The sequence below is a fragment of the Musa acuminata genome, chromosome BXJ3-5 (assembly GCF_036884655.1).
Source record: "Musa acuminata AAA Group cultivar baxijiao chromosome BXJ3-5, Cavendish_Baxijiao_AAA, whole genome shotgun sequence".
NCBI lineage: Eukaryota > Viridiplantae > Streptophyta > Magnoliopsida > Zingiberales > Musaceae > Musa > Musa acuminata.
The window spans coordinates 33,779,775-33,851,863 of NC_088353.1; the positions used below are offsets into that span (position 1 = coordinate 33,779,775).

The 72,089-nt window shown below is 41.4% G+C and overlaps 1 long non-coding RNA gene across 1 annotated transcript; it reads right to left on the bottom strand.

Annotated features, from left to right (window-relative positions):
* Positions 1–34,002: 34,002 nt before the first annotated feature.
* LOC135637775 (uncharacterized) lies at positions 34,003–37,413 on the bottom strand. The gene is made up of 2 exons (XR_010496378.1): positions 36,025–37,413; positions 34,003–34,302 (listed from the first exon to the last, which is right to left on the bottom strand). It is a non-coding gene; the product is annotated as an uncharacterized LOC135637775 (long non-coding RNA).
* Positions 37,414–72,089: the final 34,676 nt, after the last annotated feature.

Genomic DNA, 72,089 nt, shown 5'->3' on the forward strand with positions numbered 1-72,089 from the left:
CCGTACTCATTTTCAATTTAGTACCCTACATCTGGAATAACTCTGTCCAAAATCTGCTCGTGAAGACCCTATCACGTGTTAGGATCGGAGCGGCACTAAGAGGGGGGGGGGGGGTGAATTAGTGCAGCGGATTAAAACTTTCATTTTGACAAATCTTTAGATACGATAATAACCGAACTTGAAAAGCTTAACTTGAACGCGTGTTCATAAATATATGCAGCAAAGGTAAAGAGGAAATAAAGCACTTAAGAAGGTTTGTAGAAATGTAAATAGCAATAAGAAAATGTAAACCAGAGATCACGTCGATTTTAGAGTGGTTCGGTCAAATGACCTACATCCACTTGCGAGGCCCTCTTCGATGAGACTCCCACCTTCCACTATCAAATCTCTTGAAGGGGAATGGCAAATACCCCTCTTACAACCTTTTACAAGCGGTTCACACTCTTACAAATTTTCAGTAGGAAAGAAGGAGGTGAACACTCTAGCAAATTGAAAACAAGACTTGCTAAGACTTTTCTAAGACCTTTCTCTCAATCAATTGCTTCTCAAAAAGTTGTAATCTCAGCTGAGATTTGAGGGGTATTTATAGGCCTCAAGAGGATTCAAATTTGGGCTCCAAAATTTGAATTCTCTTTGGTTCCCGATGCTGACGGTGCCACCGCCTGTCAGTGTCTGACACTGACAGTGTACAGGCGGTGCCACCGCTTGGCTCTCGGGTGCTGGGCAGTGCCACCGCCCAATCTGGCGGTGCCATTGCTAGACCCTTCGGTTCACTGGTTGGGTTTTAAATTTAGCCCAAACCAAGTCTAATTTTGGGCCCAGTTGGCCCCTAACCAGGATATAGGATTATCTTTTAATCCTAATCCTAATTACATGTGAACTACATAACTAAAAACATCCCAAGCAAGTTTTCAACCGCGAGTCTTGTTCCGACGAGCTTTTTGACGAACTTCCGGTGGACTTCCGATATGCTCTCGGGTTTCTTCCGACGGACTCCCAGCAAGCTCCCGATCTTGTGACGACTTCAATGAGTAGCCGAGCCTTCTCGGTGATCTCCGCGAACCTCCGACGATCTCTTCGGCGAACTTATGAAAATTCCGATAGGTTCCCGATTTCTTCTCGGTTGGTTCCGACAGCATTTTCGATGATTCTTCGGACTCTTAAATGTCCATCGAACTTGACTCCGGTATTCTTGCTTTATGTTTTCTGGTTATCGTAGTTAATCCTGCACACTTAACTCAATAATATGGATTAGATCAATTAATCCATCAATTGATTTTATCATCAAAATCCGAGATTCAACATCACGATCACTTATAATAGATCTCGGCATCCTATGCAATTTTACAATATTCTCTATAAAGATTCGAGCAATACTAGAAGTAGTGTAGGGATTTCGAGTAGTGCAAAAGTGAGCATACTTTGTAAGGCGATCAACCACGATAAGAATTATACCTTTTCCTTGTGATGAGGGAAGCCCTTTGATGAAGACCATTGATATATCAGTTCATATTGAGTCTGGGATGGGTAGAGGTTACAGCTTTTCGGGACTTGCCACTATCTCACCTTTATGTCGTTGACATACATCACATTGTGCCACAAATTTAGCAATAATATTTTTCATCCTTACCCAATATATATTTTGCTTAATTCTCTTATAGGTTCTAAGGAACCCGGAGTGCCTGGCCGCAGGTGTGGAATGCATCTCTTGAAGGATGGTCTTTATGCAAGTATAATTTGGCACAAGCATGATGCGTCTCTTATAGCGCAATTCTTTTGAGTCCTAACTATAATGAGCCATAGAGCTTGGCGCTTCCTCCAATTTTTTTAAGATCTTACTGGTCTCCGGATCTTCCTACCATTCCCTTTTAATATCCTCAAGGAAGTTGCTGGTCGAAAGTGAAATGGCTGAAAATTCAGCTTGCTCGGGTAGCCACGAAAGCATATCTACAACAACATTCTCTTTTCCCTTTTCATAAATTATTTCATAATCATATCCAAGAGGCTTTGTTACCCATTTTTGCTACTCAGGGGAAGATATCTTCTACTCTAAGAAATATTTTAGGCTTTTATGGTCGGTCTTGATTTGAAAACGTCGCCTGATCAAGTACGATATCCATTTTGTCACTGCATGCACAATCGCGAGCATCTCCTTATCATAAATAGTCATCTTGAGATGTGAAGGAGATAATGCCTCATTAGCATAAGCGAGGGGGCGGTCATCTTGCATTAGTATAGCACTAATTCTGACTCCGGAGGTATCGACTTCAAAAATAAAAGTCTTGTCGAAGTCGGGTAGCGTTAGTATGGGCATTGTCATCATTGCGGCTTTAAGTTCATCGAAGGCAGTGGTGGCTTTGTCCGACCATTAGAAAGCATCTTTTTTCAGCAAGGAAGCAAGGGGTGCACTGATCTTTCTATAGTTTTTCATGAACTTACGGTAGTAGCCAGTTAAACTGAGAAAGCCGCGAAGCGATTTTATGTTCCTCGGGATCAGCCAGTTCTGCATTGCTTTAATTTTAGAGGGGTCCACCAGCACACCTTCCACTGATATGATATACCCAAGATATTCCACCTTCTATTGACAAAAGCTGCACTTCAATTTTTTGACAAAAAGAACATGTTCTCATAAAATCATCAAAACAAGTCGTAAGTGCTGAAAATGACTTTTAAGAGAAGGGTTGTAAATAAGGATATTGTCAAAGAAAACCAGCACAAACTTACGAAGATAATTTCAAAAAATATTATTCATAAGGCCTTGAAAGGTGGAGGGAGCATTGGTGAGACCAAAGGGCATGACCAAAAATTCGTAGTGGTCGTTGTGTGTTCGAAAGGCGGTTTTTGGTATGTTTTCTTCGTACACTTGTATTTGATGATACCCAGATCGAAGGTCCAGCTTTGTAAAAACTCATGCTCTATTTAATTCATCAAGCAATTCATCTACTACTAGAATAGGGTATTTTTCCTTGATGGTTATGCCATTGAGAGCTCGGTAATTAATGTATATTCACTATTTTCCGTCCTTCTTTCATACGGGGAGCACTGGTAAAGAGTAGGGGCTGCAACTTGGCCGAATAACTCCTATATCGAGCATCTCTTTTACAATCCTTTCTATTTCATCCTTTTGAGATGTGGACATCGATATGGCCGAGTATTTGTTGGAGGCTTGCCTGGAAGAATCAGTATACAATGATCATGTCAATGGGTAGGAGGTAGGTTGCGCGGTTCATCAAATATATCTGAAAATTTGGCAAGCAAAGGAAGTAGGTTTGGATCTTCAAATTATGTTGGCTCTCCCTTAGTTTGCTACTCAAGTTGTACGAAAAAGCTACTGCATACTTTGTGCAAAACCTTCTCCATTCGTTGTGTACAAATCGTCATTACGCCGCCCCCACGTTTCCCGTGCAGTATCACATGTTTCCCCTTACTTTAAAATTTTATAATTAGTTTCATAAAATTTCAAAAAATATCACCTAATGTCATCAGTCATTCAATGTCTTGCACAGGCTCATAATCATCAAGAGGGAGGAGGAAGAAATATGCAATTATCTCTTGGTCCTACAGCAATAGTTTCACCCGTGGGCACCTATGATCACACTTCAAAATTCGTCCGTCGGCGACCTTAATGTCAAATCTGCTTCAATTCTTGATAAATAAGGCCATCCGGACATCAACCTTAATGTTCGTAAAATTATTAGTGCTCCTGGTGTCAATAAGAATGGCGATAGGTTGTTGCTTCAGAAGTCCTCCCATTTTCATCATTTGCGAGTTCGCATAACCGGTAAGTGCATGCATCATAATATCAACCGGCTACTGTTCTTCATCCATGACCTCTTCCTCATGCTCATGGACCTCCTCCTCCATGTCTTGAAATGGTTTAATCAGTAGGAGGTGGCCCCTTTTGCAGCGATGATCATGGTTCCACAACTGGGAGCAGAAGGCAGTTTATATACAACAGGCCTAGGAGAGGTTCTCATCCTTTGAGCATCTTGGTTGAGCTATTATTCTTGTATTCAAGCGAAAGAAATCACAACTGTTACAGTACGGGGTTGCCATGCCTTAACCTCACCTTTTATCTCTGGCTTGAGTCCTTCAATGAATATTCCTAACAATTGATGATCAGTCCAATCACGAGCAAGGTAGGATAGCTTATCAAACCTGGTTTGGTACTCTTGAATTATAGAGGTTTTTCGAATCTTTGCGAGTTGGCCATCGATATTTTCATACTCCGTAAGTCCGAAATGATTCAGCAGTGTATTCTTAAATTGATTCCATGTCGGAGCCCCATGATTATATTCCAGCCAATTGTACTATTGAATAGCATCTCCTTTAAGGTGGATGATAGTAATTTCCACTGTAGCATCATCCGACGTTCGGTAGTAGCAAAAGTAACGTTCAACACACGAAATCCACCTCGCCGGGTCTCCTTCTTCCCATCGCAGGAAGTCTACCCTCATGCGTGGCTAAAGCATGTCCGAGGGCTATCCCTCCTTCTCTGGAGGCCTCTCTGAACTCTCTCCTCATTGAAATTTGATTGGACTCAACGGTTGTCCAATTCTGAATTCTGCAAACAAAGCGCGCAATTTGTCCTCCAAGCGCGATTCAAGCCGCAATTCAATCCGAGATTCCAATTCTTTAAATTTGGCATCAATTGAATCTTGAGAAGCCATAGCATATGCATGTAGATCATTGATGTCCCTATCTTTTTTTTATTGATGGGTTAATTGTTGAATCTCGTATTTTGATGATGAAACTACTTGATATATGTTTATGATTTAATCTGCGTTTTGAGTGACGCAGGATGCTTCGATCAGGATGAGACAATTAAAGCAGGAAAATCATGTTGTGCCGAAGGAACATGTCAGAAGATTGGACGTCGGGCCGGTGGATCGGTCGACGTATCGACAGAAGGCTTCGGGCCGTGGACTCGGGCATCGGGCCAAGAAGAGCGGGTATTGTGCCAAGGATATCGGAGTTGCGGAGTCAACTGGCCGATTGGGCAATAGGCTGCACGAGAGGACGATGCGCCGAAGAATCGGACGAAGCGTCGAGGGACCAATGACATGTCGGACAACTTGGTTAATTGCTTAGGATTAATTGTCTCGATTGAAGTTTTGTTGTGCAGGATTAACTATGATAACGATGAAGACATAAAGCGAAACAAAGTGTCGGAGTCAAGCGCGAAGGATTTGTTGCGAGTTCGAGAGTTCGACGGAAGTCCGAAGATTCGTTGGGAGTTCGCGGAGCTCGCCGAGAAAGATCGGAGCTTGCCGAAGAAGCTCGTTGGAACTCGCTAAGAACAAATCGTGAAGTCTAGGAGCTTGCCGGGAGTCCGCAGAATGGTTTCCGAGAGTTCATCGGAAGACCGCCGGAAGTTTGCCGGAAGCTCGCTAGAAGAAGTCTTGACTTGCGGACTTTGTAATAGCTTAGAAAATGTCTTTAAATTCATAGTTAGCACGTTAATTAGGGTTAGGATTAGGTGTTAATCCTATAACCCAAGTAGGGGCCAATTAGGCCCAAGTTCGGACTGGTTTGGACCAAGTTTGGAGCCAAACCAAGTGAGCTGGAATAGTGAAGAGGTGCCACCTCTCCAGCCTGGAGGTGCCACCGCCAGGGCTGCGAGGTTGGGAGGTGCAACCGCCCCAGCCAGGAGGTGCAACCGCCAGGGTTGCAAGGCTGGGAGGTGCAACCGCTCCAGCCAAGAGGTTGCACCGCCAGAGCTCAAGTTCCGAGCTCTGCCAGGCGATGCAACCACCGAGCTCAGTCTTCGAGCTCTGGCAGAGTGGTGCATCTGCCTGAGCTCAGTCTCGAGCTTTGCCAGGTGATGCATTCACCAAGCTCAGTCTTCGAGCTCTGGCAGAATGGTGCATCAGCTTGAGCTCAGTTTGGAGCTCTGCCAAGTGATGCAACCACCAAGCTCAGATTTTGAGCTCTGCCAGGTGATGCAACCACCAAGCTCAGTCTTCGAGCTCTGCCAGGTGATGCAACCATCGAGCTCAGTCTTCGAGCTCTGGCAGAGAGAAGCAATCGGCAGAGCTCAGTCTTCGAGCTCTGCCAGGCGGTGCCACCTCTCCAGTCGAGAGGTGCAACCGCCTGATCCCAGAATTCTGGGATTTGATCGATTTGATCGTTTTGAGCTCGAATTTTGAATTGGGTTGGGGCCTATAAATACCCCACCCATTCAGCACTGAATTGAGCAAGAACTGACCCGAAATCTTGATCTTTTCAGTGGTTCTTAGAGCTCAAAACTGCTAGTTTTCCTCCTCCTTCTGTTCTTCAAGTTTGAGTTGAAAAGAGAGGAGAGAAAACATCTGTAAAGGTTGTCTCCTAAGCCTGTCAAAAGGAGAGAAATTGTAAGAGGGAAGTTTGGCCTTCGCCCATTGAAGGAAGGCACCTAGTTGACGTCGGCAACCTCATCGGTGGAGGAAGCCAAAAGTGGAGTAGGTCAAGGCTGACCGAACCACTCTAAATCTCTGGTTTGCGTTTAATTTCGAGCACTTTATCATTACTGCAAACCTCCCTCATCACTACTGCTCTCTGCGCTTTCACGAACAAGTTCTAAGTGCTGTTCTTCCAAATCTGCATTCAGACGTAAACTCGTATTTTCATACATTACAGTTTACGTTTACGTTTGATTCTGCAGAACTGTTTTCCGTGCTTTTACGAACGAGCTTCTTTGCAGTTTACGCTTACATTTTAATCCTATTAATAACTGCAATCTGTCCTCTACGATTTTACGAACGAGTTTCAACATTTAGACGTAAAACTGCATTCAGACGTAAATCGGCTTTCTTCGCTCAATCATCAGATTTCAGTTTACGTTTACGTCTTGATTTCAACTGCATACTGCCTTCTGCGAATATACAAACGAGTTTCAAAGTTTAGACGTAAATCTGCGTCTAGACGTAAAACTGCGTTTAGACGTAAATCTGCGTTTAGACGTAAAACTGCGTTTAGACGTAAAACTGCGTTTAGACGTAAAACTGCGTTTAGACGTAAATCTGCGTTTAGACGTAAAACTGCGTTTAGACGTAAATCTGCGTTTAGACGTAAATCTGCATTTAGACGTAAAACTGCGCTTAGACGCAATCTGCGCTTAGACGCAAACTGCACTTAGATACAAACTGAGAATTTGCTTTTGCATCATAATAGTTTTTGAACAAACACAGCTTTTGGTTCTTAAATTATTGTAAGATTTCCGCTGCACTAATTCACCCCCCCCCCCTCTTAGTGCTCTCGATCCTAACAATTGGTATCAGAGCGGGGTTTTTCTCATTTCGGATTTACACCCGAGAGAAATGACTTTTCAAGAGGGCTGTTCGGTCTTTCGTCCACCGTTCTTTAACGGATTGGACTACACTTATTGGAAAACTCGAATGAGAGTTTTCTTAATTTCTCTAAATCTGGATTTATGGAATATCATTGAAAACGGTTTTCAACTTCCCTCCAAACCAATGAACGAATGGTCGGTTTTGGAGAAGAAGAATTTTTCTTTAAACGCAAAGGCTATGAATGCCTTATTTTGCGCATTGGACAAAAATGAGTTCAATCGGATTTCTACGTGTGAAACGGCTTTCGATATTTGGCGCACTCTTGAAATCACGCACGAGGGAACTAGTAGAGTCAAAGACTCGAAAGTTAATATTCTACTGCTTGATTTCGAGCTTTTTCATATGAAACCAAGCGAAACCGTTGTTGACATGTACACCCGTTTTACGGATGTCGTCAATGGTTTAAAATCACTTGGTAAAAGCTTTTCGGATTTTGAACTCGTTAACAAAGTTTTGCGCTCACTTTCTAAAACTTGGGATTCAAAAGTAACTGCTATTCAAGAATCAAAAAACTTGAACCATTTTCCACTTGAAGAACTAATTGGTTCATTAATCACATATGAAATGACGTGCAATGCACGTGAAGAACTTGAGAACCACCTTCCAAAGAACAGGAAGGATTTGGAACTCTGGACAAATGAATGCCACTTGAGCGATGACTCAAGTGATGAGGACAATGATGAACAAACCAACCTTCCAAAGAACAGGAAGGATTTGGGACATAGAACATTTGAAGACCACTCGAGCCTAAGCTCAAGTGATGGTGAACTTAAACTACAGATGAAACGAAAATTAAAAAGCAAAAAGAATCAAACTACTTGCTTTAAACGCAAGAAGAAGAACAAAAATTGGGATGAATCGAGCTCCTCCGAAGAAGAGAAAGTCAACATAAGCAAGGCGGCAAACTACGCCTTAACAGCCTACAATGATGAGGTAATCGAAATCCCCCTAATTTACTTCGAAATTACATGATGCTTTTCATGATGCATTTTTCTTTTTCTTTAAATTTTCTTGAAAATTATATTTTTAATAATTTAACAATGAAAATGCAAAAATATGATCATGCTTGTAATCTTGAAAATGATAATGAAAATTGCATGTCTTATGTTAATGCAAGATAGAAATCTAATGATTTTACACCTAGTGAGATTAATCTTATTTATGTGCTTGAGAAGCAAGAATGTATATTTTGATGATTTTCATATTGCTTTTCAATGACGATACATGGCTTTTGTCTGGAAGGCTTGATATTTTTCATTGTCTTTGTTTATGAAATATAATGTATGGTTTTGACATAAAAATAAAGATTTGAGCATGCTATTATAAAGTCAATCATAGATTAAAACTAAAGAGGTTTTAGGCATCTATAAGAATCATTCAAAATTATGTTCAATGAAACCTTGCTTAATGTTGCAATGAAAATATTAAAGTTATACTTGATGATTTCAGATTTGACAAATGCTACACTTTAAATATGAATCATTCTTCAATCAGATTAAATGCTTCAATCATTTTCTAACTCTAGAGTTCTCGATTTTGGTGAAATACAAGTGATAAATTCATTTATGATATCTTGTAAATCACTTGAATTATGAATGAGTTTTTCTTTTTTATGATGTGTTAAAAGAATCACTTAAAAAGAAAATGTTTTTCCCATTTTATCGAGATTAATGATTTCATGATATTATGTGAATCTCGAAACTGATTTTGATGAAATAGTAATAACGTTATTCATGTTATGAATCTTAAAAATGATAATATGCTTCATGTGATAATATGGATACATGAAACACTTATGATATTCTGTGTATTCATAAAATATTTATCTCATCATCCAATAACTCTTCTTGATATTCCTTATGAGATGAAATGAAATAATGCATGAAATACAAATGAGGAGTTAATGATCATGCATAATAGAATGTAATGAATTCTAGATACCATCGTTTGAATATCTATGATCATGCTGCCAATATGATATATCATGAATGCTTGAATATCATGTTTGAAATGCTCATGATGAAGATTGATTTTTCAGTATCATGCATAAATTTTTGAAATGTAATGTTAATGAATTTGTGCATTGAAACTATAATGATGCACAAATAAGAATGATTACTTACCTTTGTCATAATTTAGAAATTGATGTAAAGGGTTTTTCCCTTGTTAACAATGACAAAGGGGGAGATAGCTAGTTTGCACAAGTCAAGAAGATGCAAAAACTTGTTTGCTAACTTGCTTATTTCAAGAAGCAAAAGTTGTCTTCTTGAACATCACCATCTTGAATATCTCAAGAAGCAAGACTTGCAACTTGCACATTACAATAGGAAGCAATAATCATGAGCTTACACAAGAAATTTATCTTGCATTTGCTTTCGAAATTTTTGCTAGCTTATATATTGTGAAACTTGTATATCGTAAAAATTGCTAGCTTGTTGGTCTAAAGAGAAGCAAAAAGTTGCTATCTCAAAAGAAGCAAATGTGCTATCTTACCTATCTCAAGAGGCAAAAATGCTAACTTGCGCATCTAGCAAAGTGAGCAAAATTTTCAAGAAGCAAGAGTTGCTTTCTTGAACATCTCTAGTTTGCTAGCTTGCATGATATAGAACTGGCTATCTTGAACATTACCAAAAGTGCTATCTTATATGTTATAAAACTTGCATATCTAAAACTTGATAGCATGAATGTTCTAAGAATGATGTAACACTTGCTAAATCTTCTAGCTCCAAGATTGCATGATGATAAAACTTGATACTATGTTCTTCATGCAATGAGTTGAACCAATATCACACACACTTGATTGTAGTACTTCTCCTTTTTGTTGATGACAAAGGGGGAGAAGTATGTTGATGACATGACATGTGATGCATAAGTTTATGCATAAGTTCATGTTGACGTGTTGCAAGTATTCATGATGAATATTGCAATGACTTGAATTCAGTTTGAATTCAAGGTTCTATCAATATGGCATATTGATAGGGGGAGTTTGTTTAAACTCCGGGAGTTAAGTTTAACTCCGTCATCAAGTGGTTGTCATCATCAAAAAGGGGGAGATTGTTGAATCTCGTATTTTGATGATGAAACTACTTGATATATGTTTATGATTTAATCTGCGTTTTGAGTGACGCAGGATGCTTCGATCAGGATGAGACAATTAAAGCAGGAAAATCATGTTGTGCCGAAGGAACATGTCAGAAGATTGGACGTCGGGCCGGTGGATCGGTCGACGTATCGACAGAAGGCTTCGGGCCGTGGACTCGGGCATCGGGCCAAGAAGAGCGGGTATTGTGCCAAGGATATCGGAGTTGCGGAGTCAACTGGCCGATTGGGCAATAGGCTGCACGAGAGGACGATGCGCCGAAGAATCGGACGAAGCGTCGAGGGACCAATGACATGTCGGACAACTTGGTTAATTGCTTAGGATTAATTGTCTCGATTGAAGTTTTGTTGTGCAGGATTAACTATGATAACGATGAAGACATAAAGCGAAACAAAGTGTCGGAGTCAAGCGCGAAGGATTTGTTGCGAGTTCGAGAGTTCGACGGAAGTCCGAAGATTCGTTGGGAGTTCGCGGAGCTCGCCGAGAAAGATCGGAGCTTGCCGAAGAAGCTCGTTGGAACTCGCTAAGAACAAATCGTGAAGCCTAGGAGCTTGCCGGGAGTCCGCAGAATGGTTTCCGAGAGTTCATCGGAAGACCGCCGGAAGTTTGCCGGAAGCTCGCTAGAAGAAGTCTTGACTTGCGGACTTTGTAATAGCTTAGAAAATGTCTTTAAATTCATAGTTAGCACGTTAATTAGGGTTAGGATTAGGTGTTAATCCTATAACCCAAGTAGGGGCCAATTAGGCCCAAGTTCGGACGGGTTTGGACCAAGTTTGGAGCCAAACCAAGTGAGCTGGAATAGTGAAGAGGTGCCACCTCTCCAGCCTGGAGGTGCCACCGCCAGGGCTGCGAGGTTGGGAGGTGCAACCGCCCCAGCCAGGAGGTGCAACCGCCAGGGTTGCAAGGCTGGGAGGTGCAACCGCTCCAGCCAAGAGGTTGCACCGCCAGAGCTCAAGTTCCGAGCTCTGCCAGGCGATGCAACCACCGAGCTCAGTCTTCGAGCTCTGGCAGAGTGGTGCATCTGCCTGAGCTCAGTCTCGAGCTTTGCCAGGTGATGCATTCACCAAGCTCAGTCTTCGAGCTCTGGCAGAATGGTGCATCAGCTTGAGCTCAGTTTGGAGCTCTGCCAAGTGATGCAACCACCAAGCTCAGATTTCGAGCTCTGCCAGGTGATGCAACCACCAAGCTCAGTCTTCGAGCTCTGCCAGGTGATGCAACCATCGAGCTCAGTCTTCGAGCTCTGGCAGAGAGAAGCAATCGGCAGAGCTCAGTCTTCGAGCTCTGCCAGGCGGTGCCACCTCTCCAGTCGAGAGGTGCAACCGCCTGATCCCAGAATTCTGGGATTTGATCGATTTGATCGTTTTGAGCTCGAATTTTGAATTGGGTTGGGGCCTATAAATACCCCACCCATTCAGCACTGAATTGAGCAAGAACTGACCCGAAATCTTGATCTTTTCAGTGGTTCTTAGAGCTCAAAACTGCTAGTTTTCCTCCTCCTTTTGTTCTTCAAGTTTGAGTTGAAAAGAGAGGAGAGAAAACATCTGTAAAGGTTGTCTCCTAAGCCTGTCAAAAGGAGAGAAATTGTAAGAGGGAAGTTTGGCCTTCGCCCATTGAAGGAAGGCACCTAGTTGACGTCGGCAACCTCATCGGTGGAGGAAGCCAAAAGTGGAGTAGGTCAAGGCTGACCGAACCACTCTAAATCTCTGGTTTGCGTTTAATTTCGAGCACTTTATCATTACTGCAAACCTCCCTCATCACTACTGCTCTCTGCGCTTTCACGAACAAGTTCTAAGTGCTGTTCTTCCAAATCTGCATTCAGACGTAAACTCGTATTTTCATACATTACAGTTTACGTTTACGTTTGATTCTGCAGAACTGTTTTCCGTGCTTTTACGAACGAGCTTCTTTGCAGTTTACGCTTACATTTTAATCCTATTAATAACTGCAATCTGTCCTCTACGATTTTACGAACGAGTTTCAACATTTAGACGTAAAACTGCATTCAGACGTAAATCGGCTTTCTTCGCTCAATCATCAGATTTCAGTTTACGTTTACGTCTTGATTTCAACTGCATACTGCCTTCTGCGAATATACAAACGAGTTTCAAAGTTTAGACGTAAATCTGCGTCTAGACGTAAAACTGCGTTTAGACGTAAATCTGCGTTTAGACGTAAAACTGCGTTTAGACGTAAAACTGCGTTTAGACGTAAAACTGCGTTTAGACGTAAATCTGCGTTTAGACGTAAAACTGCGTTTAGACGTAAATCTGCGTTTAGACGTAAATCTGCATTTAGACGTAAAACTGCGCTTAGACGCAATCTGCGCTTAGACGCAAACTGCACTTAGATACAAACTGAGAATTTGCTTTTGCATCATAATAGTTTTTGAACAAACACAGCTTTTGGTTCTTAAATTATTGTAAGATTTCCGCTGCACTAATTCACCCCCCCCCCTTCTTAGTGCTCTCGATCCTAACATTAATGGCATGGGGTGGTGGAAGATTCAGAAAAATTGAGGATCACGGAAAGGTACTACAGTAGATTTTTACATCTAAAGTGTAGCTGTTTGGACGTAAAAGGTTAGTGGTTTATATTGAGAATTTTTTGACAAAACCAAAGGAAAATCTGCTATTAAAAAGTTTCAAAGCTGTCATAATAATTTTGTAGAGATTTGGATAGAAAAAATATAGTAGCAAGATCAAACATACTATGCTATGCGGTTGGAATTCTACAGTGCATCTTTCATCATAGAGAAAAACTTTGAAATAAAAAGTTTATGCAGCAATATAGGAACAATGTGTTTTTTTTTTTAGAATAAGGATAACTAAATTGCAGCAGTAGTAAGGTAGGAAACCAAAATCTATTGCAATTCACGGGAAGATCTAAGAATGATCCGCGGTGGTGGAGATGACGGTAGAATTCGACGATGATCTTTTAAGAAATTATGGGAATTGGTTTGGGTGGCTGTGGTGGGCTGATAGATAGCTATGGAAGGGCAACGAGACACTAAGAACGCTGCTCTAATACCAAGTGATAGAACCCTAACAGATTCTAAGCTTGGGGTTGATCTCTTTAGGGGATCAGCCTCCTTAGAACTCTATAGGGGTTCCTTCCTCCAGGTTGCTGCTCAAAGGCTACTAAAAAGATTCATCTATTCTTTGAGAAAAGAGGATGAATATATAATTATTTATGGGGCTTCTAAACCCTAACTCCTAATAGAACTCATACTCAAAACTCCTACTTCTAACAAACTCCTAATGCTTCTCTAAGAAGCAACCTCCAAACTAATCCTAACCCTATATCACGGATAAACTTCTAAACAGGATGTTTGATGTAATGCTTTTGTATGTCCGTGTCTTTTGGTATGTTCATGCTTTGCACAGCATGTAGAGAGACGACCGAAGGTTTAAGTCCCATTTTAGTTGGGTTTGGTGGCCGCTTTAGGCTTTTAAATAAAGGTTGTGTCATGTGGACACTTGTGAGAGATTTTCGGTCTATAGTGAACCATTTTGACCCTTTGTTGTTTATTCAGAGCTTGTAAAGTCTATTTGTAATTTGCATTGTCTATGAAGTGTTTCTTGGAATGTTTGCTTGTGGATCCCAAGTGAGGCTCTTTCTCTAACCCATTTTCTCTTTTGTAGGTCCTAAGGGACCATGGGAGGTTCTAGGGAGGCCGACCTTTACGGACGGACATACAAGGGTGCTGCATGACTTTGGCAAAACCAGCTAAGTCCGTAACAAATGGTATTAGAGTGGGACAAGCACTCATAGAAACACTTGGCATGCAAACATGGGGGACCTAATAGGGCTACGTTAAGGGTAGTCAGCACACCCACGATCGTTTGGGGGAAAACAGACATGGAGATGTAGGAAAAATGAGTCACTCGGAGGAGCGGGCATTTGAGATTGGCATTCAGAGGAATGGCCAACCCTTTGCGCAAGAGGCACCATGAGAACAAGCAAGCTTGGAAGAATGCAGAGCGCACAAAGTTTGGGATGGCTGAGTTTGAGCTACGGCTCAACGTTGACAACTATACTTGATGGTGCTCAAGGCAAGTGAGGCATTTAGTAAATGATGCGACAATGTTAGGTGGAATGAGTTACTTAGCGATGGAAAGAGTTATGCAAAGCTCACAGAGGTGAAGGGAATTGCTAACTCAAAAATTTTGGTATTTATGCATGGGCTTGTATGTGGATGATGGAATCTTTGCGGCCATCCCAAGGCAACCGAAACTCAGTGCCATAGAGCATTGAAACTTTCTCTTCGGCATGTGAAGGATACGTCCGTAGGAGGCTAAAGTGTGCAGCGAGTTCAGCATGTTGCTAGGCCTTGAGTGGTGCAGTGGAGGCTGTATTGACATGGAGTCACAATCTAGCAAGTGCATTTGTAAGAGGCAGAACAATGCATAGTTTGTTCAACAAATTGGAGTAGTCCGAAGGGGATGGTGGTCTCCGAAACGAAGAGAGATGTTGTTCCAACGGGACAATTATCTAGGAGGGATAGATCCTGATTTCTCCAAAGGGAGAATCATGTGCAATAGATCGCACATGTTGAGGAGGAGTACCTCAACAAACAACAACTCCACGAAGCTCAATGGATCGAGCGAGCGGCAAGGAGTCGTCACATTATCTCGCTTGAGAGAATGTATTGGTGGATGCATTACGAGATCAAGTGGGGAGCGACCCAAAGAAACACAAATGAAGGCACGCTTGGAGTCAATATGAAGATCGGACTCAAGGGAGGGCTCACCCGTGGAATGGTGGGCATGAGGGCCACCATCAACTCAATGCAAAAATAAGGAGTGGAGCAACTTGGGTGTAACTTGGCGAAGTACCCAAGCCGCATGAAGGGAGCCAGCATAGAAGATGGAACATGGAGCGGAGGCATAGTGCTTTTCTTGAACAGAGGTTAATGACATAAACTCTTGCAAAGGCAAGAGCAGGATCATGTTGTTCCATGGGTCCTTCATTCTGACGGAGCGAACTCATCTTGTATGGTGCCAAAGACGAAGGAAGCTTCTAGGCACATTCATCTTATCTCGGAGAAGCATTTGATAGAGGAACTAAGGCGACTCAACTTGCGAAGGCGAAGTTGGGTTCAGAAGGCCTTGGCACGGGGCAGGAGGATGCAAAGGCGGGTACTCTTGAAGAATATGCCACAGTGTTGCCATAAAGGAAGCGGTACGCAGCGGAGATTGTGCTAGTAGGGGCAAAGGCCCAGGATCCAAACAATGGTGCACCATTTTCAGCGAAGTCGATGGACTTCGAGAGCTACTAGGCGATGGACTATCCTAGAGCGGTGCTTCATCTAGGTGTGACCCAAGAGCGAGTGGATGAAGGTCGATTGCTAAAGAAACAAACAAAATCGAAGGTGGAAGAGACCCTATGATGTATTGGCAAAGGCCACACATGGAGGGATCATAATTCGAGTTCATTCCACAAGGATTAGAATGCAATGGAGATGTCACCAAGAGGCGATATGGTGCAGCAGATCATGGTGGAACAATTCGTGGCAATGCGATACACATGACATAGTCCCGTGAGGGACTAGATCATATGGAGGTATGTTCGGGAGCTTTTGGAAGCTCCACTTCGTTGAACAATATGAAGACAAGAAGGGCTATGGATTCAAGGAGTAAAGGCCATGGTACCGTAGAGGTGGGTCTTCCATGCGTGCATCGAATTTTGCATCGGATGAAAGCCTTAATCATCAGCATATGAGGGCTGTGCTCCACTAAGGGAAAAGTTCGAATGCAAGTACTAGTGAGTCCCAGGGGAGGGACTTGATCATGCAGAGGTATGATCGAAGCAACTAGAGAGTTGGACTACTCCAGAGCCTATATTCGCTTAAGAGAGCCCGGAAAGTCAGAGAACAAGGTCGAGTAAGCGAATGTTGCTACTAAGGAAGCTAAGGAGAGCATAATCGGTGCAAATCCTACAATGTGATGGCAGAGGCCATGCATGGGAGTTGCAGTCTATCTTTCTATCGACTAAAGGGATCTGCTTGGAGAATACTGAGGTGTTGAAGCAGGGGGTCGAAAGGGGCGAGGAAGCGACGATGAGTCTAGAGGGACTTCGCTACCCAAAATCAAGCATCAATTAGAATGGAGGTAGACTTGGAGGAGTGCCACAAAGACATATCTACTGATTGTGAAGAAAAACGATGCAGATGCGAGGTAACGGATAGTAGGGCCATGGGCATAGCAGCGCCATAATACCACAGAGGCGGGACTTCTGTGAAAATCATTTATCCCTTGCTCTCATGGAGGGAGAGTGCTTAGTTGTGAAAGGGGTTGAGGAGGTGGAGCATGTAGAGGCAAACTCCAAGTACCGAGACAAGGCTGAAGGGCAAAGGCCAAGAAACTTCGTAAGACCAATGTCAACGAGCTTCTCATCAAGATAGCAGAAAGTGAAGGACTTGTTAGGATTGAGAGCACTAAGAGGGGGGGGGGTGAATTAGTGCAGCGGAAATCTTACAGCAATTTAAAAACGAAAGCTGCGTTCATCTGATAAAATACGATTTCGATATAAAAGCAGAATCACAGTGCAGTTTGCGTCTAAGCGCAGTTTGCGTCTAAGCGCAGTTTGCCTCTAAACACAGTTTGCATTTAAGCGCAGTTTGCGTCTAAGCACAGTTTGCATTTAAACGCAGTTTTACGTCTAAACGCAGTTTTGCGTCTAAACGCAGTTTTACGTCTAAACGTAGTTTTACGTTTAAACGTAGTTTTACGTCTAAACGCAGTTTTGCGTCTAAACGCAGTTTTACGTCTAAACGCAGTTTTGCGTCTAAACGCAGTTTTACGTCTAAACGTAATTTTACGTCTAAATGTAGTTTTGCGTCTAAAAGCAGTTTTGAACCTTGAAAAGCGTTTTACGTAGAAAGCAATTTGCAGTTATAAATGGAATCCGAATGTAAGCGTAAGCTGCAATGTGAAGATCGTACGAAAACACGATTTACGTTTGAATGCAGATTCTGAAAGATCAGAGCTTTGAAACTTGTTCGTAAAGGCGCAGAGGGCAGTAGTAATGTAGGAGGTTTGCAGTAATGATAAAGTGCTCAAAGTAAAAGCAAACCAGACATTTAGAGTGGTTCGGTCAGTCTTGACCTACTCCACTTTTGGCTTCCTCCTCCGACGAGGTCACCGACGTCAACTAGCTACCTTCCTTCAATGGGCGAAGGCTAACTGCCCTTTTACAGTTTCTCTCCTTTTGACAGGCTCAGGAGACAACCTTTACAGATCCTTTCTCTCCTCTCTTTACAACTCAAGACTTGAAGAACAAAAGGAGGAGAACTTTAGGACTTTACACAAATTTGAGCTCTTAGAATCACTGAAAAGATCAAGAATTCGGTGTGGATCTATATCTTTTCAGTGCTGAATGGGTGGGGTATTTATAGGCCCCAACCCAGTTCAAATTTGAAGCTCAAAACGATCAAATCGATCAAATCCCAGAATTCTGGGATCAGGCGGTTGCACCTCTTGACTGGAGAGGTGGCACCGCCTGGCAGAGCTCGACGACTGAGCTCAGGCGATTGCTCCTCTCTGCCAGAGCTCGAAGACTGAGCTCGATGGTTGCATCACCTGGCAGAGCTCGAAGACTGAGCTCAGTGTTTGCACCGCCTGGCAGAGCTCGAAGTCTGAGCTCGGTGGTTGCATCACCTGGCAGAGCTCGAAACTGAGCTCAGGCTGATGCACCTCTCTGCCAGAGCTCGAAGACTGAGCTCCGTGGTTGCATCACCTGGCAGAGCTCGAAACTGAGCTCAGGCTGATGCACCTCTCTGCCAGAGCTCGAAGACTGAGCTCGGTGGTTGCACCGCCTGGCAGAGCTCGAAACTTGAGCTCTGGCGGTGCTACCTCTTGACAGAGGAGGTTGCACCGCCCAGTCTAGCTCAAAGACTGAGCTCTGGGCGGTTGCACCTCCTGGCTGGGGCGGTTGCACCGCCTGGTGCAATCAGGGTCCGAATGGTTCGCTCCATTCTGCCCAATTTGAATCTTTTCAAGGGCCCAATTGCCCCAAGATTAAGCTAATGGGATCACCTCCCATTTTCAAGCTTAATCATCGTGCTAACTACGATTAACTCTAAGACAACTTCTGCAGCTTTGCTCCGATGCGTCAATCGCTTCTTCCGGCGAGTTTCCGGCGAACTTCCGTCGATCATCCGATAAACCCTCGGTGATCCTTCTGCGGACATCCGACATACTCCTGGACTTTGCGACGATCCACTTGGCGAGTTCCGACGAGCTTCGCTTGGCAAGCTTCTGGACTTCTCGGATCTGTTCTCGCTGAACCTCCGACGATCGTCCGAACTTCCGTCGAACTCTCGAACTCCCTACGTGATCATGATCTTGACTCCGGCGCAACACCTGCTGCTTGTCTTACTCACATCGTAGTTAATCCTGCACACTTATCTCAACACATAGATTAGATAACAAATGACAATTGACTTCATCATCAAAATCCGAGATTCAACAATCTCATCCTTTTTGATGATGACAATCAATTGATAATGGAGTTATCCTTAACTCCCCCTATCTATATGCCATAGTTGAGATAAGTCAACCTTGAATTCAAGACCTAAGAATTCAAGTGATGTATTGATAAGTTAGATCAGTTAAACTTATCAATGCTCCCATCATGATACCCATCATGATGTATCTCTTCAAGAATGATGTCAAGGCATGACATACATCATCAAGTTTGTATGATAGTGTTTGTAACTATTCATCATGTAATCATATAAAGCTACGAAGGATTATTACATGATGCACACATTTGAGATTTTCTTGCAAGTTTGCATTTACTTCACAAGATAGAATATCAAATCAAGACATGATACAAACTATAGCACATGTTCACATATCTCTTGGTGATGCAAGGATGGCATAACTATAACATTGTTTATAGCATCACTCAAGTATTTGCAACTATGATATAGACATGATTATGGCAATTCAGCTATGACATAGTGTTTATCAATTCATATGTTTCTCCCCCTTTGTCATCAACAAAAAGCACGATAGCATTATCAAGCACATAAAGGAAGTCATGACACATATAATACTTTGAATATCTCTTTATTGTTTGTTGCTTGAAGGAGGAAAGTCATTTTTCAAAAAGTTTTCATAGCATTCAAACCGAAAAATGAACTTCTTACATGCATTTGGTTAAAAATATTTGTCACATAATTTGTAACATGTTATTTGATCAAGCGATGTCAAGGCATGTAATAGTAATACCATCCGAAAAATAATTTTAACTATTCATCATGTATTCGGACACATCAACATTCCTAATTCTCTTCTTATGTAATCAAATTGTTCTTCACATAGGGGTTTTGTAAAGATATCAGCTAGTTGATGTTTGGTATCAATAAACTCTATGGTTACATCATGATTAGTGACATGATCTCGTATAAAGTGATGTCTAATATCAATGTGTTTGGTTCTTGAGTGTTAAGCTTTTGATGTAGTAACACAACTATTTCAAGTGCAGCATTCCATCATATTGCATAGCAAGATTTTTATTTTAGCAAGTGTAGCATTGCATCACATGGTAAGATATCAGCTCGTACGATGCAAATTTTTGTTTGATATCTTGATACAGGGCATGATAGCAATCATATTAGTAATAGCAACCATATCAATGTCATACTGCTGACTTATCAACTACATTGGTATGTTGCTTCATATTTTTCAAGGCATAGGCTTTTAAACCTTTTTAGTTTCAGTGCAAAATCCGAGATAAACAACAAGAGATGTTTGCAAATATGCTTACACAAACAAAGATAACCATATCAGGGTAACATATGTACAGCATATCAGGTAACCATAAAAACAAAGTCCTTCATGAATAACATAAGGAGTTTACAACATGTCATATCAAAAACAGCAGATGTTCATACAAGCTCATTCATGAGGTGGAAGATTAAAGTGCCTAAGTAAAGAGTCAAATTGTCGATGGATTTGCTGCAGCTCGGTTAGGATTTGATCTTGTTGAAGTTCAAGCCGTTCTTGTCTTTGTTCAAATCGGTCCATCCGAATCCCGATATCTTCGATGGATGATGTGTGAGTTTGCTCAACCGGATGTGTTTCCTCAAAGGGACAGATCGGAGGAGATTGGGTACTCCTAAAGACTGGGGTTTCCGGCTCTGGTTCAGGTTCAGGTTCAGGCTGAGGGGGATCAGTTCTTCTAGGCATTCTAACCCAGTTACCATTTCTATAGTGACATCTTAGTCGGTGAAGTAGATTTTTGTTTATTATGCTGAATCTATCTACTTTCATTACTTCTTCTTCTAGTGGTATTTGAATGTCGTAAGCTTTCATTATTCTAGTAATTATTCCACCATATGGGAGCATCATATCTTTCTTAGATAATTCTAACATGTTTTGTTGGATCAGATAGCCAAGACAAATGTCACGTCCTTTCATGATTAGGTACATAATTCCTAATTCTAATTGACTCACTTCATCATGATGGTATTGTTTAGGAAGAATTATACTAGTCATGATATGATGAAGTATCTTAGTGTTAAAAGGCAGTAGATGTTCACAACTTTTAGGAACAAATTCTATGTTAGGATCGGCAAGGATTGTTCCTGAGGCTTCAACGTAGGATGTTTCAATGGTTTTTTCATCCCATAATCCTCTAAAGTAAAGTCCTATGCTTTTCATGGGAATACCTATCATATCACAAATGAATCTATTAGTGATTGAGATGTGTTGTCCTAAGAGATAGGTTGATATCCTTTCTTCATCATCTATTTGCATGTTGTTGTAAAACAATCTAACTAGTCTAGGATAGATGGGTTCATTGATCTGCAAAATTGGAAGTAGATTTAGGTTTGCAAACCATTGGATAGTCTCTACATTTCTTAGTTCATTCAGATCTACGTATTTTCCCTTATTGATGCTTCTTAGTTCGAAGGAGAGAAATTTTTCAGCATGGTTTTTGGAATCAAAAAGAGTGAGATCAAACTCTTCTACTAATCTCCTCTTTCCCTTATCCCTTGAGGATCTTCTAGAACCCATAGCTACTGCTGTTTAAAGAGATAAAGATGAACAAGAGTGAACAAAACAGAATTTTAGAGGTTCTTAGAGAATACCTTAGTGAAATCTTCAAAATAGGGAGAGATTCTTGATGTTTTGCTCCGAAATGGGAGGTATTTGGGAGGCTAAATGGAGTGAATTGAGGATGGAGGAGGCTTGGAGGAGTGGAGAATGAAGGGGAAGTGAGTTGGGGTCGGTTTTACCGTCGGCCCTAGCGAGGGTTTAAAAGGGCAAAGTTGCGGGCGGTTGCACCTCTGGCTGGAGCGGTGCAACCGTTGGCAACTTGTGATGGCTGGAGGTGCCACCGCTGGCTGGAGAGGTGCCACCGCTTGTAGGTAGTAAAAATTGCAATTTGATCAGGTAGGTTTTGTTTTGAGGAGAGTTTTGATCCATAGCAATTAACGTTGCTTACATGATTACGTGTGTGTTTTGTTTCAAGGCACAGTTGCTTGTACGATCAAGATAGAACTTTTTACGTGCATACTCCTAATGTCGTACATGTGTTTGTGATTTGAAAAGTCACATTAGGTTGTATCCAATTTTCGTTTGGGTCGTGACTGTTGAGAATCAAGGAGCAGAACATTAATTCTTGCTCTAGCCTAAGGTTTTAACGTTTTTTATAGGAAGGGATGATTTTTAGGTACCCATTTGCTTTTGGGTTCCTCACAAATAGATCTACATTTTTTATCATGTTGCATAGAATTTGTCATGGTTCCTTTAGGAACCCAAATCAATTTGTTTGGACTCAATTTTCTGAATGGACAATAATGTGTCCTGTGTCCAAACTTGCAACAAAAGTTGCATTTGCTTCTAATATGTAAGATGGGGCCTTTTACAAAGGTAGTTGGATTTTGGTGAGGACTCCTCACAAATCCAATCCCACTTCTTTTGGGAGCATGACCCTTGTTTGTAAGGATCATGTTTAATGACTTGCTACCAACCTCGAATTTCTTCAAGGTGTCCTTAAGTAGCAAGTTTTCTTTTTGACAGATTTCTAGATTATGACATTTTATACATGAATTTAAACTATCATGATATTCGATTTTTAACTTATTAAAATCACAAGTAAGACTATCATGTACCTTTTTTAGCAATTTGTATTTTCTATTTATAACTTTGCATTCATCAAATAAATCATGGAAGACATTTAATAATTCATCGAAAGATAAATCAGCATCTAATAAATCCGTTACCTCCTCTCCGATGGCCATTAAGGCGTAATGAGCAACTTGCTCGGTGTTGGACTCCTCTTCTTCAGATGCGCTCGAGTCATCCCATGTTGCTTGAAGAGCCTTCTTCTTTGATGTTCTTTTTTTGACTTGGGGACAATCATTCTTGTAGTGTCCCGGCTTTTTACATTCGTAGCAGATCACTTGGTCCTTCTTGGGTTCAAGTTTATTTTTCACATCGTTTTTAAACTTGTTTCTTTTGAAGAATTTCTTAAACCTTTTTGTCAAAAGTGCTAAGTCATCATCACAGTCCTCATCACTTGAGTTTTCTCTCAAGTGGCATTCAGAAGTTTTCAGTGCCATATCCTTCCTGTTCTTTGGAAGGATGTCTTCTTGCTCTTCATGAGCTTTGCAAGTCATTTCGTAGGTCATTAATGACCCGATTAGTTCTTCAAGAGGGAAGTTGCGCAGATCTTTTGCCTCTTGAATAGCAGTGACTTTAGGATCCCAACTTTTAGGAAGGGATCTTAGTATTTTATTTACGAGTTCAAAATCCGAAAAACTTTTTCCGAGTCCTTTTAGACCGTTGACGACATCCGTGAAACGGGTAAACATGTCGCCAATGGTTTCACTCAGTTTCATTCGGAAAAGTTCAAAAGAATGCAGCAGCAGATTGATTTTTGACTCTTTCACTCTACTTGTGCCCTCGTGGGTCACTTCAAGTGTGTGCCAAATATCAAATGCAGTTTCGCAAGTTGAAACACGATTAAACTCGTTTTTATCAAGTGCACAAAATAAGGCATTCATAGCCTTTGCATTAAGAGCGAAAGTCTTCTTTTCCAACTCATTCCAATCGATCATTGGAAGAGAAGACTTTGAAAATCCGTTTTCAACAAGGTTCCACAGTTCAAAATCCATAGAGATAAGAAAGATCCTCATTCGGGTCTTCCAGTAGGTGTAGTCCGTTCCACTGAACATGGGTGGACGTGTAATAGAATGCCCCTCTTGGTTTCCGGCATATGCCATCTCTCTTGGGTTTTAATCCTTTAGAGAGTTAACCTCGCTCTGATACCAATTGTTAGGATCGAGAGCACTAAGAGGGGGGGGGTGAATTAGTGCAGCGGAAATCTTACAGCAATTTAAAAACGAAAGCTGCGTTCATCTGATAAAAAATGATTTCGATATAAAAGCATAATCACAGTGCAGTTTGCGTCTAAGCGCAGTTTGCGTCTAAGCGCAGTTTGCCTCTAAACACAGTTTGCGTTTAAGCGCAGTTTGCGTCTAAGCACAGTTTGCGTCTAAACGCAGTTTTACGTCTAAACGCAGTTTTGCGTCTAAACGTAGTTTTACATCTAAACGCAGTTTTACGTCTAAACGTAGTTTTGCGTCTAAACGCAGTTTTGCGTCTAAACGCAGTTTTACGTCTAAACGCAATTTTACGTCTAAACGCAGTTTTGCGTCTAAACGTAGTTTTACGTCTAAACGTAATTTTACGTCTAAATGTAGTTTTGCGTCTAAAAGCAGTTTTGAACCTTGAAAAGCGTTTTACGTAGAAAGCAATTTGCAGTTATAAATGGAATCCGAATGTAAGCGTAAGCTACAATGTGAAGATCGTACGAAAACACGATTTACGTTTGAATGCAGATTCTGAAAGATCAGAGCTTAGAAACTTGTTCGTAAAGGCGCAGAGGGCAGTAGCAATGTAGGAGGTTTGCAGTAATGATAAAGTGCTCAAAGTAAAAGCAAACCAGACATTTAGAGTGGTTCGTGTTAGGATCGAGAGCACTAAGAGGGGGGGGGGTGAATTAGTGCAGCGGAAATCTTACAGCGATTAAAAACCAAAAGCTGCGTTCGTTCAAAAACTATTACGATGCAAAAGCAAATTCTCAGTTTGTATCTAAGTGCAGTTTGCGTCTAAGCGCAGATTGCGTCTAAGCGCAGTTTTGCGTCTAAGCGCAGTTTTCGTCTAAACTCAGTTTTACGTCTAAACGTAGTTTTACGTCTAAACGCAGTTTTACGTCTAAACGCAGATTTACGTCTAAACGCAGATTTACGTCTAAACGCAGTTTTACGTCTAGACGCAGATTTACGTCTAAACTTTGAAACTCGTTCGTATACTCGCAGAAGGCAGTATGCAGTTGAAATCAAGACGTAAACGTGAACTGAGAACTGATGATTGAGCGAGGAAAGCCGATTTACGTCTGAATGCAGTTTTACCTCTAAATGTTAAAACTCGTTCGTAAAATTGTAGAGGACAGTTTGCAGTTATCAATAGGATCAAAATGTAAGTGTAAACTGCAAAGAAGCTCGTTCGTAAAGGCACGGAAAACAGTTCTGCAGAATCAAACGTAAACGTAAACTGTAATGTATGAAAATACGAATTTACGTCTGAATGCAGATTCGGAAGAACAGCACTTAGAACTTGTTCGTGAAAGCGCAGAGAGCAGTAGTAATGAAGGAGGTTTGCAGTAATGATAAAGTGCTCGAAAATAAACGCAAACCAGAGATTTAGAGTGGTTCGGTCAGCCTTGACCTACTCCACTTTTGGCTTCCTCCACCGACGAGATTGCCGACGTCAACTAGGGGCCTTCCTTCAATAGGCGAAGGCCAAACTGCCCTTTTACAATTTCTCTCCTTTTGACAGGCTCAGGAGACAACCTTTACAGACCTTTCTCTCCTCACTTTACAACTGAAAACTTGAAGAACAGAAGGAGGAGACTTAAAGGCTTTACAACACTTTTGAGCTCTTAGAATCACAGAAAAGATCAAGATTTCGGTGTAGGTCTGTATCTTTTCAGTGCTGAATGGGTGGGGTATTTATAGGCCCCAACCCAATTCAAAATTCGAGCTCAAAACCATCAAATCCCGGAATTCCGGGATCAGGCGGTTGCACCTCTTGACTGGAGAGGTTGCACCGCCTGGCAGAGCTCGAAGACTGAGCTCAGGCGGATGCACCTCTCTGTCAGGGGTGGTTGCACCTTCCTGCCAGAGCTCGAAGACCGAGCTCAGGCGATGCATCACCTGTCCAAGGAGGTTGCATCACTCTACCAGAGCTCGAAGACCGAGCTCGGTGGTTGCACCTCTCGGCAGAGCTCGGAACTTGAGCTCTGGCGGTGCTACCTCTTGACAGAGGAGGTTGCACCGCCCAGTCTCACTTGGAGACTGAGCCGTGGGCGGTTGCACCTCCTGGCTGGAGCGGTTGCACCGCCCAGTCTCGCTGGGAGACTTAGCCTGGGCGGTTGCACCTCCCTGCCTGGGCGGTTGCACCTCCCACAGCTACTTGGGTTCGAATGGGTTGAACCATTCGACCCAACTTGAGTTCTTCAGGGGCCCAATTGCCCCAGGATTAAGCTAATGGGATCACCTCCCATTTCTAACTTAATCACCGTGCTAACTACGATTAAATCTAAGACAAATTCTGCAGCTCTGCTTCGGTACGTCAATCGCTTCTTCCAGCGAGTTTCCGGCGAACTTCCGTCGATCATCCGATGATCCCTCGGTGATGCTTCTACGGACTTCCGGCAAACTCCTGGACTTTGCGATGATCCACTTGGCGAGTTCCGACGAGCTTCGCTTGGCAAGCTTCTGGACTTCTCGGATCTGTTCTCGCTGAACCTCCGACGACCGTCCGAACTTCCGTCGAACTCTAGAACTCCCAACGTGATCATGATCTTGACTCCGGCGCAACACCTGCTGCTTGTCTAACTTTCATCGTAGTTAATCCTGCACAACAAAACAAAAACTTCGATCGAGACAATTAGTTCTAAGCAATTAACCAAGTTGTCCGGCATGTCATTGGTCTCTCGACGCTTCATCCGATTCTTCGGCGCATCGTCCTCTTCTGCAGCCTATTGCCCAATCGGCCAGTCGACTCCGCAACTCCGATATCCTTGGTACAATACCCGCTCTTCTTGGCCCGATGCCCGAGTCCACGACCCGAAGCCTTCTGTCGATACGTCGACCGATCCACCGGCCCGACGTCCAATCTTCTGACATGATCCTCCGGCACAACATGATGTTCCTGCTTTAATTGTCTCATCCTGATCGAAGCATCCTGCGTCACTCAAAACGCAGATTAAATCATAAACATATATCAAGTAGTTTCATCATCAAAATACGAGATTCAACAATCTCCCCCTTTTTGATGATGACAACCACTTGATGACGGAGTTAAGCTTAACTCCAAGAGTTTAAACAAACTCCCCCTATCAATATGCCATATTGATAGAACCTTGAATTCAAACTGAATTCAAGTCATTGCAATATTCATCATGAATACTTGCAACACGTCAACATGAACTTATGCATAAACTTATGCATCACATGTCATGTCATCAACATACTTCTCCCCCTTTGTCATCAACAAAAAGGAGAAGTACTACAATCAAGTGTGTGTGATATTGGTTCAACTCATTGCATGAAAATCATAATTTCAAGTTTTATCATCATGCAAGTTTGCTAATATTAAATACCAACATGAAAAATTGCGATGTAAGCTTTTGATATCATAATGCAAACATTTCAAGTGTTTATCAATTATAGCATTGCATCACATGGTATAATATGTTAGGATCAAGAGCACTAAGAGGGGGGGGGTGAATTAGTGCAGCGGAAATCTTATAATAATTTAAAAACAAAAAGCTGCGTTCGTTCAAAAACGATTATGATGCAAAAGCAAATTTTCAGTTTGTATCTAAGTGCAGTTTGCGTCTAAGCGCAGATTGCGTCTAAGTGCAGATTTACGTCTAAACGCAGATTTACGTCTAAACGCAGTTTTACGTCTAAACGCAGTTTTACGTCTAAACGCAGTTTTACGTCTAAACGCAGTTTTACGTTTAAACGCAGTGTTACGTCTAAACGCAGTTCTACGTCTAAACGCAGTTTTACGTCAAGACGCAGATTTACGTCTAAACGCAGTTAGACGCAGATTTACGTCTAAACTCTGAAACTCGTTTGTATATTCGCAGAAGGCAGTATGCAGTTAAAATCAAGACGTAAACGTAAACTGAAATCTGATGATTGAGCGAAGAAAGCCGATTTACGTCCGAATGCAGTTTTACGTCTAAATGTTGAAACTCGTTCGTAAAATCGTAGAGGACAGATTGCAGTTATAAATAGGATTAAAATGCAAGCGTAAACTGCAAGGAAGCTTGTTCGTAAAAGCGCAGAAAACAGTTCTGCAGAATCAAACGTAAACGTAAACTGTAATGTACGAAAATACGAGTTTACGTCTGAATCCAGATTTGGAAGAACAGCACTTAGAACTTGTTCGTGAAAGCGCAGAGAGCAGTAGAGATGAGGGAGGTTTGCAGTAATGATAAAGTGCTCGAAATTAAACGCAAACCAGAGATTTATAGTGGTTCGGTCAGCCTTGACCTACTCCACTTTTGGCTTCCTCTACCGATGAGGTTGCCGACGTCAACTAGCTGCCTTCCTTCAATGGGCGAAGGCCAAACTTCCCTCTTACAGTTTCTCTCCTTTTGACAGGCTTAGGAGACAACCTTTACAGACCTTTCTCTCCTCACTTTACAGTTGAAAACTTGAAGAACAGAAGGAGGAGACTCAAGGATTTACAACACGTTTGAGCTCTTTAGAATCACAGAAAAGATCACAATTTTGGTATGTGTCTGTTTCTTTTCAGTGCTGAATGGGTGGGGTATTTATAGGCCCCAACCCAATTCAAATTTCGAGCTCAAATCGATCAAATCGATCCAATCCCAGAATTTCTGGGATCAGGCGGTTGCACCTCTCGACTGGAGAGGTGGCACCGCCTGGTAGAGCTCGAAGACTGAGCTCTGCCGATTGCTTCTTCTCTGCCAGAGCTCGAAGACTGAGCTCGATGGTTGCATCACCTGGCAGAGCTCGAAGACTGAGCTTGGTGGTTGCATCACCTGGCAGAGCTCGAAATCTGAGCTTGGTGGTTGCATCACTTGGCAGAGCTCCACACTGAGCTCAAGCTGATGCACCATTCTGCCATAGCTCGAAGACCGAGCTTGGTGAATTCATCACCTGGCAAAGCTCGAGACTGAGCTCAGGCTGATGCACCACTCTGCCAAAGCTCGAAGACTGAGCTTGGTGGTTGCATCGCCTGGCAGAGCTCGGAACTTGAGCTCTGGCGGTGCAACCTCTTGGCTGGAGCGGTTGCACCTCCCAGCCGTGCAGCCCTGGCGGTTGCACCTCCTGGCTGGAGCGGTTGCACCTCCCAGCCGTGCAGCCCTGGCGGTTGCACCTCCTGGCTGGAGCGGTTGCACCTCCCAGCCGTGCAGCCCTGGCGGTTGCACCTCCTGGCTGGGGCGGTTGCACCTCCCAGCCGTGCAGCCCTGGCGGTTGCACCTCCTGGCTGGGGCGGTTGCACCTCCCAGTGCAATCAGGGTCCGAATGGTTCACTCCATTCGACCCACTTGTATCTTTTCAGGGGCCCAATTGCCCCAAGATTAAGCTAATGGGATCACCTCCCATTTTCCTGCTTAATCATCGTGCTAACTACGATTATCTCTAAGACAACTTCTGCAGCTTGCTCCGATGCGTCAATCGCTTCTTCCGGCGAGTTTCCGGCCAACTTCCGTCGATCAACCGACAACCTTCGGTGATCCTTCTGCGGACATCCGGCATACTCCTGGACTTTGCGACGATCCACTTGGCGAGTTCCGACGAGCTTCGCTTGGCAAGCTTCTGGACTTCTCGGATCTGTTCTCTCTGAACCTCCGACGACCGTCCGAACTTCCGTCGAACTCTCGAACTCCCAACGTGATCCTGATCTTGACTCCGGGGCAACTCCTGCTGCTTGTCTTAATCTCATCGTAGTTAATCCTGCACACTTATCTCAACATATAGATTAGATAACAAATGACAATTGACTTCATCATCAAAATCCGAGATTCAACAATCTCCCCCTTTTTGATGATGACAATCAATTGATAAAGGAGTTATCCTTAACTCCCCCTATCTATATGCCATAGTTGAGATAATTCAACCTTGAATTCAAGACCTAAGAATTCAAGTGACGCATTGATAAGTTAGATCAGTTAAACTTATCAATGCTCCCATCATGATGCCTATCATGATGTATCTCTTCAAGAATTATGTCAATGCATGACATACATCAACAAGTTTGTATGATTGTGTTTGTAACCATTCATCATGTAATCATATAAAGCAACGAAGGACTTTTTACATGATGCTTACATTTGATATATTCTAGTAAGTTTGCATTTTCTTTACAATATCAAGATATGATGCAAACTATAGTACATGTTCACATATCTCTTGGTGATGCAAGGATGGCATAACATTGTTTCTAGCATCACTCAAGTATTTGCAACTATGACATAGATATGATTATGGCAGTTTAGCTATGACATAGTACATGTTCACATATCTCTTGGTGATGCAAGGATGGCATAACATTGTTTATAGCATCACTCAAGTATTTGCACCTATGACATAGATATGATTATGGCAGTTTAGCTATGACATAGTATTTATCAATTCATATTTTTCTCCCCCTTTGTCATCAACAAAAAGCATGATAGCATTATCAAGCATATAAAAGAAGTCATGACACATATATCACTGTATTGTTTTTGCTTGACGGAGGAAAGTCATTTTCCAAGGAGTTTTAACAAGAGTGTACGGGAACATCCCATTTTTAGCATACATCCTGAAAAATGAACTTCTTACATGCATTTGGTTAAAAATATTTGTCACATAATTTGCAACATGTTAAGCGTTGTCAAGGCATGTAATAGTATTCGAATAATTTTGATGTAGTAACAGAATTATTATATCATATTGCATAGCAGGATTTTTTTTGGCAAGTGTAGCATTGTATCACATGGTAAGATATCAGCTCGTATGATGCAAATTTTTGTTTGATACATGGCATGATGGCAATCATATTAGCAATAGCTACCATATCAATGTCATACTGCTAACTTATCAACTTACATTGGTATGTTGCTTCATATTTTCAAGGCATGTAATAGTAATAACATCCGAAAGATAATTTTAACTAGTTTAAGTATTCGGACACATCAACATTCCTAATTCTCTTCTTATGTAATCAAATTGTTCTTCACATAGGGGTTTTGTGAAGATATCAGCCAGTTGATGTTTGGTATCAATAAATTCTATGGTCACGTCATGATTAGTGACATGATCACGTATAAAGTGATGTCTAATATCAATGTGTTTTGTTCTTGAGTGTTGTATAGGATTTTTAGTTAAGCATATTGCACTCGTGTTATCACATTTAATGGGAATATCTTTAAGATTCACTTTGTAATCTTCTAAAGTGTTTTTCATCCATACAACTTGTGCACAGCATGCACTTGCTGCAATGTATTCAGCTTCGGTTGTTGATAGGGCAACTGAGTTTTGTTTCTTAGATGACCAGGATACAAGGGCATGTCCTAAAAATTGACATGATCCTGATGTGCTTTTTCTGTCTAGTTTACAGCCAGCGAAGTCCGCATCAGCATAAGCTGTTAATTCAAAATTTTCTGATTTTGGGTACCATAATCCTAGATTGGTAGTTCCATTAAGATATCTGAGTATTCTTTTGACAGCTTTGAGATGAGATATCTTAGGGTCTGATTGAAATCTAGCACAAAGTCCTACACTGAACATAATGTCTGGTCTTGTGGCAGTGAGGTAAAGTAAACTTCCTATCATACCCCTATAGGTTTTTTGATCGAAGCTTTCTCCATTCTCATCAATTTCTAACTTAGTGGAGGTGCTCATAGGAGTGTCAATGGCTTTTGAATTATTCATTTTGAACTTCTTTAGCAAACTTACAGCATATTTGGTTTGACTAATAAAGATGCCATTGCTTAGTTGTTTGATTTGTAGGCCTAAGAAGAATGTTAATTCTCCCATTAGACTCATTTCGAATTCATGACTCATAGTTTTCGAAAAGGATTCACAAAGAGATTCATTTGTAGAACCAAAGATAATGTCATCAACATAAATCTGAACAATGAGAAAATCATTTTCAAAATTCTTGATAAACAATGTAGTATCAACCTTGCCTTTTACGAAATTATTTTCAATGAGAAAAGAGCTAAGTCTCTCATACCAAGCCCTTGGGGCTTGCTTTAAACCATAGAGAGCTTTAGTTAATCTAAACACATGATTAGGGTAGCCATTATTTTCAAATCCAGGAGGTTGTTCAACATAAACTTCTTCAGAAATGAAACCATTTAGAAAAGCGCTTTTAACATCCATTTGAAATAATTTAAAATTATTGCAACTAGCATAGGCAAGGAGCATCCTTATGGCTTCCAATCGAGCCACAGGTGCAAAGGTTTCTTCGTAATCGATACCTTCTTCTTGGTTGAAACCTTTGGCCACTAATCTAGCCTTGTTTCTAACCACGATACCATTTTCATCTTGCTTGTTTCTAAAGACCCATTTAGTACCAATTACTAAATGGTCATTTGGCCTAGGAACAAGCGTCCACACCTCATTTCTCTCAAATTGATTTAATTCATCTTGCATTGCGATAATCCATGAATCATCTTTCATGGCTTCATCAACACATTTGGGTTCAATTTGGGAGAGAAAAGCGGCGTTGGCACAAAAGTTTTTAAAGGAAGATCGTGTTTGAACCCCCTTTGATGTGTCTCCTAGGATTAGTTCCTTAGGATGAGCATCTATATACTTCCAATCCTTGGGTAAGGATGTTTTGGAAGTAGATGCAACCAAGTTGCTAGTTGGAGACGGGGTTTCGTTTAAATTCAAGGAATCAAAATTAATATCATCATCAAGATCATTTTTCTTAATTTCTGAAATCTCATTGAAAACAACATGGATGGATTCTTCAATAATTAAGGTTCTTTTATTGAAGATGCGAAAAGCTTTAGAAACCGAAGAATAACCAAGAAAAATTCCTTCATCAGATTTAGCATCGAATTTTCCTAAGTTATCCTTTTCATTCAAGATAAAACACTTACACCCAAAGACTTTAAAATATGAGACATTGGGTTTTTTGTTATTCCATAACTCATAAGGAGTTTTGGTGAGTAAGGGTCTTACTAGGACTCTATTTAAAATATAACATGCAGTGTTTACAGCTTCGGCCCAAAAATATTTGGGTAGGCTATGTTCATTCAACATGGTTCTAGCCATTTCTTGCAAATTTCGATTTTTTCTTTCTACTACCCCATTTTGTTGAGGATTTCTTGGAGTAGAGAAGTTATGGTTGTATCCGTTGAGTTCACAGAATTCTTGGAAGTCATGGTTTTGAAATTCTCCACCGTGATCACTTCTAATTGACGAAATCATAGATTCCTTCTCATTTTGAACAAGTTTACAAAACTTGGTAAAATGTCTAAAGCATTCATTTTTTTGTTTTAAGAAGTAGGTCCATGTATATCTGCTGTAGTCATCAATAATGACAAAGGCGTATTTGCTACCTCCTAGACTCGATGTAGAGATTGGTCCGAACAAGTCCATATGGATCAATTGTAAGGGCCTAGAGGTGCTTATTTGATTCTTAGCTTTGAAGCTCCCCCTAATTTGCTTACCTAATTGGCAAGCATCACATACATTATCTTTGATGAACTTGATATGAGGAATTCCTCTTACAAGTTCTCTAGATGATACTTGATTGATTAGTTTCATGCTAGCATGACCTAATCTTCTATGCCATAGCCAAGCATCCTCATTCATAACGGCAAAGCACATTTCATCACATAAGTTATTGATGTCAATAGTGTATACGTTGTTTTGTTTTAATGCAATCATAGATATATTTTTGTGTGGTTTTTCAATGATGCAGGCATTAGATTCAAATCTTATAATATATCCTTTATCACATAATTGACTAATGCTCAAGAGGTTATGTTTTAAACCATCAACTAGTAAAACATCTTCAATAGAGAGGTTGGATTTGTTACCAATGGTTCCTTTGCCAATGATTTTACCCTTGTTGTTGTCTCCGAAGGTGACATATCCTTCGTCTATGCTAGAGAGCTTAGAGAATTGAGATGGATCTCCGGTCATATGCCTTGAGCATCCACTATCAAGGTACCATTTCTTGCTCCTAGCTTGCAATTGTTTAGTTTTCTCCCCTTCGATGGCCATAAAGGCGTAATGAGCAACTTGCTCGGTGTTGGATTCTTCTTCCTCGGATGCGCTCGAATCATCCCATGTTGCTTGTGTCACGCCCCTAAAATATCCATGATATTAAAAATTTTTCATTACAACTAACCCAGGATCCTAACACACAATTGAGGTCACTAAGAAAACATTCAGATCAAAAATTTCACTTCTATAATCTACCAATTCATATCCCTATGCAATTCATAAACATAGCACACATCACTCGATAATTCATACAATCTGAACTCGACTCATCAAAATAAAAACCACAATATAAATCCACAAGTGGGAAAAATCTATGCAGTCACCACAATCATCGATTTACCATAAGTTCATATCATTACACAAATTTAATTTAACATTCCAAAACCCTATACATGAGGGATCCTTTAACTTACACAAAATCCACAGGTTTAGATTCATAGTCACATTTCATTAGATGCAAGGTAGCTTATACACAACTACATATATGCTAACAAAAATTCTGCCCAACGTCTTCTAAACTTTCCGCTGCCTCAGCCCATTCTTAACATTTAAGCAAGAGATACGCTATCCTGAAAAATTTATCAACAAATGGGGTGAGCATAAAGAGCTCAGCAAGTGACTAACATATCCATATCAAAATAGTACAATTTCCAAAGAGATGCAGTTTCAAACACAAAGCAGAATATACGATTTCGTATACATAATATCATTAGGAGCAGAATCATAATTGTCCTTTTTAATCTTACATATTTGGTTCCTAACAGATGGGGCATAGAGTAATTGGAGCATATCAGAAACAAGGGAAACATATCGGAGCTTATCAATGGCATATAAAATGTTCCAAATCACATCAACGACATATGGAACATTACGAAGCAAAATCAACAGTGAATGAAGCATTTCATAGCATATCAAACTCATATGTCGTACCAAAGCTCAAACGTCGTCCTTGACGTTGCAATCATATCATAACTATCCAGAGCACGAACAGAAATAACTCACCAAAACTCTGGATGCCATATCAAACATATAGAGGGTGTAGTGGGATCTCAGTCAGAATGTGATTCATCCATTTCTGAATGACCACCTGACAAAAGTCTCCCACGTCTGGGAGCTCCATCCACCCACGTCTAGGTGAAGTCAAAGGGGGCCGGCAGAGCATCGCAGGCTCTAATCACATACCCTCAAAGCGGGCAACAAGCGCATACCCTTTACCATTTCTGGCAAAGGTCCAGAATATCCCACATAACGGGACCCCACAAAGCGGGCAAATAGCGCATACCCTTTACCATTTCTGGCAAAGGTCCGGACAATCCCACACACCAGAGTACAAAAGGGCAGTTTCAACAATAAGTAGCATATATCGGAAGCACACGCGGAGCAATCAAACGTACATGTGCCTTTTCAAAAGCAATGTGATGCAAGGAACAAATCTCTCACAAAAAGTATTCATGTTAGGAAAGAAATGAAAGCAAGAGTGTACAGGGATTCCAAGCAATCATAATCAGCTCAATTCCAATAAGAAGATTAGGCGAATTCAAGTATCCAAAGGAAATGGAACAGAACACGCGAAATCGACCAAAGCTCGATTTCGGACAGAATTCCAGTGGCACATCAAACAAATATTTCAGAATAACAATTATGCTCCAATACCCACAAGAAGGCTATGGTCGAACCATATATCAATCCATATTCGGATGGAACAGATTTCATATGAAACAGGGCTCCCAACACAGAGTTACCTCTGATTTGGTAACACAAGGTCAAAATCACAATCACTGTTTTGCAGAATTTATAGGGTCGGATTCAACAGACGATAGGGTGGGCAATTGAACTCCAAAATTTTCAAACTATATGTCAAAAGAGAGAATTTCAAGTCTAGTTTCAAATAAAATCAGTTTGGTACAAATCAGAATTTTCAACAGGGAGTTATAGGCGTTTTAGTTTCGAAAGGTCAGAAATCTTGAACTCTGTTTTACAGCGTCTATAGGCTCTTTTGAAACAAATTTTTGGGTAAGTATTCGGTGTCCAAAATCTACAAAATCGGTGTCAAAAGAAAGACATACGAGTCTAATTTCAAACAAAAATAGTTCCTGCCTGAATTCTCATTCTGTACTAAAACTTAGGGCCGAAACAGTGCTTAAGGGTCAGTTTACCGAAAACTTTCAGAATCCATAGTTCTATGTCCAAAGAGGAACATTTCAGTTTCTAAATAAAAATCTTCCAATTTATTTTAAATCAACATAAAAACAGAGTCAAATACTTATGTAGGAAGGGGTTAGAACACTTGCCTTTGCAAATTTTGACCCCCAATGAAAAGATTAAAGCAAGAACCCCAAAAGCCCCAATTTTCTTTCTCTTCTTCTTCTTCTTCTTCTTCTTCTTCTTCTTCTTCTTTCTTTCCCTGATCACCCACGAGCTGCCTCCTCTGCTTCCTTAACAACGAAGGCAGAGAGGCTTAAGCGGTGGAATTTGTCATTTGGTGCATTTTGCAGTTTAGTCCTCGTTTTTATCATATTCACGATTAGGTCCTTAGGGTTTACATATAGGTCCTCAGATTCTTTCTTTTTTTTTTTTTTTTTTTTTTTTTGAACAGATCTCCCAAATCTTAAAAATAAGTTACCTCTGATTCATACTCTATTTCTTTTGTCAATTAAAATAGATGCTTACATTATCACCAAAAATTTATACGAACATTCGGAAATGAGGGGTGTTACACTCTCCCCCCCTTAAAAGAAAAATTTAGTCCTCTAAATTTATCGTACCTCTATTCGATGAAAAGACGAGGATACACCTTTTTCATTTCCTCTTCTAGCTCCCAAGTTGTCTCTTCTCCAGAATGATGTCTCCAATTTACTTGCACCAGTGGGATGACCCGATTCCTTAGGACTTTTTCTTTCTTATCAATAATCTGAATAGGCTCTTCCACATAGGATAAATCTTTATCGAACTCCACCAGCTCATACTTAATGATGTGAGAAGGGTCATACATATACTTTCTAATCATCGAGACATGAAATATATCATGGACATGGCTCAATGCTGGTGGTAAGGCAATCCTGTAAGCGACAGAACCAACCCTCTCAAGAACCTCAAAAGGTCCAATAAATCTTGGGCTTAACTTTCCTTTCTTTCCAAACCTTATAATGCCTTTGGAAGGGGAGACTTTTAAGAATACAAATTCCCCGATTTCAAACTCAATATCTCGTCTCCTATTATCGGCATAACTCTTTTGACGACTCTGAGCAGCTTTTAACCTTTTCCTTATAACTTGAATTTTCTCGGTAGTTTCTTGTACCTTGTCCGGTGCTAACAACTTTCTGTCCCCAACTTCCTCCCAACATATAGGTGTTATGCACTTTCGCCCATATAAAGCTTCATAAGGGGCCATCTGAATACTTGAATGATAACTATTGTTATACGTGAACTCAACAAGTGAAATATCCTTATCCCATTCACCTTTCCAATCCATAACATAGGCTCTAAGCAAATCCTCAAGTGTTTGAATTGTTCTTTCTGACTGACCATCAGTCTGAGGATGATATGCAGTACTAAACTTAACTTTAGTGCCCATAGATTCCTGTAATCTTCTCCAGAATCTAGAGAGAAATCTGGAGTCTCTATCAGAGATGATCTCCTTTGGAATACCATGAAGTCTTACTATTTCATTAACATATAAATCTGCAAGTCTATCAAGCGAATAAGTCATATTAATCGGAAGGAAATGTGCAGATTTTGTTAACCTATCAATGATAACCCAAATAGCATCATGCTTCCTCGAGGTTCTGGGTAGTCCTGAAACAAAATCCATAGTAATACGTTCCCATTTCCATTCAGGTATAACTAAAGGTTGCAGCAACCCTCCAGGTCTTTGGTGTTCTACTTTGATTTGCTGACATGTTAAACATTTTGAAACATACATTGCAATTTCCTTCTTCATGCCTTCCCACCAATAATAACTTTGAAGATCTCTATACATCTTAGTGCTCCCAGGGTGTAGGGCGTACTTTGAAGTATGACTTTCATTTAGGATTTGATTCTTGATATCTAGTTCATTTGGTACACATACTCTCTCCCCAAATCTCAATAGACCATCCTTTGAAACTTGAAATTGTGGCTTCAATTCCTTTTCTACTTCACTCCTCAAGTAGATTAAGTGTGGATCTCGTAATTGTCCCTCCTTAATTTGTTGCATAAGATCAGACTGCACTTGAATGGAGGCCATCAAAATCATCGAGTCTTGCTCTTTCCTCAAAGCTTTCAAATCAAAATTTTCTTCTATTAGCTTCCATTGCTTCACGACCAGACTAGCCATAAAACTTGTAGATTTCCTACTAAGTGCATCAGCTACAACATTGGCCTTGCCCGGATGATAACGGATGGCACAATCATAATCCTTCAGAAGTTCTATCCATCTTCGCTGCCTCATGTTTAACTCTTTCTGAGTGAAAATATATTTTAAACTCTTGTGATCAGTGAAGATTTCAAACTGTCGACCATACAAATAATGTCTCCAAATCTTTAGAGCAAAAATGATTGCTGCTAATTCCAAATCATGAGTTGGATAATTCAATTCATAACCTTTAAGTTGCCTAGAAGCATAAGCAATTACTCTCCCTTCCTGCATCAAAACACATCCTAGGCCCTTTCTTGAAGCATCAGTATAAACTACAAATCCCTCACTACCACTTGGAATAGTGAGAATAGGGGCACTAGTTAATCTTCTTTTTAACTCTTGAAAGCTTTGCTCACAATCATCGCCCCATACGAATTTCATATTCTTCTTAGTGAGTTTGGTGAGAGGTTGAGCAATTCGAGAAAATCCCTCCACAAATCTCCTGTAATAACCTGCCATGCCCAAGAAACTTCTAACCTCTGTTACATTTGTTGGTACTTCCCATTCAACTACAGCTTCTATTTTCCTTGGATCAACAGATATGCCCTTCCCTGAAATCACATGGCCTAAGAAAGCAACTTTATTCAACCAAAATTCACATTTGCTGAACTTCGCATACAACTTCTTTTCTCTTAGTATGGACAGCACATCTCTCAAGTGTTCCTCATGCTCCTGATTATTCTTTGAATATACCAATATGTCATCAATAAATACAATTACACAGATATCCAAGAGCGGTTGAAATATCCTATTCATTAGTTCCATAAAAGCTGCAGGGGCATTTGTCAAACCAAAAGGCATCACCAAGAATTCATAATGACCATATCGAGTTCTGAAAGCTGTTTTTGAAATATCCTCCTCCTTGATCTTTAACTGATAGTAACCTGACCTCAGGTCAATCTTAGAGAATACTTGTGCACCCTGCAGTTGATCAAACAAATCATCAATTCTAGGTATAGGATATTTGTTTTTGATGGTCACCTGATTCAACTGTCTATAATCAATACAAAGCCTCAATGTTCCATCCTTCTTCTTCACTAATAGTACCGGAGCACCCCATGGGGATACACTGGGTCGTATGAAACCCTTATCTAATAATTCTTGTATTTGCTTCTTTAATTCTTCTAGCTCAAGTGGCGCCATTCTGTAGGGAGGCTTAGATATTGGGGTTGTACTGGGGGCTAGATCAATAGCAAATTCACCCTCTCTATCTAGAGGTAAACCAGGCAAGTCATCTGGAAATACATCAGGGAATTCTTTGACCACTGAAATTTCATCTAGGTGGGTTTCCTGATTTGAATGCTCCTTTACACACACCATATAACAAAAACAACCTTTCTGCATAAGATGATAAGCTTGAAGTGCGGATATTAAGCAAGGAGGCAAATCATGCTTAATGCCCTCAAAGAAAAATATAGGCTGATCTGGTATGCAGAAGGTAATTATTTTTTTGTAACAATCAATACTAGCGTGATGAGAAGATAACCAATCCATGCCGAGTATAATATCAAAGCCCTGGATCTCTAGAAGAATCAAATCAGCAAGGAATTCGTGGTCTCCAATAGAGATCAAACAAGATGGGTAGACCAAGTTTGTTGCCAATGAATCTCCAACAGCAGTTGTTACATATAACATATAATCCAGGGGTTTAGGTGAAATATCCAAGTGACAAGCAAAGTATTTTGAAACAAATGATAAGTTGGAGCCGGGATCAAACAAAACTTTTGCATTTCTTTTAGAAACATGAAGAATACCTTCCACCACTGATTTAGAAGCTCTAGAATCTTGTTCAGTGATAGCGTATACTCTAGCATGGACTGAGGGTCTAGGAGGCAGTGGCTCTTTCTTCTTGTTCAGTGGGCAATCTCTTATTTGATGACCTAGCTTCCCACAACCAAAACATGCTCCAGTCACCCAAAAACACCGACGTGTTTCATGATTTAATCCGCATTTTGCACATAACTGAGTCCTCCCCAATGGTTTCCTTTTCTCAAATCCAGATGTCTTAAACCTCTTGTTACTATCTTCGTATTCATTTACTCTCCTGCTTTTGCTAGTAAATTTGTCCCTTTGGTTCTTGCCAATGATTTCTTGAATTTCCTCCATGTCTCTTTCAATTTTCAAAGCTCTTTCTACCGTATCAGCATATGTTAGTAATTTTAAAGCTGACATTCGGCTTCTTATTGCCGGCCGTAATCCCCTTTCAAACCTTCTTGCCTTTCTAGATTCATCATCAGTCATATGTGTGGCAAACCTGGAGAGCTCAGTAAATTTAGATTCATACTTTGTAACCGTCATACTTCCCTGGATAAGATTCAAGAACTCCAATTCTTTTTGCTCTCTCATACATTCTGAAAAATATTTATCGTTAAACTTTTCTTGGAATAACTTCCATGTCATTGGCTCATGTTTGATTTCAGACATCCTCTTAATCATTCTCCACCAGTGTTCAGCTTCTCCCTCCAGCATAAAGGTGGCAAGAAAAACCTTTCGTTCATCAGAGTAATTTAAGGCATCAAATATCTTCTCTATCTGCATCATCCATCGTTCCGCCACCATTGGATCAGACTCACCACTGAAACTGGGAGGACTAAGCTTCTTAAACTGTCCAATTCCCAACCCCGTCTGGTTTGATGTCTCTGTCCCATCATTATTTCCTTGTTGGACAGGTTGTTGTTGTTGTTGCATCACATGTGCCATAGTCTCCAAAGTCCGCATAATACCACTCAATTGATCAGCAGTAGATGCAACAGGAGAACCAGATGATCTCGTCATCCTTGCTTCCTAAAACATCAAAAGAACATTTTCTTTGATCAATCACTAATGACAGTCAATAAACCTCAAATAAAGATAATATTCTTAGTGATTCTCAAATCAAGCTCTGATACCACCTCTGTCACGCCCCTAAAATATCCATGATATTAAAAATTTTTCATTACAACTAACCCAGGATCCTAACACACAATTGAGGTCACTAAGAAAACATTCAGATCAAAAATTTCACTTCTATAATCTACCAATTCATATCCCTATGCAATTCATAAACATAGCACACATCACTCGATAATTCATACAATCTGAACTCGACTCATCAAAATAAAAACCACAATATAAATCCACAAGTGGGAAAAATCTATGCAGTCACCACAATCATCGATTTACCATAAGTTCATATCATTACACAAATTTAATTTAACATTCCAAAACCCTATACATGAGGGATCCTTTAACTTACACAAAATCCACAGGTTTAGATTCATAGTCACATTTCATTAGATGCAAGGTAGCTTATACACAACTACATATATGCTAACAAAAATTCTGCCCAACGTCTTCTAAACTTTCCGCTGCCTCAGCCCATTCTTAACATTTAAGCAAGAGATACGCTATCCTGAAAAATTTATCAACAAATGGGGTGAGCATAAAGAGCTCAGCAAGTGACTAACATATCCATATCAAAATAGTACAATTTCCAAAGAGATGCAGTTTCAAACACAAAGCAGAATATACGATTTCGTATACATAATATCATTAGGAGCAGAATCATAATTGTCCTTTTTAATCTTACATATTTGGTTCCTAACAGATGGGGCATAGAGTAATTGGAGCATATCAGAAACAAGGGAAACATATCGGAGCTTATCAATGGCATATAAAATGTTCCAAATCACATCAACGACATATGGAACATTACGAAGCAAAATCAACAGTGAATGAAGCATTTCATAGCATATCAAACTCATATGTCGTACCAAAGCTCAAACGTCGTCCTTGACGTTGCAATCATATCATAACTATCCAGAGCACGAACAGAAATAACTCACCAAAACTCTGGATGCCATATCAAACATATAGAGGGTGTAGTGGGATCTCAGTCAGAATGTGATTCATCCATTTCTGAATGACCACCTGACAAAAGTCTCCCACGTCTGGGAGCTCCATCCACCCACGTCTAGGTGAAGTCAAAGGGGGCCGGCAGAGCATCGCAGGCTCTAATCACATACCCTCAAAGCGGGCAACAAGCGCATACCCTTTACCATTTCTGGCAAAGGTCCAGAATATCCCACATAACGGGACCCCACAAAGCGGGCAAATAGCGCATACCCTTTACCATTTCTGGCAAAGGTCCGGACAATCCCACACACCAGAGTACAAAAGGGCAGTTTCAACAATAAGTAGCATATATCGGAAGCACACGCGGAGCAATCAAACGTACATGTGCCTTTTCAAAAGCAATGTGATGCAAGGAACAAATCTCTCACAAAAAGTATTCATGTTAGGAAAGAAATGAAAGCAAGAGTGTACAGGGATTCCAAGCAATCATAATCAGCTCAATTCCAATAAGAAGATTAGGCGAATTCAAGTATCCAAAGGAAATGGAACAGAACACGCGAAATCGACCAAAGCTCGATTTCGGACAGAATTCCAGTGGCACATCAAACAAATATTTCAGAATAACAATTATGCTCCAATACCCACAAGAAGGCTATGGTCGAACCATATATCAATCCATATTCGGATGGAACAGATTTCATATGAAACAGGGCTCCCAACACAGAGTTACCTCTGATTTGGTAACACAAGGTCAAAATCACAATCACTGTTTTGCAGAATTTATAGGGTCGGATTCAACAGACGATAGGGTGGGCAATTGAACTCCAAAATTTTCAAACTATATGTCAAAAGAGAGAATTTCAAGTCTAGTTTCAAATAAAATCAGTTTGGTACAAATCAGAATTTTCAACAGGGAGTTATAGGCGTTTTAGTTTCGAAAGGTCAGAAATCTTGAACTCTGTTTTACAGCGTCTATAGGCTCTTTTGAAACAAATTTTTGGGTAAGTATTCGGTGTCCAAAATCTACAAAATCGGTGTCAAAAGAAAGACATACGAGTCTAATTTCAAACAAAAATAGTTCCTGCCTGAATTCTCATTCTGTACTAAAACTTAGGGCCGAAACAGTGCTTAAGGGTCAGTTTACCGAAAACTTTCAGAATCCATAGTTCTATGTCCAAAGAGGAACATTTCAGTTTCTAAATAAAAATCTTCCAATTTATTTTAAATCAACATAAAAACAGAGTCAAATACTTATGTAGGAAGGGGTTAGAACACTTGCCTTTGCAAATTTTGACCCCCAATGAAAAGATTAAAGCAAGAACCCCAAAAGCCCCAATTTTCTTTCTCTTCTTCTTCTTCTTCTTCTTCTTCTTCTTCTTCTTCTTTCTTTCCCTGATCACCCACGAGCTGCCTCCTCTGCTTCCTTAACAACGAAGGCAGAGAGGCTTAAGCGGTGGAATTTGTCATTTGGTGCATTTTGCAGTTTAGTCCTCGTTTTTATCATATTCACGATTAGGTCCTTAGGGTTTACATATAGGTCCTCAGATTCTTTCTTTTTTTTTTTTTTTTTTTTTTTTTTGAACAGATCTCCCAAATCTTAAAAATAAGTTACCTCTGATTCATACTCTATTTCTTTTGTCAATTAAAATAGATGCTTACATTATCACCAAAAATTTATACGAACATTCGGAAATGAGGGGTGTTACAGCTTGGAGCGCCTTCTTCTTTGTTGTTCTTTTCTTGACTTGGGGACAATCACTTTTGTAATGTCCCGGCTTTTTACATTCATAGCAGATCACCTGGTCCTTCTTAGGTTCAAGTTTATTTTTCACATCATTTTTAAACTTGTTTCTTTTGAAGAATTTTTTAAACTTTCTTGTCAAAAGTGCCAAGTCATCGTCACAATCCTCATCACTTGAGTTTTCTCTCAAGTGGCATTCAGAAGATTTAAGTGCCATATCCTTCCTGTTCTTTGGAAGGATGTCTTCTTGCTCTTCATGAGCTTTGCATGCCATTTCGTAGGTCATTAATGACCCGATTAGTTCTTCAAGAGGGAAATTTTGCAGATCTTTTGCCTCTTGAATGGCGGTGACTTTAGGATCCCAACTCTTAGGAAGGGATCTTAGTATCTTATTAACAAGCTCAAAATCCGAGAAACTCTTTCCGAGACCTTTTAAACCGTTGACGACATCCGTGAAACGGGTAAACATGTCGCCAATGGTTTCACTCGGTTTCATTCGAAAAAGCTCAAAAGAATGTAGCAACAGATTGATTTTTGACTCTTTCACTCTACTTGTGCCCTCGTGGGTCACTTCAAGTGTGTGCCAAATATCAAAAGCAGTTTCGCAAGTTGAAACACGATTAAATTCGTTTTTATCTAGTGCGCAAAATAAGGCATTCATAGCCTTTGCATTAAGAGCGAAAGCCTTCTTTTCCAAATCGTTCCATTCGATCATTGGAAGAGAAGATTTTGAAAATCCATTTTCAACAAGGTTCCATAGTTCAAAATCCATAGAAATAAGAAAGATCCTCATTCGGGTCTTCCAGTAAGTGTAGTCCGTTCCACTGAACATGGGTGGACGTGTAATCGAATGCCCCTCTTGGTTTCCGGCGTATGCCATCTCTCTTGGGTTTTAATCCTTTAGAGAGTTAACCGAGCTCTGATACCAATTGTTAGGATCAAGAGCACTAAGAGGGGGGGGGTGAATTAGTGCAGCGGAAATCTTATAATAATTTAAAAACAAAAAGCTGCGTTCGTTCAAAAACGATTATGATGCAAAAGCAAATTTTCAGTTTGTATCTAAGTGCAGTTTGCGTCTAAGCGCAGATTGCGTCTAAGTGCAGATTTACGTCTAAACGCAGATTTACGTCTAAACGCAGTTTTACGTCTAAACGCAGTTTTACGTCTAAACGCAGTTTTACGTCTAAACGCAGTTTTACGTTTAAACGCAGTGTTACGTCTAAACGCAGTTCTACGTCTAAACGCAGTTTTACGTCAAGACGCAGATTTACGTCTAAACGCAGTTAGACGCAGATTTACGTCTAAACTCTGAAACTCGTTTGTATATTCGCAGAAGGCAGTATGCAGTTAAAATCAAGACGTAAACGTAAACTGAAATCTGATGATTGAGCGAAGAAAGCCGATTTACGTCCGAATGCAGTTTTACGTCTAAATGTTGAAACTCGTTCGTAAAATCGTAGAGGACAGATTGCAGTTATAAATAGGATTAAAATGCAAGCGTAAACTGCAAGGAAGCTTGTTCGTAAAAGCGCAGAAAACAGTTCTGCAGAATCAAACGTAAACGTAAACTGTAATGTACGAAAATACGAGTTTACGTCTGAATCCAGATTTGGAAGAACAGCACTTAGAACTTGTTCGTGAAAGCGCAGAGAGCAGTAGAGATGAGGGAGGTTTGCAGTAATGATAAAGTGCTCGAAATTAAACGCAAACCAGAGATTTATAGTGGTTCGGTCAGCCTTGACCTACTCCACTTTTGGCTTCCTCTACCGATGAGGTTGCCGACGTCAACTAGCTGCCTTCCTTCAATGGGCGAAGGCCAAACTTCCCTCTTACAGTTTCTCTCCTTTTGACAGGCTTAGGAGACAACCTTTACAGACCTTTCTCTCCTCACTTTACAGTTGAAAACTTGAAGAACAGAAGGAGGAGACTCAAGGATTTACAACACGTTTGAGCTCTTTAGAATCACAGAAAAGATCACAATTTTGGTATGTGTCTGTTTCTTTTCAGTGCTGAATGGGTGGGGTATTTATAGGCCCCAACCCAATTCAAATTTCGAGCTCAAATCGATCAAATCGATCCAATCCCAGAATTTCTGGGATCAGGCGGTTGCACCTCTCGACTGGAGAGGTGGCACCGCCTGGCAGAGCTCGAAGACTGAGCTCTGCCGATTGCTTCTTCTCTGCCAGAGCTCGAAGACTGAGCTCGATGGTTGCATCACCTGGCAGAGCTCGAAGACTGAGCTTGGTGGTTGCATCACCTGGCAGAGCTCGAAATCTGAGCTTGGTGGTTGCATCACTTGGCAGAGCTCCACACTGAGCTCAAGCTGATGCACCATTCTGCCATAGCTCGAAGACCGAGCTTGGTGAATTCATCACCTGGCAAAGCTCGAGACTGAGCTCAGGCTGATGCACCACTCTGCCAAAGCTCGAAGACTGAGCTTGGTGGTTGCATCGCCTGGCAGAGCTCGGAACTTGAGCTCTGGCGGTGCAACCTCTTGGCTGGAGCGGTTGCACCTCCCAGCCGTGCAGCCCTGGCGGTTGCACCTCCTGGCTGGAGCGGTTGCACCTCCCAGCCGTGCAGCCCTGGCGGTTGCACCTCCTGGCTGGAGCGGTTGCACCTCCCAGCCGTGCAGCCCTGGCGGTTGCACCTCCTGGCTGGGGCGGTTGCACCTCCCAGCCGTGCAGCCCTGGCGGTTGCACCTCCTGGCTGGGGCGGTTGCACCTCCCAGTGCAATCAGGGTCCGAATGGTCCACTCCATTCGACCCACTTGTATCTTTTCAGGGGCCCAATTGCCCCAAGATTAAGCTAATGGGATCACCTCCCATTTTCCTGCTTAATCATCGTGCTAACTACGATTATCTCTAAGACAACTTCTGCAGCTTGCTCCGATGCGTCAATCGCTTCTTCCGGCGAGTTTCCGGCCAACTTCCGTCGATCAACCGACAACCTTCGGTGATCCTTCTGCGGACATCCGGCATACTCCTGGACTTTGCGACGATCCACTTGGCGAGTTCCGACGAGCTTCGCTTGGCAAGCTTCTGGACTTCTCGGATCTGTTCTCTCTGAACCTCCGACGACCGTCCGAACTTCCGTCGAACTCTCGAACTCCCAACGTGATCCTGATCTTGACTCCGGGGCAACTCCTGCTGCTTGTCTTAATCTCATCGTAGTTAATCCTGCACACTTATCTCAACATATAGATTAGATAACAAATGACAATTGACTTCATCATCAAAATCCGAGATTCAACATAATACAAGTTTGGCAATCATAGCATCAATTCATATATTTCTCATCATGGCAGTTCAGCTATGACATAGTGTTTATCAATTCATATGTTTCTCCCCCTTTGTCAACAACAAAAAGCATGATAGCATTATCAAGTACATAAAGGAAGTCATGACACATATAATTATTTGAATACCTCTTTATTGTTTGTTGCTTGAAGGAGAAAAGTCATTTTTCAAAAAGTTTTCATAAGAGTGTACAGGAACATCCCATTTTTAGCATACAATCCGAAAAATGCATTTGGTTAAAAATATTTGTCACATGATTTGCAACATGTAATAAACTAGTTTAAGTATTCGGACACATCAACATTCCTAATTCTCTTCTTATGTAATCAAATTGTTCTTCACATAGTGGTTTTGTAAAGATATCAGCTAGTTGATGTTTGGTATCAATAAACTCTATGGTTACATCATGATTAGTGACATGATCTCGTATAAAGTGATGTCTAATATCAATGTGTTTTGTTCTTGAGTGTTGTATAGGATTTTTAGTTAAGCATATTGCACTCGTGTTATCACATTTAATGGGAATATCTTTAAGATTCACTTTGTAATCTTCTAAAGTGTTTTTCATCCATACAACTTGTGCACAGCATGCACTTGCTGCAATGTATTCAGCTTCGGTTGTTGATAGGGCAACCGAGTTTTGTTTCTTAAATGACCAGGATACAAGGGCATGTCCTAAAAATTGACATGATCCTGATGTGCTTTTTCTGTCTAGTCTACAGCCAGCGAAGTCCGCATCAGCATAAGCTGTTAATTCAAAATTTTCTGATTTTGGGTACCATAATCCTAGATTGGTAGTTCCATTAAGATATCTGAGTATTCTTTTGACTGCTTTGAGATGAGACATCTTAGGGTCTGATTGAAATCTAGCACAAAGTCCTACACTGAACATGATGTCTGGTCTGGTGGCAGTGAGGTAAAGTAAACTTCCTATCATACCCCTATAGGTTTTTTGATCGAAGCTTTCTCCATTCTCATCAATTTCTAACTTAGTGGAGGTGCTCATAGGAGTGTTAATGGCTTTTGAATTATTCATTTTGAACTTCTTTAGCAAACTCTCAGCATATTTGGTTTGACTAATAAAGATGCCATTGCTTAGTTGTTTGATTTGTAGGCCTAAGAAGAATGTTAACTCTCCCATTAGACTCATTTCGAATTCATGACTCATAGTTTTCGCAAAGGATTCACAAAGAGATTCATTTGTAGAACCAAAGATAATATCATCAACATAAATCTGAACAATGAGAAAATTATTTTCAAAATTCTTGATAAACAATGTAGTATCAACCTTGCCTTTTATGAAATTATTTTCAATGAGAAAAGAGCTAAGTCTCTCATACCAAGCCCTTGGGGCTTGTTTTAAACCATAGAGAGCTTTAGTTAATCTAAACACATGATTAGGGTAGCCATTATTTTCAAATCCAGGAGGTTGTTCAACATAAACTTCTTCGGAAATGAAACCATTTAGAAAAGCGCTTTTAACATCCATTTGAAATAACTTAAAATTATTGCAACTAGCGTAGGCAAGGAGCATCCTTATGGCTTCCAATCGAGCCACAGGTGCGAAGGTTTCTTCGTAATCGATACCTTCTTCTTGGTTGAAACCTTTGGCCACTAATCTAGCCTTGTTTCTAACCACGATACCATTTTCATCTTGCTTGTTTCTAAAGACCCATTTAGTACCAATTACTAAATGGTCATTTGGCCTAGGAACAAGCGTCCATACCTCATTTCTCTCAAATTGATTTAATTCATCTTGCATTGCGATAATCCATGAATCATCTTTCATGGCTTCATCAACACATTTGGGTTCAATTTGGGAGAGAAAAGCGGCGTTGGCACAAAAGTTTTTAAAAGAAGATCGTGTTTGAACCCCCTTTGATGTGTCTCCTAGGATTAGCTCCTTAGGATGAGCATCTATATACTTCCAATCCTTGGGTAAGGATGTTTCGGAAGTGGATGCATCCAAGTTGCTAGTTGGAGACGGGGTTTCGTTTAAATTCAAGGAATCAAAATTAACATCATCATCAAGATCATTTTTCTTAATTTCTGAAATTTCATTGAAAACAACATGGATGGATTCTTCAATAATTAAGGTTCTTTTATTGAAGATGCGAAAAGCTTTTGAAACCGAAGAATAACCAAGAAAGATTCCTTCATCAGATTTAGCATCGAATTTTCCTAAGTTATCCTTTTCATTCAAGATAAAACACTTACACCCAAAGACTTTAAAATATGAGACATTGGGTTTTTTGTTATTCCACAATTCATAAGGAGTTTTGGTGAGTAAGGGTCTTACTAGGACTCTATTTAAAATATAGCATGCAGTGTTTACAGCTTCGGCCCAAAAATATTTGGGTATGCTATGTTCATTCAACATGGTTCTTGTCATTTCTTGTAAATTTCGATTTTTTCTTTCTACTACCCCATTTTGTTGAGGATTTCTTGGAGTAGAGAAATTATGGTTGTATCCGTTGAGTTCACAGAATTCTTGGAAGTCATGGTTTTGAAATTCTCCACCATGATCACTTCTAATTGACGAAATCATAGATTCCTTCTCATTTTGAACAAGTTTACAAAACTTGGTGAAATATCTAAAGCATTCATTTTTTTGTTTTAAGAAGTAGGTCCATGTATATCTACTGTAGTCATCAATAATGACAAAGGCGTATTTACTACCTCCTAGACTCGATGTAGAGATTGGTCCGAACAAGTCCATATGGATCAATTGTAAGGGCCTAGAGGTGCTTATTTGATTCTTAGCTTTGAAGCTACCCCTAATTTGCTTACCTAATTGGCAAGCATCACATACACTATCTTTGATGAACTTGATATGAGGAATTCCTCTTACAAGTTTTCTAGATGATACTTGAGTGATTAGTTTCATGCTAGCATGACCTAATCTTCTATGCCATAGCCAAGCATCCTCATTCATAACGGCAAAGCACATTTCATCACATAAGTCATTGATGTCAATAGTGTATACGTTGTTTTGTTTTAATGCAATCATAGATATATTTTTGTGTGGTTTTTCAATGATGCAAGCATTAGATTCAAATCTTATAATATATCCTTTATCACATAATTGACTAATGCTCAAGAGGTTATGTTTTAAACCATCAACTAGTAAAACATCTTCAATAGAGAGGTTGGATTTGTTACCTATGGTTCCTTTGCCAATGATTTTACCCTTGTTGTTGTCTCCGAAGGTGACATATCCTTCGTCTATGCTAGTGAGCTTAGAGAATTGAGATGGATCTCCGGTCATATGCCTTGAGCATCCACTATCAAGGTACCATTTCTTGCTCCTAGCTTGCGATTGTTTAGTTCTCTACAAGAAAGGATGATGTTTAGGTACCCATTTCCTTTTGGGTGCCTCATAAATAGATCTACATTTTCTATCATGTTGCATAGAGTTTATCATGGTTCCTTTAGGAACCCAAATTAATCTGTTTGGACTTATTTTCTTGAATGGACAACAATGTGTCTTGTGTCCAGATTTGCAACAAAAGTTGCACTTGGTTTGGTGTTGAACATGTAAGATTGGGCCTTTTACAAAGGTAGTTGGATTTCGGTGAGGACTCCTCACAAATCCAATCCCACTTCTTTTGGGAGCATGACCCTTGTTTGTAAGGATCATGTTTAATGACTTGCTACCAACCTCGAATTTCTTCAAGGTGTCCTTGAGTAGCAGATTTACTTTTTGCATAGTTTCTAAGTCATGACATTTGATACATGAATTTATACTATCATGATGTTCGACTTTTAACTTATCAAACTCACAAGTAAGATTATCATGCATCTTTTTCAGCAAATTATATTTTCTACTTATACTCTTGCATTCGTCAAATAAGTCATTGAAGGCATTTAATAATTCATCGAAAGATAAATCAGCATCTATTGAATTTGTTACCTCGTCTTCGATGGCCATTAAGGCGTAATGAGCAACTTGCTCGGTGTTGGACTCCTCTTCTTCAGATGCGCTCGAATCATCCCATGTTGCTTGGAGCGCCTTCTTCTTTGTTGTTCTTTTCTTGACATGGGGACAATCATTCTTGTAGTGTCCCGGCTTTTTACATTCGTAGCAGATCACTTGGTCCTTCTTGGGTTCAAGTTTATTTTTCACATCGTTTTTAAACTTCTTTCTTTTGAAGAATTTCTTAAACTTTCTTGTCAAAAGTGCCAAGTCATCATCACAGTCCTCATCACTTGAGTTTTCTCTCAAGTGGCATTCAGAAGTTTTAAGTGCCATATCCTTCTTGTTCTTTGGAAGGATGTCTTCTTGCTCTTCATGAGCTTTGCAAGTCATTTCGTAGGTCATTAATGACCCGATTAGTTCTTCAAGAGGGAAGTTGCGCAGATCCTTTGCCTCTTGAATGGCAGTGACTTTAGGATCCCAACTTTTAGGAAGGGATCTTAGTATTTTATTAACGAGTTCAAAATCCGAAAAACTTTTTCCGAGTCCTTTTAGACCGTTGACGACATCCGTGAAACGGGTAAACATGTCGCCAATGGTTTCACTCGGTTTCATTCGGAAAAGTTCAAAAGAATGCAGCAACAGATTGATTTTTGACTCTTTCACTCTACTTGTGCCCTCGTGGGTCACTTCAAGTGTGTGCCAAATATCAAAAGCAGTTTCGCAAGTTGAAACACGATTAAACTCGTTTTTATCAAGTGCGCAAAATAATGCATTCATAGCCTTTGCATTAAGAGCGAAAGCCTTCTTTTCCAACTCATTCCAATCGATCATTGGAAGAGAAGACTTTGAAAATCCGTTTTCAACAAGGTTCCACAGTTCAAAATCCATAGAAATAAGAAAGATCCTCATTCGGGTCTTCCAGTAAGTGTAGTCCGTTCCACTGAACATGGGTGGACGTGTAATCGAATGCCCCTCTTGGTTTCCGGCGTATGCCATCTCTCTTGGGTTTTAATCCTTTAGAGAGTTAACCTTGCTCTGATACCAACTGTTAGGATCGAGAGCACTAAGAGGGGGGGGGGTGAATTAGTGCAGCGGAAATCTTACAGCGATTAAAAACCAAAAGCTGCGTTCGTTCAAAAACTATTACGATGCAAAAGCAAATTCTCAGTTTGTATCTAAGTGCAGTTTGCGTCTAAGCGCAGATTGCGTATAAGCGCAGTTTTGCGTCTAAGCGCAGTTTACGTCTAAACTCAGTTTTACGTCTAAACGTAGTTTTACGTCTAAACGCAGATTTACGTCTAAACGCAGATTTACGTCTAAACGCAGATTTACGTCTAAACGCAGATTTACGTCTAAACGCAGTTTTACGTCTAAACACAGATTTACGTCTAAACTCAGATTTACGTCTTAAACTCAGATTTACGTCTAAACGCAGATTTACGTCTAAACGCAGTTTTACGTCTAGACGCAGATTTACGTCTAAACTTTGAAACTCGTTCGTATACTCGCAGAAGGCAGTATGCAGTTGAAATCAAGACGTAAACGTGAACTGAGAACTGATGATTGAGCGAGGAAAGCCGATTTACGTCTGAATGCAGTTTTACCTCTAAATGTTAAAACTCGTTCGTAAAATTGTAGAGGACAGTTTGCAGTTATCAATAGGATCAAAATGTAAGTGTAAACTGCAAAGAAGCTCGTTCGTAAAGGCACGGAAAACAGTTCTGCAGAATCAAACGTAAACGTAAACTGTAATGTATGAAAATACGAATTTACGTCTGAATGCAGATTCGGAAGAACAGCACTTAGAACTTGTTCGTGAAAGCGCAGAGAGCAGTAGTAATGAAGGAGGTTTGCAGTAATGATAAAGTGCTCGAAAATAAACGCAAACCAGAGATTTAGAGTGGTTCGGTCAGCCTTGACCTACTCCACTTTTGGCTTCCTCCACCGACGAGGTTGCCGACGTCAACTAGGGGCCTTCCTTCAATAGGCGAAGGCCAAACTGCCCTTTTACAATTTCTCTCCTTTTGACAGGCTCAGGAGACAACCTTTACAGACCTTTCTCTCCTCACTTTACAACTGAAAACTTGAAGAACAGAAGGAGGAGACTTAAAGGCTTTACAACACTTTTGAGCTCTTAGAATCACAGAAAAGATCAAGATTTCGGTGTAGGTCTGTATCTTTTCAGTGCTGAATGGGTGGGGTATTTATAGGCCCCAACCCAATTCAAAATTCGAGCTCAAAACCATCAAATCCCGGAATTCCGGGATCAGGCGGTTGCACCTCTTGACTGGAGAGGTTGCACCGCCTGGCAGAGCTCGAAGACTGAGCTCAGGCGGATGCACCTCTCTGTCAGGGGTGGTTGCACCTTCCTGCCAGAGCTCGAAGACCGAGCTCAGGCGATGCATCACCTGTCCAAGGAGGTTGCATCACTCTGCCAGAGCTCGAAGACCGAGCTCGGTGGTTGCACCTCTCGGCAGAGCTCGGAACTTGAGCTCTGGCGGTGCTACCTCTTGACAGAGGAGGTTGCACCGCCCAGTCTCACTTGGAGACTGAGCCGTGGGCGGTTGCACCTCCTGGCTGGAGCGGTTGCACCGCCCAGTCTCGCTGGGAGACTTAGCCTGGGCGGTTGCACCTCCCTGCCTGGGCGGTTGCACCTCCCACAGCTACTTGGGTTCGAATGGGTTGAACCATTCGACCCAACTTGAGTTCTTCAGGGGCCCAATTGCCCCAGGATTAAGCTAATGGGATCACCTCCCATTTCTAAGTTAATCACCGTGCTAACTACGATTAAATCTAAGACAAATTCTGTAGCTCTGCTTCGGTACGTCAATCGCTTCTTCCAGCGAGTTTCCGGCGAACTTCCGTCGATCATCCGATGATCCCTCGGTGATGCTTCTGCGGACTTCCGGCAAACTCCTGGACTTTGCGATGATCCACTTGGCGAGTTCCGACGAGCTTCGCTTGGCAAGCTTCTGGACTTCTCGGATCTGTTCTCGCTGAACCTCTGACGACCGTCCGAACTTCCGTCGAACTCTAGAACTCCCAACGTGATCATGATCTTGACTCCGGCGCAACACCTGCTGCTTGTCTAACTTTCATCGTAGTTAATCCTGCACAACAAAACAAAAACTTCGATCGAGACAATTAGTTCTAAGCAATTAACCAAGTTGTCCGGCATGTCATTGGTCTCTCGACGCTTCATCCGATTCTTCGGCGCATCGTCCTCTTCTGCAGCCTATTGCCCAATCGGCCAGTCGACTCCGTAACTCCGATATCCTTGGTACAATACCCGCTCTTCTTGGCCCGATGCCCGAGTCCACGACCCGAAGCCTTCTGTCGATACGTCGACCGATCCACCGGCCCGACGTCCAATCTTCTGACATGATCCTCCGGCACAACATGATGTACCTGCTTTAATTGTCTCATCCTGATCGAAGCATCCTGCGTCACTCAAAACGCAGATTAAATCATAAACATATATCAAGTAGTTTCATCATCAAAATACGAGATTCAACAGTTCGGTCAGTCTTGACCTACTCCACTTTTGGCTTCCTCCTCCGACGAGGTCACCGACGTCAACTAGCTGCCTTCCTTCAATGGGCGAAGGCTAACTGCCCTTTTACAGTTTCTCTCCTTTTGACAGGCTCAGGAGACAACCTTTACAGATCCTTTCTCTCCTCTCTTTACAACTCAAGACTTGAAGAACAGAAGGAGGAGAACTTTAGGACTTTACACAAATTTGAGCTCTTAGAATCACTGAAAAGATCAAGAATTCGGTGTGGATCTATATCTTTTCAGTGCTGAATGGGTGGGGTATTTATAGGCCCCAACCCAGTTCAAATTTGGAGCTCAAAACGATCAAATCGATCAAATCCCAGAATTTTGGGATCAGGCGGTTGCACCTCTTGACTGGAGAGGTGGCACCGCCTGGCAGAGCTCGATGACTGAGCTCAGGCGATTGCTCCTCTCTGCCAGAGCTCGAAGACTGAGCTCGATGGTTGCATCACCTGGCAGAGCTCGAAGACTGAGCTCAGTGTTTGCACTGCCTGGCAGAGCTCGAAGTCTGAGCTCGGTGGTTGCATCACCTGGCAGAGCTCGAAACTGAGCTCAGGCTGATGCACCTCTCTGCCAGAGCTCGAAGACTGAGCTCCGTGGTTGCATCACCTGGCAGAGCTCGAAACTGAGCTCAGGCTGATGCACCTCTCTGCCAGAGCTCGAAGACTGAGCTCGGTGGTTGCACCGCCTGGCAGAGCTCGAAACTTGAGCTCTGGCGGTGCTACCTCTTGACAGAGGAGGTTGCACCGCCCAGTCTAGCTCGAAGACTGAGCTCTGGGCGGTTGCACCTCCTGGCTGGGGCGGTTGCACCGCCTGGTGCAATCAGGGTCCGAATGGTTCGCTCCATTCGGCCCAATTTGAATCTTTTCAGGGGCCCAATTGCCCCAAGATTAAGCTAATGGGATCACCTCCCATTTTCAAGCTTAATCATCATGCTAACTACGATTAACTCTAAGACAACTTCTGCAGCTTTGCTCCGATGCGTCAATCGCTTCTTCCGGCGAGTTTCCGGCGAACTTCCGTCGTTCATCCGATAAACCCTCGGTGATCCTTCTGCGGACATCCGGCATACTCCTGGACTTTGCGACGATCCACTTGGCGAGTTCCGACGAGCTTCGCTTTGCAAGCTTCTGGACTTCTCGGATCTGTTCTCGCTGAACCTCCGACGACCGTCCGAACTTCCGTCGAACTCTCGAACTCCCAACATGATCATGATCTTGACTCCGACGCAACACCTGCTGCTTGTCTTACTCTCATCGTAGTTAATCCTGCACACTTATCTCAACACATAGATTAGATAACAAATGACAATTGACTTCATCATCAAAATCCGAGATTCAACAGGACTTCGGGTCATGCAAGAGTGCACGACCAAGGAATGAAGCAAGCAGTATGCAGTGTTGTACCTCTGCTACTCAGTAGAGTAGGCGGCCGGGTTGATTGAGAAGACGGTACAATCCCAGAGGCAACCAAAACTATTAGAGACTTACTCCAAGTTGGGGTGAAAACTTCCTGCATTCTAGAAGTTCGATGGCATTGAGAAGGTGAATCATAGTAACTAACTCAACGCAAGGAGTACAAATACTTCAAGTGCTTCAGAAGTGTGAGCAAAGAGCAAGCGAAGGCTAGTAACCAGCTCGATGCATGGAGTACAACCTCGAGGAGGCGGGCGAAGTCAAATAACCTTTTCCTTCTCAACTCTTAAGAGAATGGGCGAAACCGAGTACCCCAATTCTCTTATCTATCCAGCAGAGGAGCTCTGTATAGGTTCAAAGACCCTTCGAAGATAATAGAAGACAATAGTTATCAAATCCTCACCAATGGTGATCAGTACTACTGAGAGTAGACTATCCGCTTCATTTCCCAACAGAATGTCCATCGAAAGTGGAAGTGATGCGAATCTACTTAGAAGTGACAACTAAATGAAAGAAGAGTCGGTGGACATTTTATGGAGGAAGGACCCAAAACTTCGAAAGTTTGCGAGGTGATGCTCGTTAAAGCTCCAACAAGCATCCACCCAGTTCAAGTAGCATGTGGTATTTGAGAGACTGGTGTATAGTAAGGATGGTCTTTTCCTTCATCTAGAGAATTTACAAGAACCAACATAGAACAACACAACTCAGCCAACCCCACACTAGAGTCAGAGTCATTGGTGAGTTGAAGCAGCATGGCAGATCAAAGGTTCGACTACTCAAAAATCACAGCGAGGAGTAATTGGGAGCCAAGAGGCACATTACAACTAGAGCAGAAGATTAAAGACTCAATAAAGGCAAGCAATTGCAATGTCAACAAAGGCTTCAATGAGGACGTCGATGGGGAGAATGTCATGGACAAACTTCTAAACAAGATGTTTGATGTAATGCTTTTGTATGTCCATATCTTTTGGTATGTTCATGCTTTCCACAGCATGTAGAGGGATGGTTAAAGGTTTAATAGTCCCATTTTAGTTGTGTTTGGTGGCCGCTTTAGGCTTGTAAATAAAGGTTGTGTCATGTGGACACTTGTGAGAGATTTTCGGTCTATAGTGGATCATTTTAACCCTTTGTTGTGCAACTGTTCAGAGCTTATAAAGTCTGTTTGTAATTTGCATTGTCTATGAAGTGTTTCCTGGAATGTTTGCTTGTGGATCCCGAGTGAGGCACTTTCTCTAACCCGTTTTATCTTTTGTTGGTCCTAAGGGACCATAGGAGGTTCTAAAGAGGCTGACCTTTGCGGACGGACACGCTAGGGTGCTGCACGACTTAGGCAAAACCAGTTAAGTCCGTGATACCTAGCCAGCCTCTTCACTTCTTTAATAGGAGTCAGCTAGGTAGGTTTTACATGAATATCCCTTTCAATGAAACTCAATTAGGACTCTCCTAGCTAGAGTCCTTACATCTTCGAAGGTGACATATCCTTCGTCTTGGCTAGTGAGCTTAGAGAAGTGTGTTGGATCTCCGGTCATGTGACTTGAGCATCCACTATTAAGGTACCATCTCTTGCCCTTAGCTTTTGATTTTAAATATATCTAAAAGAAGGGAGTTTTTTTTTAGGTACTCATTTAACTTTGGGTCCCTCATTAATAGATCTACCTATCTTAACAATTAACATTGAGTTATTCATGGTTCTTTTAGGAACCCAAACTATTTAGTGTGGACTATACTTTTTAAACAAATATTTATAGGCATAATGTCCAAATCTACCACAAAAATTATATTTACTTCTAGGTGAAACATGTAATGTGGGTCCTTTAACGAAGATCGTTGGCTTTTATTGAGTGTCACTCACGAAGCCAATTCTTTCCTTTATATGAACATGACCCTTGTTAGTAAGGATCATGTTTAGAGATTTATTACTTATTTTAATTTTTTTTAATATTTTTTTAGTAAAATATTTTTTTTTTTAGCTGAATCTATCTCTTCACACTTAGTGCAAGGAGCTAATATACTATCTACTAGTCATAGGTGCCTTACAAGCCAATCACGTGAGTGATAGCATGTGTGACATGATATGCATTCTTTTTTCTCATTATATTATTTGATATTTTATCACTTTATATTGCTTATTGCATATATGTAGATATATATATATTGTGATGTCCATGGATCTATTCAATGGGAATCGGATCGTGATGAGATCATGATAATGAGACTAATTCGCCTTTAATCACAGATCCTAAACAATCCCAGTCATAGATTACTCGAGAGGGACATCGAGATAACCGAACAGATTGGTGTACTATATACCCATACATATGATGGAGGCGGTTGGTCTCATAGTTACTTGTGTGGGGACACTAGGGCTACAATGCAGGTGCTCATTGGAGAGTGAGTTCACTAATTGATCCACTCACAGAATACTGGATGGTTAATGAAACATCATTGTTAGTCAGTGATTCCGTTGTCCCAATGGTGTATCTGGTCCTTAGACTCGAGACACCAAGGATGTCATATATGAGTGCTCCACTCTTTGATACCGGACTTATAGGTCTAGAAGTTTTAGATCTAGCACAACCGATCATTAGGAGTAGTAGCTAATTTTACGATGGCTATTGAGTATCGATAAATGATTATCCGCTCTCGGTGTCATGAGAAAAATATCTCATATATTCTTGCTCAAACAAATCCCTGGCCAAGTGATAAGACCCTAAAGTCTTATCGTCGCTCTGATACCAATTGATAAGACCCTAAGGTCTTATCGTGGAAGAAATGGGAGAAAAGGGAATTATAATGATCACTTCGAGGGGATCAGCCTCCTTGATCGCTTCGAGAGGATCGGCCCTCCTTGATCACTTTGAGGGGATCGGGCCTCCTTGATTACTTCGAGGGGATCAGCCTCCTAGAGTTTGTCCATAGAGTGGAATAACATTTCATTGATTGATTGATTAAAGAAAGGGTTATATCAATATTTATAGAGTTCCACCTAGAGTTCATCAAGACTTGAACTCTAATAATAAATAAATATTAAATAAACCTCTACTTGACTCTAACTGAATCAAACCGACTCAATAAACAACTGAACTAAACATACTCGATAAACATTATTCAAAAGCTTAGAAAAATGGTCTTAACAATTCCTCCCTCTTCAAATCAGTCTTGTCCTCAAGGCTGAGCAACATCAATCTCGGGGAGCTTCTCTTTCAGCACTTCAATCATAGTCTATCTGCAATGCATCACAATCCGTTGATCAAGTAAGTATGGTCTCCACTTTTTGACAGCGTAAGCAACAAGTAAGTCTTTCAGTGTAGTAATCGTTGCAAGAAACTCCCAGCCTTTGCTATCATAAGTTAAAATTTGTCCATCAACAATCTTTACTTCGAATCTGTCACAGCCTTCAATGTGGTAAGCTAATCGGGCTGCAACTTTCTTGTTCATAAAATTATTAGTGCTGCATGAATCAATCAAAATAGTGATAGGTTAATACTTCAAAGTTCCTCTGATTTTCATAGTTTGTGGGTTAGCATAGCCAGCCAATGCATGCACTGTATGTGTGATGGCTTCAATATCTTCATTAGTTTTCATACTTTCATAATCGGAGTCCAACTCTTCTACTTTCGGTTCCTCTCTAATTGGCTTAATCATTAGATGTTGCCCTTGTTTACATTGGTGCTCTATACTATACTTTTCATCATAGTGCAAACCCCTTGCTGATCTTTTCTTGCTAATTTTTTTCTTATGTAGATGTGCAAATGAGATCGCAGCTATCATAGTGCGGGGTTGATGAGTCTTAACTTCACACCGGATCTCCGGATTAAGCCCTTCAATAAATATATCCAGAAGCTGCCGTTCCGACCAATCTCTAGCTTGATTTGACAATCTTTAAAACCTACTCTGATATTCCAACACTATAGAAGTTTAAAAAATTTTGATGAGCTGGCCATCAACATTCTCATATTTGGATGGGCCAAATCGAACAAGAAGCCCTCTTTTGAACTTCTCCCACGAAGGAACTCCGTAAATAGTTTCATACCAATCGTACCATTGGAATGCATCTCCATCGAGTTGGATTGAGGCTATTTCCACCTTAGATTCTTCTGGAGTTCTGTGAAAATGAAAAAAAATTTCTGCCCTAGAGATCCAACTGGTCAGATCTCCATCTTTCCTTCTCGAAAATTCCACCTTCATGTGTAAGTAGTTTGTGTCACAATCTTGGGGCCTTTTTCTTGTATTTTCATATCTGTGCAACGTAGAACTTAAGCACCCATTTTGTTGAAATTTACTGAGGCTCTCCAGTAGGCTCTTTTTGAAATCATTAAGTGTTTCTTGCAGTTGGTTCTCAATTCTGATTTCCAATGCTTCCATTTGTGCTTTCACCGAGTTATCAGTGGCTATTGCATAAGATTACAAATTTGTAATCTCAACTCCTGTTTTTGGTATCGGTCAAGGGCATCAACACTGTCGATGCAAAGTTGCCGAGGAGGTGGACGCCGAGGGCAGTGCTGCGGTCGCTACATTGGAGGAAGAGTTGCTACCCTGTTTCTATCGCTATGTGGGGTGAGAGCGCCGGGGTTGGAAGGCGATTACGTTGATGTGGCTGCAGCTGCTGCGACCCAAGGGGCGATCACCGAGCAACGGGGTTGAGACTGCGGTGATGGCAACCTGTGGTGATGGCAACCTGTGGTTGTGGCAGAATATGCTAAGCAAGGGGGAAGCGGCATTGAAGCGGCCAAGGTTGAGAAGAGGAATCAGTGTTGCGTGCACTGCTGGGGTTAAGGCAGGGCAGCATACTTGCTGCAGTTGCTGTGTTCGCTATTGCAGGGCGGCTGTTGCAGAACGAGGGGTTGGTCGTTAGCCGGGAGCAATGGCGGTGGTGGTTACAATCAGCGGCTGCGGTAGAAGAGGGTGCCATTGTTTTTTGTTATTGGGTGCGGTAGTGGTTGCTGCGTGCTCTATTTTTGTCGCACCAAAGAATAGGTTAGCCGGAAGGATCATGAATGGTTGAGGAGAAGGCTATGGTGGCTGGCAGCAACGGTGATCACTAGCTGGAGTGTAGCGGCGGCGATGGAGAAGGAGGCAGCGAGGGTCACGGTAGGGATCGACGGGGTTGCAGCAATAGAGGAAGCTTTGTTTCTGCAACCATTGCAACAAGTGCTGCGGCAACCGATGGCTACGGCTGTGACCCAAGAGGGGGGGGGCACGGCTAGGGTTGCAGCTGGGAGGCGGGCAGCGGTGATTGAGTAGTCGGGAAGCAGCGGCGGCGGTGGAGAAAGAGGCAGCAAGGGTCATTGCTAGCTGAGAAGTTGCGATGCTAGAGAGGGGAAATAGGGTGCTCTATTTCTATCACACCATAGTCGGAGCTACTGGCGATGTTGGCAATGGTAGTGCGGTGGTGAAGAAGGAGGCAACGGTGATGGTGCGGCTGGGAGCAGCATCACCAACGATCGCCGAGGAGGAGAGGTCGAGTGGCTGCGGCTGCGATCCAAGGGGAGGGGGCAGCGGTGAAGAAGGAGGCAGCGATGGTGGTTGCCTCGCTGAGGGCTGGGATCGACGAGGAGAAGATTACATCAATTGGCAGTGGCGGTGGTGGAGAAGGCAGTGGTGGCCGGTGGCCGGAAGCAGAGTTTCCTTCTCGGTTGAGAAGGTAGTGGTGGTCAGTGGCCGCCGGCTTCACCCTTTCTTACATGATCGCTTTCCTCTTTTTTTTCTCTAATCTCTTCCCCCCCCCTTTTTTTTTAGATGATGATAACTGCAGCGAGAACAGTGAAACGCCGAGGATCGTTGCTCTGATACCAATTGATAAGACCCTAAAATCTTATCGTAAAAGAAATGAAAGAAATGATAAGGCTCTGATATAAGACCCTAAAGTCTTATTGTCGCTCTGATACCGATTGATAAGACCCTAATGTCTTATCATGGAAGAAAGGGGAGAAAAGGGAATGATAATGATCGCTTCGAGGGGATCGACCTCCTTGATCGCTTCGAGAGGATCGGCCCTCCTTGATCACTTCGAGGGGATTGGCCTCCTAGGGTTTGTCCATAGAGTGGAATAACATTTCATTGATTGATTGATTAAAGAAAGGGTTACATCACTATTTATAGAGTTCCACCCATAGTCCATCAGGACTTGAACTCTAATAATAAATAAATATTAAATAAACCTCTACTTGACTCTAACTGAACCAAACCGACTCAATAAACAACTGAACTAAACAGACTTGACAAACATTATTCAAAAGCTTAGAAAAAGGGTCCTAACACTAGGGTCGTTCAAATTGAGAGAGAAAGAGTTCTCTAGGAGAATCTGATTAGAGCGAGACTCGAGTAGAAACCGTATGGGTCTGACAGTACCATACTTGGTATACGATCTTTAGGATATTATTAGGATCGAGTTAAGACTAAGAGAGGGGGTGAATTAGTGCAATGATAAAAAATATGTTGAGTCAAAAATCTTGTCCAATAAAATCGTTTTGAAAAGATATTAAACTTAAAAGTGTACGGAAGCGTAGTGAAAGTAAAGCATTTTGCAATGAAAGTAAAGAGTAAAATAGAAATCCAAACCAGATTTTTATAGTGGTTTAGTCGTCGTGACCTATATCCACTCTCAATTCCTTTTCACTCGAGGCTATCGACTTCCACTACCAATCTTCTTTCAATGGGCGAAGATTAACTACCCTTTTACACCCCTCTTCACCTTTTTATAGGTTTAGGAGACAACCTTTTACAAGCACTCACTCCTCCCTAATAGAATTCTAAACTTTAGAACTATATGAGGGTATTTCTCAAGTGATTGCTATATCATTTTCCCGCTTTTAAGTTCTCTATGCTTGTGTGTATTAACCAAGAATGAGAGGAGTATTTATAGGCTCCAAATGGATTCAAACTTGGAGCTAAAACTAGCCTTATCCTGGGTCTTCCGGGTACTGGCGGTACCACCGCCTACAACACTGACATTGGGCGGTACCATAGCTTGATACCTTGCCACTAGGCGGTATCACTGCCCAGTCTGGCGGTACCACCGCCTCACATAGTATCGGAAACTATGTCTTCTCTGTACCACCTGTTGGGTCACTGTTTGGGCCTTTCACTTGGCCTAACACGGCCTAAACTTGGGCCCAATTGGCCCGTAATTGAGTTGGCCTAATTTTAACCCAATTACACCTAAAACCTACTTTGATCTAGATAATTATTATAAAGCTAAATTAAATGTTATCTAGCATATCATTGGTTCATCGACACCTAGTTCAATTCTTCGGCGTATCATCCTCTCTTGCAGCCTATTACCCAATCAGCTAGTTGACCTTCGCAACTCCGATTTTCTTAGCTTAATTTTCGCTCTTCTTGGCCCAATGCCCGAACCCATGGCCTGCAGTCTTCTGTTGATACGTCGATCAATCCTTTGGCTCGATGTCCAATCTTCTAATATGTTTTGCTCCGGCCCAACATGATTCTTCCTATTTTAATTGTCTCTCCCTGATCAAAGCTTTCTACATCACTCAGAACATAGATCAGATCATAAACACTATCAATTAGTTTCATCATCAAAATATGAGATTCAATAGATATTAGATTGATGAGGGACTATAGGTACACGGTAACTAAGGTCAAACAGGTCAAACGGATTAGATTCTCTTGTATCGTTTGGGGACCGTAGTGTAGTAGTGGCCTAGTAAGTCCATAGTCGATGAGTTGAGTGAATTATTATAGAGATAATAATTGGTTTCATCATCAAAATATGAGATTCAATAGATATTAGATTGATGAGGGACTATAGGTACACGGTAACTGAGGTCAAACAAGTCCAACGGATTAGATTCTCTTGTATCGTTTAGGGACTGTAGTGTAGTAGTGGCCTAGTACGTCCGTAGTCGATGAGTCGAGTGAATTATTATGGAGATAATAATTCACTATGCTAGAAAGAGTTCTGACAAGTATGACTCACGGCCAACTCGATATTGGGCCTAGAGGGTCATAAACATATGGTAGGTATTGCGACGAGTAGAGGTTCAGATATGAGATATCCGTCGGAGCCCCTATCTTATTGGATATCCAATAAGCCCATGAATTATTGGATCCAATGTATGAGATCCAATAAGAGCCACTTAGAGATTATTGGATATAAATCTATTAATCTAAGAGGCTTGGATAGTTGGATGGAGATCTAATACCCAATAAAGCAAGATCTATTAGGGTTAAGTTGACAAGGGACCTCTATAAATAGAAGGAAACTAAATGTTCATATGCTAGAGCTTCTTTTGGTTGTCATCTCCTATTCTCTTCTCTCCTTCTCCTCCTAAGATAGCAGGCTGGAGATTTGAGGAGGGTCGTTGTAACCCTATTATGTGGATGACCATTAGAGAGGAGGACGCTTGACCTCCACCCTCTCCTATAGATTTATAGGGATTCAGGAATATACGATCTCTCTAGGTAATACAATCTTTCATATACGTAGTTTTCAATTTTGTAGATTTTGCGCACCAATCTTCTTACGATGGTAAACATAATTTTTGGGAAATTTGGAGATTTTTTTTTCTGTTCTTCGGCTGCATATGTGATGTCGCCCAAAGATTTCTCCACAATGGTATCAGAGTTGAATTGTTCATGCGAAAGATTAGTTTTGAATTGCGTATGTTGTGTTTTAGGAAGACTTTTGTCATCAAAATCGTTGATGCAAAAGGTGAGAGAGGGCAGCAACTATTGCTACCCTTAAAGGTTGGCCAATGGCTTCTTGTAGCCTTGGCTGAGGCCTAGCTACTTGCGTGCAAGTGGCCAGCGAGCAGTAGTCGGTCGCTTGCAGCCAATAGCATGCGAGCCACAGAAAGGCAAGCATAGGGGTAGTAGTGCCTACGGGCGCTGTGCCCGCAAGCAAAGGCAGACGCGGGGGTAGTGGTGCCTGCAGGAGTTGTGCTCGCGAGCAAAGGCAACCGCGGGGGCAGTGGCGCTTGCAGGCGCTACGCCCACGAGGGCGCCCACCTACAAGGGCAGTGCTGCCTGCAGGCACACTGCCCCCGATTGAGCCACCCCCGAGCAAGCCGCCCGCAAGCAGGGGCAGCGCCCCATCCCCCCGGCGTCGTGGCTATCGTCGGCAAGGTGGCGGTGGCCACAACATAGCAACAGGGATGGGGTTAGGGCATTTTGGGCAAAAGGATAATTTTTCCCCTCTAAATTTAATAAATTCCAAGTTATATCATTTTATCTCAATTATAAAAATACCCCTCACAATTCAAAAAAATTCCCTATATATCCTTAATTTCATAAAAATATTAGTTAATTAAATAGTTTAATTAACTATTATTATTATCTTGTAGTCCTACATGATGATGATGTGTATATGTGATGTATGATGTGAACGGATGATCATGGGCCGTGTGATGTATGTATATGTGATGTGTTTATTATTATTATTGGGGCTTGCGAGCCACTACTTTATTTCTCATTTATTGTCGGGCTTGCGTGCCTATGATTAAGTTGTAATTATACGAGAAGGCGCAACAAGAGCGTGGAAGTGATAGCGGGACCCACGAGACTGAGACGGATCATCGCGACATAAGGAGATGCATCGAGATGCCGACGAAACCGATGAGGATGAGATGGACGATCACAAGATATGGAGATGCTCTACTGCACATATAGATCTTGATGTGAGTGATTAGGCCCACTAGCTCAGGCCTAATCACATTAGGTTGTGGTCCATGATCATCTAATATGATTGGTTATATGATGTGTAATTGCTTATACATCTACTAAATATGTATATATATCTACATGCGATATAGATATATATTAAATATGTATGTGTGCAGCATGTCATATTAGGAGACCAAATCAAGATCCCCTCCCTTGGTAATATTGAATCGGTAAATGTGAGGCGATTAGATTGACACACGTGGCCTTTTATCGTTATAGGTAGGGACTAATTCTCGATATAGGTTGAGTTGGTCGAGTCCCTCAAGGCTCACCTATATCACGAATCACTATCTTGTCTATGATATAGAAATGTCATCGGTGACCTAAGGACATACTATGCTTGGTCGAGTCCCTCGAGAGTATATCATCGAATTAGACTAATCTAGTAATGATGGTGTTGACTTAACCGAACATCATGGTTGGTCGAGTCCCTCGAGACCATGGTGGTTTAGAGGCCGGAAAGGATGGGAATTATAAGAAGTTATAATCGGCAATAGTTGCCTACCTTTTAGGCTTAGTGTGATTGGTCGAGTACCTCAAGGTTACACTAAGACGCTGATTGGCCGATCCCCACTAGAAATCTGTCGGAGACTTTCATTTCACGTGCTGAGGGTGTCACATGACTCACTAGAAAAATAATGGGAGTAGATTAAGATAGAAGTTCATATCTTATTTATTTTTATGCGAAATCTGCATGTTATTTATTTCTATTGCATCTTTATTTTCAAAAAATTTCGCTTTCAAATCCCTTACGTGGCATACTTGATATCAACCACCTCACTAGTCTGAATTATACGGATTGGCTCGGCAACTTGAGAATTATTCTCACGACGGACAAAATCATGTATGTCCTTGATACAGTGATATCTATGCCCGAGGAAGGGGCTAGTGAGGATGAGATCGCTCGCTATGTGAAGTACATAGATGACTCCACTCTTGCTCAATGTTATATATTAGGCTCCATGACTCTTGAGTTATGGAGATAGCATGAAAATATAGATGCCATATCCATTCTTCTACATGTCCATAAACTGTTTGAGAAACAAGGAAAGACTCAGCGATATGAAATATCCAAGAGCCTCTTCCACACTAGGATGACTGAGGGGACACCGTTCAGAGCCATGTCCTAAAGATGATTGAGTGAATAGATAAACTTATAGGTCTATGAATGGTCCTAGAGAATAACCTCTGTGTGGTCCTTGTGCTTTAGTCCCTACTAGATTCATTTTCATAGTTCACAATAAATTTTAATATGAACAAGCTTGAGGTGACTCTCCCTAAGCTCCTCAATGTGTTGAGGGAGGTAGAGAGCACTATCAAGAAAGAGAAGTTAGTTCTCTATACTAGTGAGACCAGAAAGAAAAGGAAAGCAGAAGAGTCCCTTAAGAAGGGCAAGGGGAAGGGCAGACTAGGTAAAGCAAATGTTTCTAAAAAGGACCTAGCAAAGGATAAAGGCCAGTGCTTCCATTATGGCAAAGATTGGCACTGGAGGAGGAACTATAAATAGTACCTTACAGAGAGGACAAAATAGAAGCTTGGAGAAGCTTCAAGTATATTCATGATCAATCTCCATTTGTCAAACTCTTATGATAACACATGGGAATTGAATATTGGTAGTGCTTATCATATTTACAATTTATTATAGGTTCTAGCAAGACCTAGGAGATTAGCGAGAGGCGAGATGGACCTCAAGATGGGCAATTGAGCAAAATTTATTGTAGTAGCTATTAGCGAGGTCACCCTATATTTTCCTGGTGGAGCTATTATTATATTGGATGTATGTTATTTTATTCCTTCTATTATCAAAAATATTATTTTTATTTTATGTTTGACAGTTAGTAGATATAAATTAGTTTTTGAGAAAATTATTATTCAATACTATTAGATGATGAGATCATCATAAGAGGAAAATTGTATAATGGTTTATTTATGCTAGACACTGCTTAACATATCATGAATGAAAGTGTGTCCAAGAGAAAACGATATGATGTAAATAAAGCATACCTGTAGCATTGTAGGCTAGGTCATGTCCATGAGGGAAGGATTCAAAAGTTGCTAAAAGATGGATATCTAGATCCATTTGATTATGAGTCATATACAACTTGCAAGCCTTGCCTTCATGAAAACTAACCAACTCTCCTTTTAGTGGAATTGGAGAGAGAGCCACTGGGCTATTGGAACTCATACACAGTGATGTATATGGACCCATGCCAACTCATGTCATAGATGGTTACTCCTACTTTATTACTTTTACTGATGATTTCTTAAGGTAAGGACATATGTACTTGATGAAGTATAAGTTTGAGGCCGTTAAGAAATTTAGATAGTATAAGAATGAAGTGGAGAACCAAACTGGTTTCAAGACTTTTCGATGAGGAGGTGAGTACTTGAGTATAGAGTTCGCCTAGTTCCTCAAGGACCATGGGATTCTATCCCAATGGAAACCTCCTTTTACATCTTAGCTCAATAGTATATCTGAAAGGATGAATTATACACTATTAGACATGGTGCGGTCCATGATGAGTCTCACCGACCTACTCATCTCATTCTGGGGATACGCCCTAGAGACCGTAGCTTACCTTCTGAATAGAGTTCCAACTAAGTCGATAATGTCTAAACCATATGAGATATGAAAAGGTAAGAAGATTGATCTTAAGATTATTAAAATTTGGGACTACCTTGCCCACGTTAAAAGACACAACCCCAATAAGTTGGAATCCAGAATGGAGTGATGCAAGTTTGTAGGATAACCTAAGGAGACTTGTGGGTATTATTTTTATCATCCGAAGGACCAAAAGGTCTTTATAGCCAATGGAGTAGTGTTCCTTAAGAAGGAACACATTCTTAGCGAAGACAATAGGAGCATGATAGAGTTAAATGAGGATGGAGAACTTAGCTCAAGCACCACTCCATGGCCCAAGTCTATTTAGGTACTTAGCACACAAGTCTCGACTTTACGTAGGTCCGGTAGAGTATCTCATCCTCTTGAGAGAGATATATGAAACATATTAGAGGAGAGGATGTTGAGGATATCGATACTCAAACCTACGAGGAGGCTATTACAAGTATAGACTCCAGGAAGTAGTAAGAAGCCATGAATTTTGATATTGATTCTATGTACTCAACAAGGTTTGAAACCTAGTTGATGTTGAATCTCGGATTTTGATGATGAAGTCAATTGTCATTTGTTATCTAATCTATGTGTTGAGATAAGTGTGCAGGATTAACTACGATGAGAGTAAGACAAGCAGCAGGTGTTGCGCCGGAGTCAAGATCATGATCACGTTGGGAGTTCGAGATTTCGACGGAAGTTCGGACAGTCGTCGGAGGTTCAGCGAGAACAGATCCGAGAAGTCCAGAAGCTTGCCAAGAGAAGCTCGTCGGAACTCGCCAAGTGGATCGTCGCAAAGTCTAGGAGTATGTCGGATATCCGCAGAAGGATCACCGAGGGTTTATCGGATGATCGACGGAAGTTCGCCGGAAACTCGCCGGAAGAAGCGATTGACGCATCGGAGCAAAGCTGCAGAAGTTGTCTTAGAGTTAATCGTAGTTAGCACAATGATTAAGCTTGAAAATGGGAGGTGATCCCATTAGCTTAATCTTGGGGCAATTGGGCCCCTGAAAAGATTCAAATTGGGCCGAATGGAGCGAACCATTCGGACCCTGATTGCACCAAGCGGTGCAACCGCCCAGGCCAGGAGGTGCAACCGCCAGGGCTGCGTCTCCCAGCTAGACTGGGCGGTGCAACCGCCCAGAGCTCAGTCTTTGAGCTAGACTGGGCGGTGCAACCTCCTCTGTCAAGAGGTAGCACCGCCAGAGCTCAAGTTTCGAGCTCTGCCAGGCGGAGCAACCACCGAGCTCAGACTTCAAGCTCTGCCAGGCGGTGCAACCACCGAGCTCAGTCTTCGAGCTCTGCCAGGCGATGCAACCACCGAGCTCAGTCTTCGAGCTCTGGCAGAGAGGTGCATCAGCCTGAGCTCAGTTTCGAGCTCTGCCAGGTGATGCAACCACCGAGCTCAGACTTCGAGCTCTGCCAGGCGGTGCAACCACTAAGCTCAGTCTTCGAGCTCTGCCAGGCGGTGCAACCATCGAGCTCAGTCTTCGAGCTCTGGTAGAGAGGTGCAATCGCCTGAGCTCAGTCTTCGAGCTCTGCCAGGCGGTGCCACCTCTCCAGTCAAGAGGTGCAACCGCCTGATCCCAGAATTCTGGGATTTGATCGATTTGATCGTTTTGAGCTCCAAATTTGAACTGGGTTGGGGCCTATAAATACCCCACCCATTCAGCACTGAAAAGATATAGATCCACACCGAATTCTTGATCTTTTCAGTGATTCTAAGAGCTCAAATTTGTGTAAAGTCCTAAAGTTCTCCTCCTTCTGTTCTTCAAGTCTTGAGTTGTAAAGAGAGGAGAGAAAGGATCTGTAAAGGTTGTCTCCTGAGCCTGTCAAAAGGAGAGAAACTGTAAAAGGGCAGTTAGCCTTCGCCCATTGAAGGAAGGCAGCTAGTTGACGTCGGTGACCTCGTCGGAGGAGGAAGCCAAAAGTGGAGTAGGTCAAGACTGACCGAACCACTCTAAATCTCTGGTTTGCTTTTACTTTGAGCACTTTATCATTACTGCAAACCTCCTACATTGCTACTGCCCTCTGCGCCTTTACGAACAAGTTTCTAAGCTCTGATCTTTCAGAATCTGCATTCAAACGTAAATCGTGTTTTCGTACGATCTTCACACTGCAGCTTACGCTTACATTCGGATTCCATTTATAACTGCAAATTGCTTTCTACGTAAAACGCTTTTCAAGGTTCAAAACTGCTTTTAGACGCAAAACTACATTTAGACGTAAAATTACGTTTAGACGTAAAACTGCGTTTAGACGCAAAACTGCGTTTAGACGTAAAACTACGTTTAGACGTAAAATTGCGTTTAGACGTAAAACTGCATTTAGACGCAAAACTGCGTTTAGACGTAAAACTGCGTTTAGACGTAAAACTGCGTTTAGACGCAAAACTGCGTTTAGACGTAAAACTACGTTTAGACGTAAAACTGCGTTTAGACGTAAAACTGCGTTTAGACGCAAAACTACGTTTAGATGTAAAACTGCGTTTGGACGTAAAACTGCGCTTAGACGCAAACTGCGCTTAGACGCAAACTGTGCTTAGACGCAAACTGTGCTTAGACGTAAACTGTGTTTAGACGCAAACTGCGCTTAGACGCAAACTGCGCTTAGACGCAAACTGCACTGTGATTCTGCTTTTATATTGAAATCGTTTTTTATCGGACGAACGCAGCTTTCGTTTATAAATCGCTGTAAGATTTCCTCTGCACTAATTCACCCCCTCCCCCCTCTTAGTGCTCTCGATCCTAACAGTTGATACACCTGAGGGTATTGTACCCATCGATTGTAAGTGGATCTTCAAGAAAAAGATCGGAGTAGATGGAAAGGTAGAGACCTATAAAGTAAGGCTAGTGGCTAAGGGGTATCGTCAAAGGCAAGGTGATGACTATGACGAAACCTTCTCACCCGTAGTCATGCTAAAATCCATCTGAATTCTATTGACTATTGTAGCACACTATGATTATAAGATCTGATAGATAGATATAAAAATTGTGTTCCTCAATGGCAATCTCGAAGATGAGGTGTATATGACATAGCTTGAGAGATTCATGTCCAAGGACTACCCAAATAGGGCGTGTAGGTCACTTAGGGATATTTATGGACTGAAGCAAGCCTCTCGAAGTTGAAACATAAGATTTGATGGGAATCAAATACATAGGTGTTTTGCTTTAGGTCAAGTGGGAGATTACTAGTCATAGGTTTCCTACAAGTCAATCATGTGAGTGATGGTATGTGTGGCATGATATACATTCTTTTTACTTATTATATTATTTACACACCGATATGATGACAGGGGGCCTCTATAAATAGGAGGGAACCAAAGACCCATAGGCTAGAGGCTTCTTGGTTACCACCTCCTATTCTCCTCTTCCCTTCTCCTTCTCAAACAAGTGTGAAGATTTAGACAGTGATTTGAGGAGCATCATTATAGCCTTACTATGTGGATCACCACTAGAGAGGAGGGCGTTTGACCTCCTTCATCCTCTTCTATGATCTATAGGGATTCAGGGACATATGATCTTCCTATATAGTACAACTATCTCACACGTGGATTTAAGTTTCGTAGATTTTTACATACCAATGTTCGCACGATGATAAATACCTTTTTAGAAAATTTGGGGTTTTTGTTTTCTATTCTTCTGCTGTGTATGTGATATCACATCTAGATTTTCCTACACCCTCCGATTTATAGAGGTCCCATATCAACTTAACCCTAATGGATCCAACCCTATTGGGTACTGGATCTTCATCCAACTACCCACGCCTCTTAGATTAGTAGGTCTCTACCCAATAATCTCATTGGCTCCTATTGGATCTTATCCATAGGATTCAATAATTCATGGGCTTATTAGATATCCAATAAAATAGGAGCTCCAACGAATATTTCATATCTGAACCTC